Consider the following 61,432-nt stretch of genomic DNA (forward strand, 5'->3'; position numbering starts at 1 on the left):
AATCAGAGGAACCCAGCCTGACAGGTTATGAACAAGGGTAACTGTTTTTTTTAAAAAGATTTATTTATTTATGACAGACATAGAGAGAGAAAAAGAGAGGCAGAGGATGGAGAAGAAGGCTCCATGCTGGGAGCCTGACGTGAGACTCAATCCCGGGACTCCAGAATCACGCCCTGGGCCAAAGGCAGGCACTAAACCGCTGAGCCACCCAGGGATTCCCCAGGGTAGCTGTTTTAATCTGCCCCTAGACTTCTTAGTTTTCTGGTTTCTGCATATATTCCAATTCTCCCTTACTCTAATGGGAGGTAAGGGAGCAACCCATTCCACTCCTCACAGGTTCCCCCAATTTAGAATAGGTAAAATCAGAAAATTACCTAATGACGTATAGTATAACAGAAAGATCAAAACATTGAGAATCAGAAGACCTATGTCTGAACCCCTCTGTGCCATCTTCTAGCTTTAATTTTGGTTAATTTATCTAGCCTATCTGAGTGTCCGTTTCCTTATCTGTAAAATAATAAACTCTAGTCATTGTGATCATTCGGTAAGACAATGCACTAAAGTACATTGTGTCGTGTCTGACATATAGCAAGTATATGCTCATTAAATGTATTCTTTTCCTTGTTTTGGCTCCACCGCCCATTGCATGTGACCTTGGACAAGTCACATAACTTATCTGTCTCCTCATCCACATCTATCAAATGAAGTCATGGGACAAATGACCCCTAAGAATCCTCTCATTCTGCCTACAGTTCTCCTCAGCTTGGCATCCAGGCTGTCTCCCCGCCGCTCCCCCCACGCCCTCTACACGCTTCGCCCCAGGGATCTGGCTGGTCTTCCAGTGCTCCCCACTCGACTCCCAAAGAAGCGCCCAAGCTCAGCGGCTCGGCTATAAAGGATGCCGCTTCTTCTCTTTGCAATTGGCTGCCCAGAACTCCGCCCCCCTCAGTAGCTCGCCTATGGCGGAGCTGGAGCGCGGCAGCTCCCGCCCACTCCGGTGATTGGCACAGGACCTGGCTCGTCCCCGCCCCCGCTTGACTGACGGCTGGGCTGCGGCGCCGCCTCAGTCCTCGGGCGCTCGCCGGCGGGGTTGGCTGGGACCGTTAGCTCGCCAGGCTGGCAGGCTCCGGGCCGCTGCTCCGCGGGCGGCCGGGATGGAGACGATGCGAGCGCAGCGGCTGCAGCCCGGAGTGGGCGCCGGCGGCAGGGGCACGCTGCGAGCGCTTCGGCCCGGGGTAACTGGGGCCGCGGCGGCCGCCGCCACACCCCCCGCAGGCCCCCCGCCCGCCCCGCCGCCCCCCGCCCCGCCCCCGCCGCCCCTGCTCCTGTCGGGGGCCCCCGGGCTGCCGCTGCCCCCCGGCGCCGCCGGCAGCCCAGCCGTGCTGCGGGAGGCCGTGGAGGCGGTGGTCAGGAGCTTCGCCAAGCACACGCAGGGCTATGGCCGAGGTGAGTCTGCGGGTCTGGCCTCCTACGGGACACCCTCTGGGAAGGAGCCTTGCTCCCATAGTCCTCCGGATCGCTTTTCCTGGCGCAGAGCCCGCACATGCATTTCCTTTTGGGGAGTTTCCTTCTGAGCGACGCACACACACATACAGAGGCACAGCTCATACACACCTCTCACCTCCTCCCCTTTATTGAGTTACTACTATATTCTCCAAGGACTCCTTTTTACAAACACAGCCATCTTTTCTTCCCAGCCTCTTCTCCTTCAGAAATGCAATTCTTCCTGTAGCTTAATACCTTCACATCCCTTTGCCTTTGAGGACCAGTCCCCATTGTGTAGGGTCCTATCCTTTATCTCATACCCAAGATATTTCTCATCCAGACCCTTTCCTCTGATCTCCACAACTCCTGGGCTCCTCCATTAATTTACTCCACCTCCTTAACCTTTTTTTTTTTTTAAGATTTTTAATTTTTTTTTTTAAGTGATCTCTACACCCAGCGTGGGGCTCGAATTTATAACCCTGGAATCAAGAGTCGCATGCTCCACCAACTGAGCCAGTCAGGTGCCCCTCCATCTCCTTAATCTTGACCTTTGAATTCTTTTCTTACTTATTCTCACTCTGAAATTTCCAATGCAACATCAGACTTGCTGGGGTATTAGGTGGTGCCTTCACAAGTCACTTATAATTGTGCTTTTAAAGGTGGAACTATACTATTGAGCCCAAACCAGCTTCCTGTGACTTAGTACCTCACTTTGGTGTCTCTTAGTATGGAGCCTCACAACTCTGGTCTCTCTGTCTGGCTCTGTTTTCCTGGCCCTTGCCCAGGAACTGAGGATAAATCCGAGGCCTTGGCTCACTCAATGTTAAATTCTGTGGAAATGAGCCAGACAGAAACCTATTTCCATTAAAAATCTTCTTCTTACACATGCCTAATTTCTGGGGTTTCTGAGAAGGGGAATGTGAGGATTTTCTTTGTTGTTTTTGTTTAATCAGTGTAGAATTTCCTGAGTTTGAGCTCCAGATTTATAGTGTAACAAGACACAATAATAGTCAGGGGTGTGGGATATAGAATTTAGGTCTGGAATTCCTGAGACATCACTTCTTTCTGTTTGGTTAAATCTTGCCTGACCTGGAAGTGACTACATCTCTAACCTTCTAGTTGGACAATAATACAGAGAAAGGTTGTAGGGCTTTCTCTATGGACAGTAGTGACTTTTTTTTTTCTTCCTGTGAAAGTGTAATGAAAAGAGCATATGCGGGTTTTGGAGTCAGACAAGCATGGATTGAATCCCAAATTAAATCTCTGTCACTTGCCTGCTGTGTTTTTGGGGAAGTGACTTAACTTCACCACGCTTCAGTTTCCCCAAGGGTTTTGAGGGGGATTAAATGAGATATTGCACCTAGCACGTAATAGGTACCTTAAAAAATGATGAATATTACCTCAAATTTATTGGTTCATATTTCCTTGGAAAGAACATGTCTCATTCTCATTTTCTCTCATTCTTAGACCCAGACAGTGTAAATGCAAAGATTCCAAGGAAAACAGATTTTTAGCTCGATGTGTTATATGTGCCCAACGATACGGTTACCATCAGATTCCTTTTGTTCTTCAACATTTTGAACTCCTGCCATGGGGCTGGCACTCTGCTAAGTGCTGGGAATGTAAACGCACATTCAGAAATGTGTGTTCTGAAATTCATCATGGGGAAATATAATTACTTGTCTCATATAATTCCTAGATTTAACAGGGTTTTGTGATGGAACTGTCGTCAGCTATTGTCCTGCTGCTTCCAGTCTTTTTAAAATTGAGATCAATGGAAGGTCTTTGCCTTTGAGCATAGGAGCAGTTCCTTAAGTCTGAACCCTTCCTCTTGGAAACTTACAGGTGTTTATTAGAATTATATAAGAGTGTACCCTTTTTCTTGTCTGTGTTACCTAGAGAGCCTCTGGTTTGGCATCCAAACTGAGTGTCCTGTAAAAACTTTTTCATTTCCTTAGACAGGATGAAGGAGCAAGGGGATTTTACTGACAAAGAGCAATCACCCTGGCTCCAGACTCTGTGACAATTCCTTCCTCCAACCTCCCTAGCTCCCACCACACTCCTCATTATTCCTGAGTTTCTCATTTCCAGTCTGGATGTCCAGCCAGTACTTTGGGAGAGTTTGGCAGATAGTTCAGCTTCAGGCAAGCAGAATCTCTGCCGATTTGGCTCAGAAGCCCTTCACCACATGGAATCACTTATTCTGCTTCGATTAATAGGCAAAACTGCCATTGGCATGTGCCCACATACCCTTGTGACTGATGGCATGGTATTTGGGGGCTGGCTCTATTCCCTCAGAATATAATTTACTTTGATCTTTGCCTAGACCTTTATCTGATACAGCAATGCTTTACTGTATCATCTTCAATTCACATTCTTTACCTTCTTTCTGACTGCTCTAAATTCACCTTTTCCACCTTTAGGTTTACCTGTACCCATGTAGGACCTCAGCATTTATTTAAAAACACAAAAAGAAAACTCTTCTGCTATTTCACCTGTTTGTCCTATATCTCCCCCCGACACACACACCAAGCTCCACCTAAGATACACACATAACTCAGTATGCTGTAGGATCTTAATCAGCTTGTGGTGCATAGGGTTTGCAATCAGAGAACCTCATCCTGTCAAACAGTGGCTGTGTGATTTTGAATAAACTGCTTAATCTCTCTAGGCCCCACCTACTTCATTCATTCAACAAATATTTATTGATCACCAGATGCCATGGCGAACAAGACACTCAGTCCCCATCTTCATGGAGCTCACAGTCCACTTCACAAGTATGTGTGAGGATTAATGGTGCAATAAGGCAGGATAGGGCAATAGAAAAAGGGTCAGCTTTGAAACAAACATTGGTTCTAAATCCTGGGTCTACCACTGTGGCCTGTGCCTTCACTTGTTTACTTTTTTTTTTTTTTTTTAAGATTTTGTTGCTAAATAATCTTTCCACCCAACATCGGACTCAAACTGACAATCCTGAGATCACGAGTTGCACACCCTGATGGCTGAGTCAGCCAGGTGCCTTAACTTGTTCACTTTTTAAAAAAATGTCTATTAGAAACTTACCTTGATAGTTTTGTGTGGATTAAATGAGAAAACGAGTGTAAGCCTCACAGCACATAGTTAGTACTACTCAGTGAGTAGTTGCTGTTATTATGCATTTGGAAACCCTTGGAGAACTGCAGATGCTAGGTATTCGTCACATTCCCATTTCCTTTGTCCCTTTTTACACATGGCCTGTGGTCCCTTTCTAATATTTGACAGCTGACAATCTCTAACACTGGCATGATTGATCAAGTCACTTTCCTTGGTCTGGAGCTTCTGCCCTGCGCTCCTTAAATGTGTAGTTTTTGAATTACTGCTCTCTCTTTATATCACAGTATGTTGACATGCTTGGAAGTGCTGCCCAGCTACTCCACCAAGTTGAACAAATGAAACTTGTGTGATATTTTCTGTTTAGTTGTTGTTCCTTTTTCCTCGGAATCACAGACAGCTTCTTTGTCTACAAGTGACTGTGGAGTTAAATTGGTAGTCTGAATATTTCCAATTTTTGGAATATTGGATTAGATTCTGTAGTAGTTTCCTGCAGCTGCTCTAACAAATTATTGCAAATTTGGGGGCTAACCACAACAGAAATTGATTCTCTCACAGTTCTGGAGGCCAGAAGTCCACAGTCAGTATCACTGGGCCAAAATCAAGGTGTTAACAGGTCTGTGCCCCCTCCAGAAGCTCTAGGGGAAAATTTGTGTCCTTGCCTCTCCCAGCTTCTGGAGGCTGCCAGCATTCCTTGGCTGGTGACTGTATCACTTTGATCTTTGCCTCCATTTTCACACTGTCCTCTCCTCTTCTGTGCTTTATCAGTTCCCCTTCGTAAGGACCCCTGGGATTGCAGTTAGTCCCTACCCGGATACTCCAGGATAATCACCCCATCTCAGAATCCTTAATCACATCTGCCAAGTTTTTGCCACCTAAGGTAACCTTCACAGGTTTTAAGGATTAGGGCATGGACATCTTAGCAGGGAGCACTTTTCAGCCTCCTATAGTCCTCGCCCAAAGTCACTGTCATTTTGCAATTCCTCCCTTCCAATGAGTCTATGCACTGGGCCATCCTGTTTCCCCAAGTTGAAACAGGAAATGTCAGATGGAATATTGTTTTTTTTTTTAATTTTTTTTAAATTTTATTTATTTATGATAGTCACAGAGAGAGAGGCAGAGACATAGGCAGAGGGAGAAGCAGGCTCCATGCAGGGAGCCCGACGTGGGATTCGATCCCGGGTCTCCAGGATCGCGCCCTGGGCCAAAGGCAGGCGCTAAACCGCTGCGCCACCCAGGGATCCCAGATGGAATATTGTTAACCAGCTTCTCTGTCTTCATAATAATGTGAATTAAGCAGGGCCAGCCTATTCTCGCTATCTTATTTGATCACCGAGAACCTTCCCATTCACCTATCAGTTTGCATTAGCTATTTATCCGTGCTCCCTCACCACAAAATTGTATTTATTTTTATGACAATTTTTTTAAAGATTTAATTTATTCATGAGAGACACAGAGAGTGGCAGAGACACAGGCAGAGGGAGAAGCAGACTCCCAGCAGGAAGCTCGATGCAGGACTTTGTCCCAGGACTCCCAGATCACACCATGAGCCGAAGGTAGACGCTCAACCACTGAGCCACCCAGGCATCCCTATGACATAAAGTTTTTTTTATTGTAATTTCAGGTGTTGGTTTTTTTTTAATGATTTATTTATTTATTAGAGCATGTGCATGGGAAGAGGCAGGGCAGAGGGAGAGAGAATCTCAGGCAGACTCCCTGCTGAGCTCAGCCCTATGTGGGGGACGCAAGGGACTGGATCCTAGGACCTTGAGATCATGACCTGAATTGAAATTGAGAGCCTCCTGCCTAATGGACTGAGCTACCCAGGTGCCCCTAATGTGTTGTTTTAATGATTTCACTGTATGGTAGATAGATTCATCTGTATCTCTCATCGCACTTCGACATTTGTATTTTATCTCCGAAGGACCCAAACCAGAATTATTCTTTTTTGTTATTGTTCAACATCATGGGGCAAGCATTTAAATATTCCTTGGAACCTTGGTCTTGCTTGTCTTTTACCCCAGCATCTTCCAATTACTACTAAAAAGCAATTGTAGCTGTCACATGTGTATGTCTTAATCACTGCCAGCCCCCTCCCACCTCACAGTTCTTCAACCATCCTCATGTAAACCACTAGGTGCATGGTTCCTCCCTGAAAATCTGATAAAACTATGGGCACCCCCCCTATAGTCTACACACATGTACTATTTCACTGTGCATTTTAGGGGACTTGTGATCTCCCATGAAGCTCAGTCATGGACCTGATCTTGGATGCTGGGTTAAGATCCCCAAATTGGAAAGAACATTGGCATCGGGATGTCTACATTCAATCCCTGGCTCTGCCATAGCATGTGACCACAAGCAGGTCATTTCCCCTTTTGTGACCTGTGTTGGACTAGATGATCTCCAAAATACCTGTCACCTCTAAAAATCAATGAGTCTGTGAACAGTTTCAAACGTGGATCACAATTTATTGCTTTTCTCCTGATCATTTTGCACAATTTTCAATTTTGTCCATTTCTAAAACAAGACTCCCTATTTCCTTTGGGTTTGAGTAATCATTAAAAAATAGTCCTGTACTGTGTGCCAAGAGAGATTTAACTGGATGTAGACTGGATACATGCTTTTTAATAGGACCTTCCCAGTTACAATGGTTTCCTCCCCTTTCTCTTTATTTCAATATTCTCCCTTGTTTGCATGTCAGGAAAGCTGTCACCCAGCGCATTGTGCTAAATTGTCTCAGAGAGGGAACTGGGGCTGAAAAGATCTCAATGGAAAGAACAAAGATGGCTAAGCTTTCTGGGCAGCAGTGACCTTTGAAGAGCCCCTGCCAAAACTAAGGGTGGGAAAGACAGAGTTTCCTTTTCATGCTGCCTTTTAATGGAAGAATGAACATTGTAAAAAGTCAGTTAAATATAGGGTTTTAGGAAAGAGCTTGTGTGGCATCCAAGCTCCAGCTGATACATGGAGGGCTTGCTTCAGTTGCAGAGCAGGTGAGATAACAGTTATTGGCCACTAGATTTTGAATGCCTCGCTGGCTGGCAATGTGTATTATTCATCTTTACATCTCTAATGCTTAGAATAGAGCTATGTACATATTATGTGCTCACATTTCTGCTTAATGTGTGTGTAGCAGCCATACAAATGTGCTGTTCAAGTCTCCTGCTGCAGGGGCATAACTGCCTGACAGCCTTAAGCTGCCGTCCCCTCTGTGTCCACCACCACATTGCACTGAAGCCACACATCGTGCAAGCTGCCCCCAGCCAGTGACTGAGCCCAGCATGGGCACTAACTCAGGCACATCCTGATGTGGATTTCCTTTGGCTTGTAGACTTCCTACTGGCCTGGCCAAACCTTTCTTGGAACTGCACTGCTGACGGAGATTCTCACATGCAGATCTCCTTCCTTCCCACACACCCTTTCTACAGTTGTCAGACCTTTAGCATGGTCTGAAGCCTCTCCCTTCTCCTACTTCCTCCCCAATAAATCTGCTTGTGTATCCAATCTTGATATCTTCTCCTTGGCAGACCTAAACTAACACAATATGAAAGAATGAATGAGTCCTCATAACTAAGAGTAGAGAGTGTCATGTTGGAGGATATTGGAGAATGCATGTGATCATTTATTATTGTGAGTCCTTTATTAAAGCCACTTGAAGGATGCCTGAGTGGCTCAGTGGTTGAGCATTTGCATGTGGCTTAGGTCGTGATCCCCAGGGTCCTGGGATCAAGTCCCACATCAGGCTCACTGCAGGGAGCCTGCTTCTCCTTCTGCCTATGTCTCTCTCTCTCTCTCTGTCTGTCTCTCATGAGTAAATAAAATCTTAAAAAAATAAAAATAAAAAGTCACTTGAAATATTGGGAACCCTGCAGACAAAGTGATCCTTTCCAAAAGAAAACTGATTTCATCCTCCTGTCTTAAACCCTTCAATGGCTTCCCACTGCTCTTAAGATAAATCCAGTACTCTGATGTGGCCTGCAAGGTCCACTTGGTCTCATCCCTGCTAACTTTTGCAATCTAATCTTGTTATACTTTCCCTCACTCTCTCTTCTCAAGACACACTGGTCCCTTTTATTTGCCATCTTCTCTGCTGCTACAGAGCCTTTCTATAGGTTGTTCCTTCTGTTCAGATCCCTATTCTCTCACCTTTTTGCCTAGTGAATTTGTGCTCATATCTGTATTTATATATCACTTTGTCGGGATGGCTGTCTTTGACCTTCTTAACGAGGTCAGATGCCCCTATCACATTTCCTATCATTTACCAAACTCCTTTATAGCGCTTTTTCATTTGCTCGAGGTCCTCTGGTTAATCTCTCTCTCTCCCTCTTTAGGCTGTAAACTGCATAAGGAAAAGGAACAGGGTATGATTTTGCTCGCTCTTATGGCCTAGCATCCAACACGTAGTCTAGCACAGAGTAGGTACTCAATACATATTTGTGCAATGATTGAGCCAAGTATTGGGGGACAAGGGGACTATTATGGAATACAGTGTTTTGAGTCTGGGGTTTGATTTTATCCTAATATGTTAGCCGGTTACTGTTTGACAAATGGTGGCAGAAGTCAAGAGACTTCTGGGTCAGAGACAAAGGACTTCTTATTCATAATACAGCAGGTAGCATAAGCATCAGATTTGTTTGCATCAGTTTCTCTTGCCTCCTAAGTCTGATGTGAAGGGCTAAGGTCCATGCTTGCATAGGCCATAGGTTGCATTACAGAAGAGGAATGCTGAGCTTTCTGCCATTTCCCAACAAGCAGAGAGCAGGCTTGTTCTTTGTCCTAGAGAGAGACATTATCTCATCCCTCAGGTTTCTTGCTGCAAACAATCATGATAAATGACCCAAGTAAAGAGCAGCCAAGTCCTTCAAACCCTGGCATACCTAGCAAGATGGAAAAGGATTACAAAAGACCTGTGAAGGAGTGTCTCTCAATATACAGTTCCTCCCAAAATTTCTTTTACCTAGAGAACTCCTCAGAAGACAAATTTATGCACACATACACACACACACACACACAGTCTAGTGTGTACATATACATAATATTCCAGGATGGAAAAGGACTCTGGCTATAGGTTTGCTCACCTGAAGCATAGACTTGACGATGGCTAAAAGGGCCATTGTCACATTTCTGTGAGTGGCAGGATTGCTCAAAGTTTAGGAACATTGACTCTGGAACCAGGATAGCCTAAGTTTGAATTCTTACTCTGCTACTTTCTAGCTGTTACATCCTTGGGCAAGGTGTTTAACTTCCCTATGTCTCATTTTCACTCATCTGTAAAATGGGGATAATGAAAGTACCTGCCTCATAAGGCTTTTGTGATTAAATAGGTGAAGCCCTGATAGCTGTGCATGACACACAGGAAATGTTCAGTAAATGCACTTCTTATTGTGCTGGAAATTATTATTCTAGGCCACCTGACCAATTGTGGAATGATCAACTTGCACTTCATGAAGCAGGGATAATGGTCTGCTAACCTGGAAACTCTGCCTCCAGTATTCAAGTTACTCAGCTTTGGTGTTCAGGACTAATCGAAATGTGAACCAGAGAGGTGGAGAGAGGCCAGGCATACTCTGGTCTTGCTATGCAAACCCCTTAATCACAGTCTAGGTTTATTAATTTAAATGTATTTAAATGGTGTTAGGGAACTAAGGCAGGTTAGATTCTTAATGGAGGTACAGGTTGCAGATACCGTACTGAAGCACAGAACCGCTTTGGATATGTTTTCACTGCTGAATTTAACTGCTTCTCTATTTGTAGTGAATGTGGTGGAGGCACTTCAGGAATTCTGGCAGATGAAGCAGTCCCGTGGGGCAGACTTGAAGAATGGGGCTCTGGTGGTTTATGAGATGGTTCCCTCCAACAGCCCTCCTTATGTCTGTTACGTCACTCTGCCTGGGGGAAGCTGCTTTGGGAGTTTCCAGGTAAGAGTTCCAAGGTGGCAGTAGCAAAGATAAATGCTTAGCTGCTAGTAGTGGTTCTCTCCATCACTTTGGCCATTAAATCTCTGTCTGAAATCACATATTTGAGGGCCTGAACCAATTCTGGGCAGATCATTCTGGTAAGCATCTGAGGTTCATTTAGCCTTTCTTTAGCCTGTAAAAACTCACATCCACTTTGAATTGGAGTGATGATGAATATGCCCTTACTCAGTGTGTCAGACTACCAGCACCTTCCCCATGTTCTAATCTGTCCAACTTCCTGCCATCTCTTTTGAGAACACAAAATAATATTCCCTACCCCCAGGACTTTTTCATAGGCAATTACTAAAGAAAGTAGTGTTTGAGTTCTTTAAGAGGTCAAAGGGGAAGAACTATGTATGGTGAAAATAGTGCTCATCTGAGTTAGAAGATCCAAATTCTCATTCCCCTCACTGCCAGCAGGGCAAGTCAGATAAATTCCCTGGGCCTCAGTTTCCCCATCTATAGCATGAAGGAGATAGGTTAGTTTATTTCTAAAGTCTTTCCAGTGCTAACATTCTACAATTATTTGAAAGAACTGTGATGTATGAAGAGTGGTTGCTATTATAGAGTAATAAGAAATTTGACTAGTGGACTTTGTCAGCTTGGACCGTGGCATACCATGGCCCGGGCCAAAAAGTGCAGAAGGTGTTGTGCAGCCTATCAACCTCATCATTAGATACTTGCACAATAGATCCTGGATTCAGGTGTGGCTTGTGAGCAAGTGAACATAAGATAGAGGGGTGTATCATTGGTTTTGACGAGTACATGAGCCAGCCTCCTATTAGTTGATGCCGAAGAGATTCATTCTATTTTTTTTTAATTTATTCATGAGAGACACAGAGAGAGAGAGAGAGAGGCGGAGACACAGGCAGAGGGAGAAGCAGGCTCCATGCAGGGTGCTTGATGTGGGACTCGATCCTGGGTCTCCAGGATCACGCCCTAGGCTGAAGCCAGCGCTAAACCGCTGAGCCACCCAGGCTGCCCGAAGAGATTCATTCTAAAACAAAGTCAGGAAAACAATGGGGTAGGGTCATACTATAAGGAGATAATATTACCCTGCTCCAAAGTGTCTCCAACTAGAAACAATCAATGAAGTGAAGAATTCTTGAGAAGGCCATGTAGTTTGTTTTTTTAGATGTCCTTTGTTGGGAGTGCAGTTCTAAAATATTTGTTTGCATTGTTTTGATTACCTTTATGTTAGTCCCAGAGGACAGTAAATGCTGTGGGATTGTTTTTATTTAAAAAAATTGACTAGTGTGAATATTGTCATCAAAGATGGACTTTTTACATTCCCCATAGGAAGGTAGCCTGCTGAAATGTCAACTAGAGTCTGAACAGGAATTTAGAGAATAGACATTTTTTCTCTTTTTATGGTTTGAATAACCCTTAGACAAAGTTATAACCCCTGCCATGTGCTTCCATAGCACCTTGAACTTCCCTTATCATATCACTTATTTTTTTAAAGATTTTATTAAAAATAAATAAGATTTATATAGAAGATTTTTTTTTTTAATTTATGATAGTCATACAGAGAGAGAGAGAGAGAGAGGCAGAGATACAGGCAGAGGGAGAAGCAGGCTCCATGCACCGGGAGCCCGACGTGGGACTCGATCCCGGGTCTCCAGGATCGCGCCCTGGGCCAAAGGCAGGCGCCAAACCACTGCACCACCCAGGGATCCCTATTTAGAAGATTTTATTTATTTATTCATGAGAGACACAGAGAGAGAGAGAGGCAGAGACACGGGCAGAGGAAGAAGCAGGCTCCATGCAGGGAGCCTGACATGGAACTCGATCCTGGGTCTCCAGGATCAGGCCCTGGGCTGAAGGCAGTACTAAACCGCTGAGCCACCCGGGCTGCCCCATATCACTTATTACAACATATCATAATTGATTATCTCACCTGATGGATTATGCTCCATGGAGGCAGAGATAGTGTGTGTCTTCTTTCTTGTTCAGTTTTAAATCCTTACTACCAACTCATCACCCAGCAAAGAGAAGGCACTTAATAAATCCGTGGCGTGAATGAGGGCCATTGTAGTTCAGTTCCTGCCTCACACACAGAAAAATCCTAAGGAGATTTCATTTCAAATATGGTAACTAAATTTTTTACCTCAGAACCCCAGCCATTTCAAGAAAATAAATATATGCCCAAGATGACTAATGTTTATACTTTCTCTTGTAGAGAATAAGATCTCTCCTCTCTTCTCTCACCATATCTTACTGTTGAGTAAGGGTTTGATAATTTTATGGTGATGTCCATAATTGGACCATTATAGTAATTTGATTTTTTCCCCCAAAGAATAGAATTATCTATCTTGGCCTCTTTTAGCTTGTACTTTTTTATACCCATTTTGGCAGGTGAAATTTCTCCTGCTGGTTTTCTTCATGGATGACTTTTCAGGAATAGCACCATACTGTAGAATAAGCAGCAGGCTAGTGAGTAGAGACAGACCAGCGAATAGAGAAATTGAAGATGATGACTTAGGGTTAATGCACCAAGCACCATATCCTGAGAGACCTGTTAGCTAAAGGAAATTGGGAGTTATTGATACTAAGGGTAGTTAATTAGCAAACATATCCTGATCTTTTTTTTTTAATATTTTATTTATTTATCCATGACAGAGAGAGAGAGAGAGGCAGAGACATAGGCAGACAGAGGAGAAGCAGACTCCATGCGGGGAGCCCAATGCAGGACTCCAGCCTGGGATTCTGGGATCACACCCTGAGCAGAAGGCAGATGCTCAACCACTGAGCCACCCAGGCATCCCGTGATCTACTTTTAAAAACTGTAACATTCCTTTCTTCCTTTCCTGTAAATCCTAATCATAAATGACAGAGGGCACAGAGGCCTTTGAGGTCGCCAGTGATGATGAATTATGAAGGAATGCTATGGTGTCTGGGGATTTGAGGTTGAAGGATTTAATACTTCTGAAAATCAGACTTGTTCTATGATACCTATGTTGGATTCAATGTAAAAAACATGAGTTAACTTTTAGTTTTACTTGCTTTGTTCAAGCAGCTTTCCTTCCCCTTCCTACCCCTCTCTTCCTTGCTTCTAATGGGGGAAAAAGACTATAAATTCGTTCTTCAGACCTTGGACTTTGTTCAGGGATAGGTCATTGACTCACTGCATTATTGGGGGAACTGCCTGCTCGAAGCTAAAAGTGAAGCCCAACAATCCCAGATGGGTGCTTCTGGTGGAGAGTAGAGGTCTCTTCTGCAGAAGCAACCTAGACACAGATTTGTTCTACTCTTAGGCTATCTAGAGGGATGAAAACAAATCTTGCCTATGCACAAAACAGGAGAACAAGTTGCAGATTTTGAACAGGCTGGTCAGAATCTGGCTTTTGAGTAATTAATTCTGTCTACAGTTTAAACTGTGGTATTTTTTTTTATATCCAGTGATTATAATGCTGACTTCAGCAGCCTTCTTCATTCTGGATTCAATTTGGTATGAGCTATCGCCGTCTCCAGTTCCTTAATGACTTCAGGATGTTGAATGAAAATTATGTTTCCAAATGCTTCAACCATTTTACAATACAAACTTTGGAGGGTGTGCTGAACAAACTGATTTATCCAAACACTGTCCAAGTGTCTTCTAGCCCAGTGTTTCACTCCCAGCATTCCTTCCCCTTTCTCGGACACACAGACATATGTATTTTCTCTCTCTGCCCTGCCTAGTTTTGCCCCACAAAAGCTGAGGCCCGGAGGAGTGCTGCAAAGATTGCACTGATGAACTCTGTGTTTAATGAACATCCTTCCCGAAGAATCACTGATGAGTTCATTGAGAAGAGTGTCTCTGAGGCCCTGGCATCTTTCAATGTAAGTTACTGGGAGTTGAAAGAAAAGAGAATGGGGTTTGGAAGAACTGGCTGGTTGGGAAGTCTTGTAAATCACTGGGAAACAGAGCAGGAGTTCTTGTTTTCTTTCCTGTGTGTACCCCTTTCTGTTTATTCTATGGCGATGTTGTGTTTTACATGCTTCCTATGTCTCAGTCACTGATTCTATGTGTATGTTTATGTTTTTGTTGATATTTTGCCTCCTTCATTGTGTCTCTTTGGGATCTAGAAACCTTTGATTCAAGATTTATGGAATTTTAGAAATAAATCCAAAATAAAAATGGAGCTTAAATTCTGCTTTTCCCAATTTTGGTTTTAAGAACTTACTATCTTCTGGGACACCTGGGTGGCTGCTCAACACCTCAGTAGTTGAGTGTCTGCTTTGGGCTCAGGGTGTGATCCCGGATCCCTGGATCGAATCCCCCATTGGGCTCTCTGTGGGGAGCCTGCTTCTCCCTCTGCCTGTGTCTCTGACTCTCTCTCTGTGGCTCTCATGAGTGAATGAATGAATGAATGAATGAATAAATCTTTTAAAAATAAATAAAATCTTTTAAGAATATAATAAGATGCATTTGCCCAGTTTTCCTTTAGGCTAGTCCAATTCTATATGCTGAACTCATTTTGTTATTTTGGCTAAATCAAGACTCTTTTTTATGTCCAATGTTCCCTCTTTGTAAGATAGGAAAAATTAGATTGACCTCTGTCTCCTGAGTTAATATGTGTGATGACTCTGGAGTCTTCTAGGTCTATGCTGACCAGCAGAATAGCCACCAGCCATATGTAGCTATTAGCACTTCATATGTGGCTAGTATGAATTGAGATGTACTGTAAGCATGAAAGAGACATCAGATTTTGAAACCCTAAGTATAAGAATGTAAAATATTTCATTAAAAACGTTTATGCTAACTATAGTCAAAATAATATTTTGAATATATTAGCTTAAATAAAACATGCTACTAAAATTAGTTTTACCTGTTTAATGTGACAACTAGGAAATGTTATTTTTTAAAGATTTTTTTATCTCAGAGAGAGGGAGCTTGCACTGTGCACAGGGTGGGTGGGCAGGAGAGAGAGAGAAACCCAAGCGCACTCTATGCTGAGTGCAGAGCCCTACACGGCTGGACCCCACAACCCTGAGATCATGACCCAAGCCTAAACCAAAAGTCAGACGCCACCCAGACATCCACGGCATTTTTAATTAGGTTGGGGGTTTGCATTATATTTACTGGATAGTGCTGCTTGAGGTGATAATACCAATTGGAAATCTATTTGTCTTTTCCTTTCCTCTGTTACAGGGCAACAGGGAGGAAGCTGACAACCCAAATACAGGGATTGGTGCCTTCCGATTCATGTTGGAATCCAATAAGGGCAAGTCAATGTTGGAGTTCCAGGTACTATTCCAGTACTTCTCTGGCTCTAATAACATGGATCAACATATGCAAATACATATATATATATATATATATATATATATATATAGTTTCATTTGAAAACATCGCCTACTATAAATATATATATATATATATATATATATATTTATATGTGTCCTATTTTTTTTATGTGTCCTATTTTTTAAAATGTAAGTACCTTCCATTCCCAAAGGGCATATCAGAATTGGTATGAGGTACTCACATAAATACATTTTGTAAAAAATTCCCCATGTAATTCTGATGCAACCTCTCAATATAAAATCACTGTCCTGACACTTCATATTTTCTTACCCCAGGAACTAATGACAGTTTTTCAACTGCTGCACTGGAATGGCAGCCTTAAGGCCATGAGGGAAAGACAGTGCTCTCGTCAGGTAAGAGGTCCTATAGGTGAGAAGAGTCTGGCAGGAGGACTATGTTGAAGTGGCTGTTCTGTTAGAAATAAGCAGGCCGGGATCCCTGGGTGGCGCAGCAGTTTGGCGCCTGCCTTTGGCCCAGGGCGCGATCCGGGAGACCCTGGATCGAATCCCACGTCGGGCTCCCAGTGCATGGAGCCTGCTTCTCCCTCTGCCTGTGTCTCTGCCTCTCCCTCTCTCTGTGTGACTATCATAAATAAATAAAAATTAAAAAAAAAAAGAAACCTGGATGGGTTATCTTTAAAAAAAAAAAAAAAAGAAATAAGCAGGCCTATAGTTACCAGTTTGTGAATACTGAAAGCCTCACTTAAAGTGCCCTCTTCATTCCTATCTTTCTTATTAAGATCTTAGCTGTGATTCTTTTGCCTGCCTTGCTTCACCCACCAGGAAGTTTCCCTTAAGAATCTCCTTAGAGGGCAGTCCCGGTGGCTCAGCAGTTTAGTGCTGCCTTCACCCTGGGGCCTGATCTTGGAGACCAGGGATCAAGTCCCACTGTCAGGCTCCCTGCATGGAGCCTGCTTCTCCCTCTGCCTCTGCCTCTGTCTCTCTCTCTCTCTCTCTGTCTGTCTCTCATGAATAAATAAATAAAATCTCTAAAAAAAAAAAAAAAAGAACCTCCTTAGAGGACGCGGGTGCTAACTTCACTTCACTTAGGGACACCAAGGCTAAGAGTTCCTAGTCCTGTTGGGTCAATGGGGTATGAACCCTGACCTTGTCAGTGATCTTCCTTTTCCTCTCCCCTTCCAGGAAGTGTTGGCTCATTATTCACACCGGGCTCTGGATGATGATATTCGCCACCAAATGGCATTAGACTGGGTGAGCCGGGAGCAAAGTGTGCCAGGGGCACTGTCTAGAGAGCTGGCCTCTACTGAGCGGGAGCTGGATGAAGCCCGGCTGGCAGGCAAGGAGCTGCGTTTCCACAAGGAGAAGAAAGATATTCTCTTGCTGGCTGCTGGGCAGTTGGGCAATATGCATTCTTCCAACTGCTAGGTATCCACTCATATACTCCCCATCCTCTCTAGGCCTTTTTTTATAATGTCTTTTCTAAGACTTAGTTTATTTCTGTACATACTTCCTCAATTTTATACTTTTACATATATATATATTTTATACTTTAAAATATATATATATATATGTATAAATATATATATATATATATATGTATAAATTCTACACTCAGATTCCTATTTGCTGAGAGATCCCTTTTCTTCTAGTTTTTGGATGTAGTTTCATTTGAAACATTGCCACTCCACTTTGTAAGAAGAGCAGGCTGTCTTCAGAGTTTTGTTGGCTCTTAACACTCCTGGTAACTCTGTAGTCATTTCAGTAGCACAAGGTGATTGACAAAGTGTTCTTATCATATAACAGGGAGTTTGAATAAGGACTATGTGCCCCACACTCACCCTCATCCTGTTTTCTCATGGATTCCAAACAGGGTATGAGTATGAAGCTTTTGGCTTTGTTATCTTGATCTAAGCCTACTTGGTACTGAGTTGTTCTTCAGTAACTAGGTATTTCCTGTCCTAGACTCCCCACCACTATCTTACTCCTCCTCTGACTTCAAGTGGTACTTCATTTTGAGGCTTCCTTTATTATTTGGAAGGAAGTGGAAATTTGGTGTCTTATTGTTAAAATCATTCCTGAGGAACTTCCCAGAAAGAGGAGAGGAATTAGAAACACAGTCCATCGGTGTTTATCACCTAAATGCCTCTGGGGCATAGATACCATACCACGCTGGTAAACTAGCTTTCTTGATGTATTCTGTGCTCCAGAAGGGATCAGGGTTGAAGCTGCTTATCTTCCAACATTCCCTTTTCACTCCTCCTCCTGTGCTCACCCAGCTTAGTTGAGTCCAGTATTTAGACCTTCCTGCCTGCAGAGATTGGTAAAAGGGAAAACATATTTCCCTACTCTCTCTCCTCCCATCATTTTGCTCTTTGGAAACAGCTGTCCTGTTTGGTGAAGGCTATGTTCCTCTCTCTCTCCCTCAAAGTTGCTGCTGTTGCCACCTTAGATGTCCATAAATTCAGTTTTTTCTCTTTTCTCCATGTTGATTGCATGTTGAGAACATGAGTCCATCAGGGAAATGAGCCTGGCATTATGGCACTTCCTAATTGGAACCTTGGGAGACTGCAGGAGGGCAAAGAGACTTGATGATCAACTATTTGTGTGTTTTTTTTTTTTGTTTTTTTTTTTTAACTATTTGTGTTTTTAAGACTCCCTCCCCCCACCCCCTCCTGGGTGAAATAGGAGATAAATGATCTTGAGTATAGCTAAAGCATTTCTCTTTGGGAGAAAATTTTCTAGGTCTCTCAAAGATGTATTTTCCCCTTGTTTCTATAATCTCCTTTATATTGTATGATAGTTCAGTGCACTTTCTAAAATGTGTTTGGGGAGTTTCATGTTTCTGCAATTGGACTTTTCATTTAATGATGATACACTTTGTTCTTAGAAATAGATTAGGAAATAGGCCACAATTTACTGTTTTGGACTAGATAGGGACAAGATGAAAGTCTGCTTTTTTGCTTTTGAAATCATCTTGGTGACCAGTACATATGGGATCAGCAGTAAGGAGTCTAGCAACTGTTTTAGTGTTTGAAAGGGACCTCCTTGAATTCTCTAAGCCCCATGTCTGTATACCATGAAGCTCATATAGAGTTGGAGTAGAGGCTCCTACATTAAATAGTAGGTATGTCTATTCAGCTTTTATTGATATTTATAATCCAGAAATCATAAACTCTCATTTCTCCTATGCTCCTTTCTCTGGGAAGTGTGAAGAGGTGTAAGTTATGGGAAGAACTTTTTCTTGCACCTCTTGGATTATTTTTCTCAAATAACAACCAGTAAGATCCCAAAGAACTTGAGAAAAATTGTTCCCTTATCTGTCCACTTTCATTGTTAAAGATTTTACTTACCATTTTAGTACTTCCTATGTATTTTATATGTATAATTTTATACAATTAAAAACAGATTTTTGTCTAGTGAGCCAGATTGATTCTTTCTTGAGACCTATATGTCAGAGGAGCTCTAAAATGACCCTTTCTTTTACAAGTACACTAAAAGAATTTTGATTAGTGTTTTTTCGGGTAGTAGAAATAAGATTGTTCTGTTGGGGGAAGGCGTTCTGCCTCCCCTTCTCCAGATATTTCAGGAGCCTAGATTTTCTCACTGGTCCTTTCTTCTCAAGCTCTATGCATTTCCTTTTTTTTTTTTAATCTTATTTTTATTTTATTTCATTTATTCATGAGATACACAGAGAGAGGCAGAGACACAAGCAGAGGGAGAAGCAAGCTCCCCGTGAGGAGCCTAATGCGGGACTCGATCCCAGGACCCCGGGATCACAACCTGAAGCTCTATGCATTTCCACTGGCAATCTTACCCACCATGGTGACTTCAACTCTATAATACATACCATTCTCAAATCTATTTCTTTCACTGTTTTGAGCTTTTACATCTATATTTCCACATGTTGGACATCACCACCTAAATGTATTAACACAAGCTCTTTGAACTCATATTCAAAATAAAAGCTATTTCATATATGGTCCTCTTTTTTCTCCCCAAATCTATTATTAGGACTTTTTAAAAGAATTTATTTATTTATGAGAGACACAGAGAGAGGCAGAGACATAGGCAGAGGGAGAAGCAGGATCCTCTAGGGGAGCCCCATGTGGGACTCACACCCTTAGCCAAAGGCAGATGCTTACCCACACAGCCATCCAGGTGCCCCTGTTATTCAGATTCTTATCTACCCAACTATCTAAGTTAGAATCTTAGATCCATCCTCAACTTTTCCCTACCATGATCTAATCAGAAGGAAAAAAAAGATTTATTTCTTTGAAAGACAGAGAATCTGAGCAAGGATGGAGCAAGGGGAGAACGAGAGGGAATCCTCAAGCAGACTCTGCTGAGCACAGAGCTGGATCCCAGGACCCTGAGATGGTGACCTGAGCCGGACACTTAACCAAATGAGCCACTTGGGTGCCCCTCCTATATAAACTACTTAATCTGTCCTGTCCATATCTACTGCCTTAGTTCTCAATCATTTATCATCTCTGGACTGGACCACTGTAATAGCGTCCTAACTAGCTCTGTCTTCATTCTTAACATCCTCCACACTATTGTCAGACTTCTTTCTAAAATACTTGGTAGTGTACCACTATCATGCTTAAACCATCACTTAACTATTTTTGTCTTTAGCAGCATTCCCCAAAGTTTTATATGTGAACCCCTGGTATTATCTGAGACATTTTAGGTGGTAGATGGGCAAACATTTTTCATCTTCATTTATATTCTAATCTGAAACTGTAATAGAAAAAAATATAGATTTTACCTTTATGGCAGTGATACTTAAATTCACTATAAGCTTGTTTAATAAGTCAGTCAACTTAAGGAAAAATACTAATCAAGAGACAGCATGGGGGCTATCTGCAATTGTGAAAAATCATGAACACTCAAACACCTGAAATCGAGAAATCATTGCCTACGGGATAAAATTCCAAAATCCTTAGCATGGCATACATTTTGGCAGCAACCTGTACTTCCAGCTTTATTTCCTAGCCATGTAGCATCAGGTAAACAGAATTTCTTGCCATTCTGATATTTGTTCCTTCAGTATGTATCAAATGTCTGTGTGTCTGTGAGCCAGATACTGTTCTAAACTGTAGGGAGGGCAGCCCGCGTGGCTCAGCGGTTTAGCGCTGCCTTCAGCACAGGGCCTGCCTGATCCTGGAGTCCTGGGATTGAGTCCAACGTTGGGCTCCCTGCATGGAGCCTGCTTCTCCCTCTGCCTGTGTCTCTGCCTCTCTCTCTCTCTCTCTGTGTCTCTCATGAATAAATAAATAAAATCTTTAAAAAAAATAAACCGTAGGGATATCTTTGTAAATAAGAGTCTCTGCCACAAGGATTACACTCTAAAGAGAAAGCAGACAATAAACAAGATAGAAAGGAAACAAGGTAAGGAAATAGTGAAGATAGTAGAGAAGAACCCTTCAGGTGAGGTAGTATTTTAGGGAGACCTAAAGAATGAGGTTGAACGAGCCATGTGAAGAGCTGGAGTAAGAGCATAAAAGGCAGAAAGTTGCAAAAGTCCTGAGATGGGAAAGAGACAACATAGTTGAAAAGTGTAGAGAGAACTTAATGGGAGGGAAAATTGGTGATGGAAGTCACTGGGGGACAGGCAGAGCAGGTGGTATTTTTATTCCAAGTGTAATAATAAAGGTTTTGGGCAATGATATCACCAGCTGATTTTTTCCAAAGATCACATTACCTACTGTGGAGAATTAGTGCCTCCTAGTCTCAGTACAACTGCTTTACCTGGAAACTACACAGCCTTAAAGGCCCAGTTCAAATGGAAGCCTTCTTGCTCCCAGTCCTATTATAAACTTCCTAAGCACTTAGTGATAGCAATTGTCACTATCATAATGTAATTATATAAAGTAATTGTTGATAATGTAATTATTTTTCCTCTACTGCCAGCACCTTCTCTAATACTAGGTACACACATTATAACTGTTCGATTAAAAAATAATATGAAGGGGATCCCTGGGTGGCGCAGCGGTTTGGCGCCTGCCTTTGGCCCAGGACGCGATCCTGGAGACCCGGGATCGAGTCCCACGTCCCGGTGCATGGAGCCTGCTTCTCCCTCTGCCTGTGTCTCAGCCTCTCTCTCTCTCTCTCTCTCTCTGTGACTATCATAAATAAATAAAAATTAAAAATAAATAAAAAATTTAAAAAAATAATATGAAAACCTGCAGTCCACTATTGCTGAAGGCCTACATCAGGATTCCGAACTTTGCGGGCAATATGGGTCTTGAAACACGAAATACCTACACCATTCCCAAAGAAGCCGGAGTCCCCATTTTGTTGAAAGTCCCCATTTTGTTGAAAGCCATGAATTTTTTTTTTTCTTTTAAATTCCTGGAGGTGGTGGGAAGAGTTTGAGAGTTTATCTTTAAAAAAAGGGGGGGGGGGTAGGATCCCTGGGTGGCTCAGCGATTTGGCGCCTGCCTTTGGTCCTAGGATCGAGACTCGCGTCGGGCTCCAGGCATGGAGCCTGCTTCTCCCTCCTCCTGTGTCTCTGCCCCTCTCTCTCTCTATGTCTATCATAAAATAAATAAATCTTAAAAAAAAAAAAAAAAGGCAGCCGATAGCCGTCTCAGCAATCCTAATTCACAAGATTAGCTTCCTTAAGAGAAATTCGCCGCTGCAGTACGAGCCAGACTCGGCTTTTTGAGCTAGCATTGCTGAATGAACTATTTTAAAAATGTTTCCATCACAGACCCAGCTAGCTGCTCCTCAAAACAGGTTACGGGTCTAGAAGTTTTGAGAGAGAAAAAAAATTCAACTTCCATTTCCTATGGAGTCCAAGGAGACAGAAAACAATCCTCTAATAGAGAAACTGGGCTGTGCTTCGCTGACTACAGTATTTCTCCTTGGCTGCCCTAATTAATAGGAAGCCGCTGCCTGCACCTACCCACTAGCTTGTCCCTTAGAGCACCACTCCATTCAGCTCGCCACCTGCTCAAGATGGCTACAGGAGCACTTCCGACATCTTCCGGAACTAGGCCCGCCTTCTTTTGCGTATTTTCACCGCGCCGGGGGCGGGACTTAGATTTAGCTTCTGATTGGTCAGCTTGACTAGTGACCTTTCCCCTCCGCGACAGTTTCCCGAGGTGCCTAGTGCCTGAGCGGCACCGACGAGAGTAAGAAGGCAGGCAAGATGGCGGACGTGCTGGACCTTCATGAGGCTGGGGGCGAGGATTTTGCCATGGATGAAGATGGGGACGGTGAGGACAGTGGAGGCAGCTGCGGGAAGCCGGGAAGGTGCGAAAGAAGGGAGTAATAGGAAAATAATTGCCCTTCCCGGCAGGGCGGCTGGGAGTAGAACTGAGTTTCGATTGGATTAGAGACTGCGCCCCCTTCGGGAGGAATGGGGGCGGGACCGGGAGGGAAATGGGACTGGAGGTGGTGGGGCTGCTTTCAGATAATGCCTCCGTAAAGAGACTATTGTTGTAAATACCTGTTATTTTTGTTATTCATTCTTTCACTTCTGGGGATCCAGAGAGCATCCACAAATTGAAAGAAAAGGCAAAGAAACGGAAGGGCCGCGGCTTTGGCTCCGGTGAGTGTTTGTGGGGAAAATGGTGTAGAATGGCGACAGCTACGAGTTTTGGAGTCCCCATTCACACTCATGGGGAACAGTGGTAGAAGAGATTTCTGGTGATCTCTTGTATGTTCCATATAGAAGAAGGGTCTCGAGCGCGGATGCGTGAGGATTATGACAGTGTGGAGCAGGATGGAGATGAACCCGGACCGCAACGCTGTAAGTGAGATGGACACTAGTGTATTATGGACCTATGAAATAAAACCCAGTAGGAGTGGGGTCGGAGATACCTTAATCCACTCTTGTGATCTTGCTTGAAGTTTTTCTTTTGTGCACAAACCTCCTTCCCTTCCCCAACAGCTGTTGAAGGCTGGATTCTCTTTGTCACTGGAGTCCATGAGGAAGCCACCGAAGAAGACATCCATGACAAATTTGCAGAATATGGGGAGATAAAAAATATCCACCTCAACCTGGACAGGCGTACAGGATACTTGAAGGTATCCTACTGTTGTTGCCTCTCTTCCCTCACAACCTTTAGACAGCTTTGGTAGTTCTCCCATGTTTTCTCTGATTGGCCAAAGAGCAAAGTTGAAATAAATGAGATTGAAAATTGGTTTTGTCAGACACAGCAAAGAGATGGAAACATATTTTGAATATATACACAGTAAGGATATATGATTTACATCTGTTGTATAAAGTCTATAGATATTTCTATTTGAGTATGAGTTTAGATCTGAGGAAGAAGATGCTCAGTAGTGTTTGGAATATGAGGGTTTTGATCTCTGTCTTTTCACTTATCCCAGGGATATACTTTAGTTGAGTATGAAACATACAAGGAAGCCCAGGCTGCTATGGAGGGACTCAATGGCCAGGATTTGATGGGACAGCCGATCAGTGTGGACTGGTGTTTTGTTCGGGGTCCGCCAAAGGGCAAGAGGAGGTAAAGTGGAGAGGGCAAACTATCTTGGTGAAGGGAACATGAGCAGAACAGAATAAGGACATTGTATTATGTTCCTGATGGACCCTTCCTTTTCCCTAGAGGTGGCCGAAGACGCAGCAGGAGTCCAGACAGGAGGCGGCGCTGACAGGTCCTCTGTTGTCCAGATGTTCTCTCCAGAGATTCTCTTTGACCATGCAGCCTTGGAGAAATAGGGCTGAGGTGGAACTCACTGTTTATATTTAATCTCTTATCCTACTTAGTGGGTTTTTTTTTTTTGAATTATGAATAAATGTCCCATTTTTTGTTTTGTACATTTAAAATTACTTTCCTTTTCTAACATTGCAAGCTCTGAAGCATTATTTACAGTAAGGTAGTATGGGTCACTATGAGGATACTTCTAAGGACTCAATTCTGTGTGAATTTCTACATTAGATATCTCAAGTCTCAGAGTCAAAGTATTTCTTTTTCTTAGAAGCTAAGAGAGCAGGGGTAGAAGTGAGGTGTTATAAAAGCTTAGTTACTTTGTTCCTGTATACTCTGTCTGAGCAAATGGATGTTATAGGAATGTCTCTTGTTTCTCCTGTCCTTTCTGTTGCCACATTTGTTTGTACTTCCAGCTGTCTAAGGGTTTGCATTTCCTGTCAGGGCATTCTCTCAGAATCTTTTTTCCTTAGAAGAGTCTATACTGAGTTCTTGGTGCCTTCTTTGACAGCCAAGGATAAAGGCCCCATAGAAGAGAGGATACAGAGGAGCATTGAGAAGGCCGAAAAGGAAAAGGATGTGGCTGAGGCTGAGGCTGGGGGGGGACTTCATTTAGCATGGTGGGAGAGAACCAGTACCACAGGCCCAGTAGGTAATAAGGTGTCCGGCAGAAGACGAAGGTCAGCAAGACCAGCAGGGCCAGTCGCAGGGCCTGCAGACGTACACAGGAGCGGTTGTCTAAGGAGCGGCGGAGGGCAAATTCACTGGCAGGGGCTGGGATTTTAGAAAACATACTCAAATTCAGAATCACTCAGTTTCTGAATTGAGTGTAGGGTGAACAGATGAATAGGCAGAGATGATGAGCTGGAGCTCTCCTGATACAGGGAAGAGGATATGACAAATAGGTGGTAATGCTGCAAATCCTCTTCTTCCCCAACTGGGAATATATGCTCTCCCCCCCGCCTCAGGGATTATGACAGACATGCTGGAGAAGAGGTTTTGATTGAGGTGTGGTGTTCTATGAAGCTACTAAGTCTACTTGAAGACTTGATGGTGTCTAAGACTAAAGCAGAATACTAATCACCTTTCTCCTTAATCCTTGCCCAGCTAACTCAGCTTCAGAGGGTGGCTAGAGGCTGGTTAGAATTGAAGGCATTTAGAAAATACTGGCAGCATCAGGTACTGGGGTATGGTTATGATACCATTTTTGGTTTGATAGCTGTCAGGCTAGAAGCAGTAGTTTTTAGGGTATGGATTGGGGCCCAAGGATTGTAGTCTCACCATAGTTCCCCTTCCTTGTCTGGAGACCGGACACACTACTGAGGACATGGGCTATAGCAGATGGTCATGGCTGTCAGTGGCAGCAGAAAGAGGCAGCAGAAGGTGAAGAGGTTATAGGTGATCTCTTGCCATCAAAGCTGCCTTTGGTGACACACTGAGTGAAGGGGACTGGGCCAGCTTGGTGGACAGTGTGGAACAGGAACAGCTAGAGAGGAGTTTGAGGACTATTAGAACTGGTCCCTCTTCACCCTTCCCTCCAGTCACACAATTCTAATTCATCCTTCCTTCTGTGCAGAGCTGTGTAGTGCTGCGTCCATCCATAGTGCCATATTTAAAAGGTTAAAAACTTGAGAATTCCTATCTTCCCCTTAGGCTATGTAGCTAATCATTTAAGTTTGTTAAATCCTGGGACTTAAGGAATCTTGCCTTCTCAAGTACCATTCTAAAGTCCATTGCACTTTGCAAAAGAATATTTCTGCCACCTCACCAACATTTTTAGCTGAAATGATTTTTCTGATGTGTCTAAATCTGTGGAAGAATTTTTGTATAAAATGGGTGCTGCTAAAATTTCAGGCCATTTTGCAGCCACTCTGTGAAGTGACCTTTAGTAAATAGTCTTATGTACAATAACTATAACAGTGAAACAATATTAATAAAATTTAACATTTTCCAAATGCTGTTGGCTGCTCCTCCCCCGTTTTGGTAACTTGTTGAGTTTGGGGTTTGAATCTTAGAATATTTTTCAGTTTAGAGCTTCAGGGTTAGTACCTTGGTTCAGGTAAGGCAGATTGAGTCACTGTTTGATAAAAGGCAAGCCTAGTGGATGTCAGGTTCCTAGAGCTAAGGCATTGGGAAAGTGATTTCAGCAGGCCTGAGGGACTTTTAGGAAAGGTGAATAGTATCAGCCACAGACATACAGGTTTATAAACGCAAGCTTGGAGATATGATCAGCTACTCTTGAGCTAGCTGGGAAGTGGTCTTTCTTGTTCCCCTGTCTTGGTTCCATTTATTTCTGGGGTTTTGTTTGGTGGTTTGGTTGTTTTGCACTGTACCTAGATACAGCTGACAAATTGTGAAAAGCAGTTTAAAATAGGCAAGGCTCCTGGACTTAAGAGCTTGGTCTGTAGCCCTGTTTCTTCTCTTCCTTCCCCCTATTATATGCAATTTTCCACCTACCACAGAAACCTTCCTTTCTACTAGTGATATTTAGAAACTTGAGCCTTCAAAGGTAATTTGTAACCACTCCAGTACTCCTTCACTACACTAACACCACAGTTATAAAAAGGTTGGTTTTTTTTTTTTTAATTGACCTATTAGTCCTTGGAGCAGTATTAACATTTTAAATACAACATATGGGCAATGTAGAATTTATACAAGAGGATGGTAATTTGGAACCAAAAATAGCACCTTTTGCACATGTAATGTCATCAGTTTGCCATTGAAGCAGATGGAGATTGCAGTTGTCAGAATGTAAGAAAGGATAAAACTATACAATATCTTGTGGCTCGTTAGTTTCAAGTGATTTAGCCAAAGTCCTATAGCTAGAGTTAGTAGTAGAGCCTAGACTCAGAAAAAACAGAACAACGAAAGCAGGCTTCTAACCTCCCAGTCCACATCTAAAACTTGCTTCATATAAACTAATACCTTTTGCACTGAGGAAGCAGTGCTGCTTTTTAATGCTTTGGGTAGCAGAGGTCCTGTTTGCAACATTGTTGGAAGCACTATTTTTTGTCTTAGAACTAGAATCAGACTAACTTTGTAGTTACATTTCTAATATTTGAGGATTTAAGGATCAATTTTTAAATCTGATTCTATAATGCATTATCATTCTAGAGCCCCTTCTAGATAATATCCTAATCCTGGTCCCCAAGACGCTGCTCTACTTCCCTTCAGAGGGTGGTGGTGATTTTGATTTTGGTCTTATAGGAATTGCTTCATATTTTGTTTTCTTCCCCTAAATTTCTAGTTCATTGTCAATATTTGAGATTTGATAACTGGTACTCAAGTCCAGATGCTCCGTTTTCTTTCTAGTTTTCATAATAAAGCTAGAGTGAAAAAATACAAATCTTTGTCACTCTCCACCTTCTACCTTGATGACTCTCCACCGCCCTCAGGATAAAGTACAAGCTGAATATCTGTAATCTGGCTCTTCCTTCCCATCCAGGCTCATTACCCATTTGTCTAGCCCTCAACTTTAGCTGCAACCACTTTGATTCCTCTACCTTCCACCCTCCCCAGCATTCCTTCTGCTTTTTTTAAAAATTTTTTTAAAATTTTTATTTATTTATGATAGTCACAGAGAGAGAGAGGCAGAGACATAGGCACAGGGAGAAGCAGGCTCCATGCACCGGGAGCCTGACATGGGATTCGATTCCGGGTCTCTAGGATCGCGCCCTGGGCCAAAGGCAGGTGCTAAACCACTGCGCCACCCAGGGATCCCCATTCCTTCTGCTTTAACTTGTCTGACACCTCTCTCATTTTAACAATCAATTTTAACGTCTTTGAGAAGTTTTCCCTGACCAAGAGTGGGTGAAACATCCTCAGTGTTCTTTAGCCCCTTATGCTTACTTTTAGCATAATGCTTGACTGCATGCTGTACTATAATTGGACACTAACATGTCTTTTGCACTAAGTCTAAGTTTACTGAAGGCAGGTCTTTGCTGCTCAATCCTTGATAGAGCATTTGAATGTACCTGGGGTGATGTACATTATTTATTGAATGGAAGAGTGAATTTCCACAGAGTTTTAACCAAAGCCCCTGATTTCACTGTCTTTATAGGCCTTCATAAATGTTTAATCCCTAGAGTTTTCTGCAATGGTCTCCTGAAGAAGATGGAACTGGGAGGATGCAAAAAGATGGGAGCCAAGCATAGCAAAACAAAGTTAAAGAGGCATAGACTGGCTGCCTGAGTGGCTCAGTCGGTTAAGCGTTTGCATAGCTAGGGGGGCTGTTGTTTTTTTAAGATTTTATTTATGCATGAGAGAGGCAGAGACAGAGGCAGAGGGAGAAGCAGGCTCCTTATAGGGAGCCTGATGCAGAGCTCCATCCCTGGACCCAGGATCACGACCTGAGCCAAAGGCAGATGCTCAACTGCTGAGCTACCCAGGCAGGTGTACCCGTACCCGCACCTGGGGTACTGCTTTTAAGAGGTAGGCTCTTAATAGAGCTACAGATTAACATGCAGTGATCTTAATTTGCAAAACAGAGGCTCTCTGAGGATTAATCAGTGAACACTGGCCAAACACACTCCTTGACTCCAGACACTCCTGTGTACCCAAATTCTTGTCCAGTCTAGGCTTGAGTCCCAAGAAGTCACTCACCTGGGGCAAGGTGAGCAGGAAACTAAGTCCCCAGGCCGTCCCCAGAAGTTTCCTTCCAGCTGAGCGGGGTCCAAGTGGGTGGAGTACAGCCTCCTGGTGGTCGAGTCCAATGACCACTGGCAGAAAAGCTGCAGCATATGTGGCCATTAGTTTCAGAAACCTGAGTGTCCGACAAGCGATGTCCCCAGCCAGCCACTGGACAGTGGTATTCCAAATGGCATCTAGGGCCATAACCACAAAAGTGACTAGTGAGTCTGCAGCTGCAAAGTGGGCAAAGAGTTGTATGTGGGAGGGGCAGAGATGACTGGGTTGTGGCCGGGTCACTGACCACAGGGTGGCCAGGTTCGCTCCAGCTGAAGAAATGAACAGCACAATGGTCACTCCCACTCGGACCTTGGCACAGCTGAGAAGGTGGGCAGCTCTGAGCCCTCCACCTCTACTCCCTATCCTGCCCAGACCTCCTCCCCCGCTGCTAACCCCTGAGGGGTGCCATTGCCTGCACACATGGTGACCTGGAAGGGAAAGGGATGGGAGGATGAGATATAAGTATGAAGAGGTTAGCTTTGTCCACTGATTCTTCGTCCTCCTTATTAGGATCTTTGGTCCACTAAAGCTTCTGTCTCCGGGGACTCCATCTATATCCTGGAGGTCACATGCCCAACTGTCAGGGTCCTGCAGCGAACAGGGATCTGGTACTGGCTTCTACCTCCACAGACTTCTTTGGCCCCTAGAGCCGCAGCGCGTGTGCGTGTGTGTTTGGGGCTGGGGGGGCGTGTCTTGGAAGCTTCCGGGGGTCAATCCCGTTCCAGCCGCGGAGGATAGATGCTGCTGTGCCTTCTTGCCCCGCCCCTACACCTGCAAGCCCCGCCCCCGGTCCAGAATATTTAAAGAATGTACCGCCGGAGGAGGCGTGCTTCGGAAATGGAGGCCATCCAATACGAGTATATTCTGACAGAGACACGCTCCAAAACGCCGGTGGTGGTTGAGAGACCAACGCTTCTCGTTCTGAAATTCCGAGGCCGGCCTCTCTCGCTCTCTTTCCTGGCGATATTCGTCCCTCGCGAGACACCGTTGATCGTCCAGGAAGCGTGACGAGGGGCGGGAAGTGGGGCGGAAGTGAGGCGGGAGCTACGGAGCCGGGGCTGTCGCTGTCATGGACGCCTGGGTTCGCTTCAGTGCTCAGAGCCAGGCTCGGGAGCGGCTGTGTAGGTGCGGCCCGAACACGGGTGGGGGTGGGGACAGAAGAAGATCCTCGTGAGGCGAGGTCCGTTCACACTACGGGGGTCAAAAAGGGTCAGCTCAGGCTACGGGGGCCCGGACGGACCGCCAGGCGCGGATCTGAGCGGGTCGGGAGATGATTCGTTTCTGCTCTGCCGAGAAATGGGGAAACTGAGGCACGAGTGGGCCAGCGGGGAGGCCGCTCAGCGCTGCCATGTCCATATGAGACCAAGACCTTACTCACTGGGCGGTGGTGGCGTGAGGGGCATTCTCCCCGCGATGGGTAGCCAGGCTCTACCCCCAGAGCTGACCGGCTCCAGGTTCCCTGGTCCCCTCATGCTGCTGTCATCCGGGAACTCCTCTGCCTCCGCCCTGTTTTCCGATCTCGATTCTGCCAAAGGGCCTTGAAAGCCCCTGGTTCACCTGTTCTGAAGAGTAATCTGCTCTCCACCTGCCCCCACTCCCTCAGTATCCCGTCCGTGCTCACCCTGCTGTGCCTGTGATGGACCCTCTGCTGCCGTCGCGGTCCCCTTCAGACTTCATCATCGCCAGATCTCTTAGTTTCTCAACTACAAGTAGTGCCCCTCAACCCCTTCTCTAGGCGCCTTTCTATCCTTACGCCTTCCCTTCCCCTGGCCTGAGGGAGAAACAGTAAGAGATGGGCATAATGAGGAGAAAAGGGGATGGCCTCAAACTGGGGAAAAGGGAAGTCAGTTCTTTCCTTTTGGAAGACAATTTTGAGAGGAGGTTAGGGACGTCTCCACCTGACCTTGCTGGCCTCTCCTCCAGGGCCGCCCAGTATGCCTGCTCCCTTCTTGGCCATGCACTGCAGAAACACGGGGCCAGTCCTGAGTTACAGAAACAAATTCGACAATTGGAGGGTCATCTGAGCCTAGGAAGAAAGCGTAAGTAACCGTGCTTTTGCTTTTATTACTGCATCCCCAGCTATTCTTCCTAGTCCTTTCTTCCCATTGTTGACCTTCTCTGTCAGTTCTTCCCCCTCTTTCAGCTCTGCACTTACCCTCTGCATGCCTCTTGATTGAGAGAAGAGAGCAGGGGTAAGAGACTAATGAAGGATTGGAGAGAATGGGGCAAGTTTGAGAAAACCAAACTGGGATATAAATTAACTAAAATTTGAAGAAAAAAATATTTTTGAACTGTTTTTTTCTTTTTTAAAAAAATTGTAATTATTGTTTCTGTCACTTGCTGGACTTTCACCTACTTGTTTCCTCTTTCTCTGCGTCTCACTCTATTTGCCTCTACTTCCAAATCTTTGCTTCTCCTTGGTAATCTCCACAAGTTCTACGCCTGGGTAACTCAGCAGATGCCCTTGAGTCAGCCAAACGAGCTGTGCACTTATCAGATGTTGTCCTGAGATTCTGCATCACTGTTAGTCACCTCAATCGAGCCTTGTACTTCGCCTGTGACAATGTCCTGTGGGCTGGAAAATCTGGACTAGCCCCTCGCGTGGATCAGGAGAAGTGGGCCCAGCGTTCATTCAGGTTTGATATCCTTTTATCCTACAAGACCTTTTGTATTTCTCATACTGTATAGCTTGCCTTTTATGAGAGAAAGATCTTTCAGGGTCTTCCCAGAATATACACATCTTAATCACTTGGCTTCCGGTCTTCATTTAGATTTTAAACTACCAGAGAATAGTGAATGGAGGCAGATGGAAAACAGATGCCCTTCCATGATGAATGACTAAGATTGGGCAAGATAAGACATTATATTGCTTTAAATCTGCTATCTATGCCACAGGTTATGCCTCTCACTGCTTGCTCATTCATTCATTCTAAAAATATTTAGGAGGCGCTTACTATGAGTCAGGGAATAAAGCACAGAGTCAGATATGGTTCCCACTCTCACTAAGCTTCTGGTCTACTGGGGGAGTCATATTAAGACACTCACCAAACCAGGTATTTGTGGAAATGTACAGGGTGTTATAAGATATATAACAAGGAGAGCTGATTTTGATTGAAAGGTCAAAACTTCTGAAAACTCTTTGAGAAGTAATGTATTATTTTATTTTTTAAAAAAGGTTTTATTTATTCATGAGAGACACAGAGAAAGAGGCAGAAACGTTGGCAGAGGGAGAAGCAGACTCCCTGTAGGGAGCCTGATGTGAGACTCGGTCCGGGCACTTCAGGATCACACCATGAACCAAAGGCAGACACTCAACCACTGAACCACCCAGGCATCCCTGAGAAGTAACGTTTTCATTCAGACTTGAAGTCTAAATAGAAGTTAGTCAAAGCAAACAGCAGCAGAGAAGACCTTCTCAAACAGAAGATAGCCCATTCTAAGGCTTTAAACCAAAAAAGATTTTGTGGAATTAGAGAAAGAGAAAGAAAGCCAGCATGTTGGAGAGTATTGAGTGAAGGGCATAAGTTTAAACTGGAGATATGGACGGGACCAGATCGTTCATGCAAGGCCTCTTAGGCAATGTAGGATTTTTGGGTTAGTTTTGTTTAAATTTTATCCTAAGTACAATGGGTTCTGAATAGGGATGTGACATGATTCAGATTGTGTTTAAAGAACATCTCTCTTGCTGCAGTGGAAAATGGATTGCAGTAGGGCAAAAGAGGAGATACCCTAATATGGCAAGAGATGTTGTTGGCTTGGACTAAGGCACCACCGAGACACCCCTAAATTTCATTTTAAATGGGATAGGAAGAAAGCCGTGGAGAGTTTAGAAGGGGAGTAATGGTGTGATTCACTATGTGAAATTAGATTGTTGGGGGATAGGGGACAAGAGTGGCCATGGAGAGACCAATCAAATAACTAAAGCAGTAGTTCGAGTAAGAGGTGCTGGTGGCTGAGACTGTGCTGGTGTGGTATAAGAGAAATGTGATTGGATTCAGGAGGTGTTTTTTGAGGTAGGACAATTATATTGAGTTCAGACCACTATTGTCAGAGTGGACTTAAAAAAACATAGATTGTTGGCATGCCTGGGTAGCTCAGTCAGTTTAGCATCCGACTCTTGGTTTCGGCTCAGGTCTTGATCTCCTGGTTGGTTAATTGGTTGTGGGATCGAGCCCCTTCCTCCTCTACCTCAGACTCCGTACTTAGTGCAAGTCTGCTTCAGATTCTTTCTCTCTCGGGCAGCCTGGATGGCTCAGCGGTTTAGTGCCGCCTTCAGCCCAGGGCATGATCCTGGAGACCCAGGATTGAGTCCCGCGTCGGGATCCCTGCATGGAGCCTGCTTCTCCCTCTGCCTGTGTCTCTGCCTCTCTCTCTCTCTCTTTTTCTCTCTCTCTCTCTGTCTCTCATGAATAAATAAAATCTTTAAAAAAAAAAAAAAAGATTCTTTTTCTCTCTCTTAAATAAATAAAATCTTTAAAACAACAATAGCATAGACTGTTTAATGGTTTGTTTTTTAAGTAGGCTCCATGCCCAGTGTGGGGCCTGAACCCAGGACCCTGAGATCAAGACCTAAACTGAGACCAAGAGTTGCACACTTAACTGACTGAGCCACCCAGGCGCCTTGTTTGCTTGTTTTTTTAAGTAATCTTTACACACAGTTTGGGACTTAAACTCATTACTCAAAGATGAAGAGTTGCTTTACTGACTGAGCCAGCCAGGTGTCCCAAACATAGACTGTTCTTAAGGAATTAATAAGTCTAACACATCTAACAAGTTGCTTAACACTTCTGGGCCTCACTTTTTGTTTATGTTTGTTTTAACAAAAAGATGGGATTTAAAAGATCTACAATGTGTTCCAGTCTCTGAAACCACTGAAGCTTGTTCTCCGAAAACATTTCCATCATTACATTATCGTTCAGGTTGAATGTGTGTGTGCTAATGGGTTGCCAAGCGGACAAGTGAAATTTGAGGTTGTTCTTGGAAGGTTTGATGATGCTCATGATTTTAAGCCAGGACCTTAAGGTACATGTAAATGCAGATTAGTTATAGAAAGCTGGGAAGACATTCCTAATAGTGGGTAATAGCACTTACTGCTGGTGTTTTAATGTATAATTCCTTTGCACCATGGGGGGAAAATGTTTAAGTGTTCTGTTTGATGTGCTAAGTGGCTATATGTGCCTTTACTGATTTTCCTGGCCTGTTTGTCTCAGGTACTATCTGTTTTCCCTCATCATGAATTTGAGCCGTGATGCTTATGAAATTCGCCTACTGATGGAACAAGAGTCTTCAGCTTATGGCCGGCGGCTGAAGGGCTCTGGAGGAGGAGCCATGGGAGGAACTGAAACTGCAGGACCTGGGGGTCCAGGGACTCCAGGAGGAGGTTTGCCTCAACTAGCTCTTAAGCTACAGCTCCGAGTCCTGCTCTTAGCTCGGGTTCTTCGAGGTCATCCCCCACTTCTGCTGGATGTGGTCAGAAATGCCTGTGATCTTTTCATTCCACTGGACAAACTAGGCCTCTGGCGCTGTGGCCCTGGGATTGTGGGGCTTTGTGGCCTCGTGTCCTCCATCCTGTCTATTCTTACCCTAATCTGCCCTTGGCTACGACTCAAGCCCTGATATTCTGGTACAAGATAAGGAGGGGATCTGAATTGGTAAGATGGAATCTTAGATCATCCCAAGTGCACCAGCCTCATTCTAATTGTACTCATTGGTTAAAGTTAAAATCCCAAGATTTAGGGGTAGAGGGAGGAGCTTTGGGGAAGGTGAGGTGAAGAACAGGGACTTGTGAAATCAATGGGATGATTCTAACATTTGGATCTTCTGGAGCTTTTGTTTTTTCCTCCTTCATTGCAATGTCTTTGTCTCCCTTGACCCCTTTTACTTTGTGTCTCTTAAGTCTATTTAAGATTCTGTCTCTGCATTTTTTTTTAATCTTCTCTATTTGCTGTCCTAGGAATTTAATCAGCAGAATTACTTTTTTGATAGGGAAGGTAGAAGGTGTGGTCTGTAAAGTTCTAACTGCTGTTTTCTTTCTCCTCACAAAGGTGACTTGTGGCAGATTTACCCCTTCCGATGCCACCAAATCATAATTTTAGAGACTCTGTGTCCCAGTGGACTCTCTCCTCATGCACCAGAGATGATTTGGTACTTCCTCCTTTATGTCTACCTCACCAGCCTCCCTCCTGACTTGGCCCTTTTCCCTCTACTCACATCTGCAGATTTCTGCTTACACTTTTATTTCAGGGCTTTATTCCCGAGCCTGTTCTCACCCTTTCCTTGCCTATCCAGAAGGATGCTGTGTCTAGCATCTTGCTGTAAATATTGTACAGTGATTCTGTGTAAATAGCTGTGGCCACGCCCACAATGAAGAGCAAGCCTTCCAGGTCAGCACATTAAAGATCAGTTTGCTCATCGATGTTTGGTTTGGTCCTGTGTGTTCTGGTCATTAGAGGTCTCTAATTCCTGTTACAGGGTGTGGGTTCTCCATGGGATTAGCCAGTAGTATCATCACCCACAGGCTTTTATTGAGCACCTACACTATGCAGGGCATAATACTAAGAGGTAGCGATACAATAAGCTAAGAAGCTCCGTGGTCCCAACTTTAGAAGTTATAGTCTAGTTAAGAAGATGGGGTCTAGGGACGCCTAGGCGGCTCAGTGGTTGAGTATCTGCCTTTGGCTCAAGGCATGATCCTGGGATTGAGTCCCATGTTGGGCTCTCTACATGGAGCCTGCTTCTCCCTCTGCCTTTGTCTCTGCCTCTGTCTCTCTGTGTCTCTCATGAATAAATAAATAAATAAATAAATAAATAAATAAATAAATAAATAAATAAATATTTTTTAAAAAGAATAAATAAATAAAATCTTAAAAAAAAAGAAGATGGGGTCTAATAATTCAAGTAATTCTACGGATTCCACAACACACACCCCACACCAGTTCATAGTTTCTAGTCCTTCCAAAAGGTATGATGCTGCAAGGCAGCACAGGCTGAGTCACAGACAGAACTAAGTGAAATGAGACTGGCAAGGTTTGGTTTGTGGGCTGGCTGTGTTCACATGTTGGGACTCCCCTGGGTGGGAGGGGAAATGATATCACTGTCACCAGCTCTTTCATTTTCCATATCCCAGGGTGAGATAAATAAGATTAAGAAGTAAAAAAGTCTGGCAGCCTGGGTGGCTCAGCGGTTTAGCACCGCCTTCAGCCCAGGGCCTGATCCTGGGGTCCCAGAATTGAGTCCCATGTCGGGCTCCCTGCATGGAGCCTGCTTCTCCCTCTGCCAGTGTCTCTGCCTCTTTCTCTCTCTCTCTCATGAATAAATAAATAAAAACTAAAGAAAAAAAAAGATTAAAAAAAAGAAGAAGAAGTAAAAAAGTCTCTGTCTCCCACGCCTAGCATCTATTCCAAAGCTGAGGAAAGCATTACTGCCTGGCAACACCAAAGAATAGGGGAAAAAGGAGAGAGAAACTGCAGAAATCAAGAATTGTGTTCTTTGGATATTGAGATGATGCCTCCAGGGGGCAGTACCGGGGCAGGGAAAGAGGCTAAGATGGCTCAGTTCTCCTTTCCTTGGTCTGGGGCTCCCCGGTGTTCCCACCATTACTCCTCCCATTTTATTTTTAGCTGCCAGTGGGAGGGGGCAGGATGGGAGGGAAAGTAAAGAAAACAGAAAAGGAGAGGGACAGAGGCACAGAGGACTTCTCATAACGGACAGAGAACAACCAGGCATGGAACTCCCCCTCATCCCTCACCTGCTCTTGCCCGTGGTGTTCCTGACAGGTGAGGGAGGTTGACCTCCATTCCTGCTGGGGAGAAAGGTGTATGGGTTGTTTGGCATTGGGACCTTTTAGGATTAAAATCTTTGGGAGTTAGAGTGAAAAGTTAACACTGATTCTGCACGGTGTGTGTCTGTGTGTTGTGCGTATACGTGTGTGTGTTTGTGTGTATGTGTGTGTGTCTTCATTTTTATGCCCACACAGGAGTGCTTGAGTATTGAGATAGGCAGGGCCTTGTGTCAGACTGGTGTCCAGTTATCTAAAATCTTTATCCTAAGCCCCAGAAGAGTGAGTGGACCAAAAAGAAGGATGTGACCTTCCACGTGGCTAGTCTGATTCTTATTATCCTCCATCCAACTTCTGGAGCTCCTCTGGAGCCTGAGGCATAACTAACTCTGTGGTGAGAACAGTTTATCTAACCAATGAGCTACAGTTGCTGGTCATAGAGCCCTGCCAGTTTCCCGGATGCAAAAAGGCTCACACAGAAAACACCTTTCTGAAAAGGAACATGGTTTAAGACAGCTTATAGCTATTGGTGGTGGGATGTGGGGGGAGGGGTGGGTGTGGCCTGAGGGGAGGTTGTTTGAAAGGAGAGAGCCAGACAAGGAAGAACCATGGGAGGGACCAGAGGCCTGGACGATTTCCTCACTAGTGCCCTGTAATCTTTGTTTCCTAAAATACCAGCTCTGATTTCTTTAAATTCTTTAAATTTTGTTTATTTTTAAGTAAATTCTATGCCCAGCATGGGGCTTGAACTCACGACTCTGAGGTCAAGAATAGTGTGGTTACTGGCTGAGTCAGCCAGGCACCCCATACCAGATCTGATTTTAAAGGGATTGGGGTAGGGTGGGGGGTGAGAATCAGCCAGGACAAGAGTAGGGGGTGTCTTTAGAGTGGGCTGAAAGTTATGGAAGAAGTGCAAGTAAGCGGGGAGCAGTTGGGAGAGTGGATGAGTTAGGAAAGGAGCAGGCTGTGGGGAACTTTGGGGTGATGGGACCCTTGGTAAGGATGGTTGCAAACCATGTGTGTGGGCAGGCGAGTGGCCCCACCCAGTTAATTACCACTGAGGTTTTCAGGGCTGGAATCATGCACAGATCTAGACAGTGGAGAAACAGATTGAGAGTGTGACAGTGACTCTGGGAGTCATGAAGAGACAGACGGGAGACCTTGCCATGCAGTCCCCACTAGCCTCCTCTTGTCCTCTCTGGGGTCCTGTGTTTGGGGGAGAATCTGGAAGGAACAATTGTTCTGGGCTGCAGAAAGGCCCCTCTCCCTCTATGACTCTTGCAGCTTCAGAAGGAGGATGTGTAGGAGGAATGATGTGCAAAAGAGGAACCTGACCCTTCCAGACATATCTGTGAATGAGATTTCAGGGGTGGGAATGGAAACACAGCTGTGACCAGCATGGCAGAGGGCCACAGGTTAGATATCTGGACCCAAACACAGGAAGCAGATCATCCTTGCTTGGAGGCTCTGAGTACAAGGTATTGACAGAGGCCAAGACAACTTGTGAGTAAGAAACAGGGAGATAGACTGAGATCAAGACGTTCCCTTCGTGCTTCTCTCTGGTTGTGCCTCTCCAGTCATTCACTAGCCTCTCTGACTGCTGCCTGCTACTCTTCTGATCCTGCCTCCCAGGTCTGTGCTCCCCCTTTAACCTGGATGTGCATCACCCGCGCCTCTTCCCAGGGCCACCTGAGGCAGAATTTGGATATAGTGTCTTACAACATGTCGGGGGTGGCCGTCGATGGTGAGGAAAGACACCAGAGGGCCATGGGGTTGGGACTGTGGTAGAGATCTTAAAGAGGGTGGCGAGACAGATGGGAATCTAAAGAAATCTGGTCTTTTGGAAGTGGCTGGGGTTCGGGACTTGCTATTCCATGCATTTTCCCTCTGTCCTATCTCAAAGGTCATGTTCACACAAAGTTCATACTCATGTTTTCCTCCCAGGATGCTGGTGGGCGCCCCCTGGGATGGGCCTTCAGGAGACAGAAGGGGGGATGTTTATCGCTGCCCTGTCGGGGGCTCCCACAGTGCTCCATGTGCCAAAGGCCATTTGGGTAAGACGGTGCCTCACTCTTCCACTCCTAGCCCCTAACCTGATATGCTAGGACCTTTGACCCCTCACACCTCACCTTCAACCCCATGTCCCACTACTCTGTCTTTGACTTGATCCTGACCTCATCCTCTTTCCAAATCACCCTAAATTCAAGAACTCCACGTGTGACCCCATGATCTCATTCTCTTCCACCCCCTTCCAACCAGGTGACTATCCACTGGGAAATTCATCTCATCCTGCTGTGAATATGCACCTGGGAATGTCTCTGCTAGAGACAGACAACGATGGGGGATTCATGGTGACTAAGGAAAGGGGTCTCTGAAGGATTTTGGCAGAGAAAAGGGCGGTATGGTGAGGGAGATGGGTCTATGTGGAGTGGTCAAGAAGTTTGAAACCCCCCCCCAAAAAAAAAGTTTGAAACCCTAGAGATAAAGGAGGGGAATCTCGGGGAGGGGTTTCTATGCCCCCCTCCCACGCCTGGGGGCAATATTTCCTCTACCTATCCCCAGGCTTGTGCCCCTCTCTGGTCTCGTGCTTGCGGCTCCTCTGTCTTCAGTTCTGGGATATGTGCCCGCGTAGATGCTTCATTCCGGCCCCAGGGCAGCCTGGCACCCACCGCACAACGTGAGCCAGCACCCAGTGCAGGGGGGGAAAAGATGGGGCAATAGGGTAGATGCTGGGCAGGTGGCCCACACAGCTTTCCTCCTTGTTACTTGATGTGCTGCAAAGGTTCCATGTCTCCTAACAGATTTGAATTCAGACTATTTGCCAGGGCATCAAGACTCCATAAAGTGAAGTCACTCTGTCCCTCCACACACTGTACCTTGGCCATAGCAGTTCCCTCCCCATTCTCCTCTTTGTCATCTATTTTTATACCTCTGTGTCCTTTTATTTAAAGTGTTCTCCATGTAAATGCATCTTCTTATAGTCTCCTCTCCTCAAACATCTTCAGGGCTGCCTCCTTCAATTCCCCACCGTCAGGCTGCCCCTCCTGTTCTCCTACAGCGCGGTGCTCTGTTTTACCTAATACTTAAATTCTTCCTCTTTCTCCTCTTCCTCCCTTCTTCTTCTCCTCCTCCTCCTCTTGTAAGTTGTATGCATGCTCAACCCCTCTTTTATTCATTTCTTCATTTACCCAGGGCCTGGCATACTACCTTCCTTGCATGTTCGGAAGTGCCTAAAAAAAAAAAAAAAAAAAAAAAAAAGTGTTTGAATGCCCTCCTGTGACCTTTTCCCTTGCTGTCTTCATGCCCAGTATCCTTCTACACCTCTGTTCCTCATCAGAACACCCCTCCTCCTAGGCTGTCCCACCTACATGGATGTTGTCATCGTCTTGGACGGCTCCAATAGCATCTATCCCTGGTCTGAAGTTCAGACTTTCCTACGAAGACTGGTAGGGAGACTGTTCATTGACCCAGAGCAAGTACAGGTAAGAGATGGCCATTTGGATGGGCTTGGAGAGGGAGACACGGGGAGAGAGGAGGTGAATATAGGTAGTGTCTTCAGTAGTATCCAAGCACCCATCTCCTCACCCTCAGTACACACATGCCAGGTGAGTACACACTTCAATTTCAGGTGGGACTGGTGCAGTATGGGGAAAGCCCTGTGCATGAGTGGTCCCTGGGAGATTTCCGAACCAAGGAAGAAGTGGTGAGGGCAGCAAGGAACCTGAGTCGGCGAGAAGGACGAGAAACAAAGACTGCCCAAGCAATCCTGGTGGCCTGGTGAGGCATTGGGAAGGGGAGCCTGGAAGGCCAGAGCGAGGAGGGCCTAGAAGGCTTAGGGGAGGGTCTGGAGCGCAGGGCGTCCATTCTAAGATGTCTGGCATGCTTTTCTTTGTGCACACTCTGGTGGGTGGGGAAGGCTAAGCCGGCTGTCACTGCATGCCCTTCTCAACACATTCTTCAAACTGTTGATGTCTGTGTCTTTCCATGTTTCTGATTTCGCTATCTCTGTAGACCGAACTCTCTCTCTCTCTCCACTCTCCCTTTGGTCTTGGCCTTCAGGGTCTCCACCACTCACATCCTAGCCCACTTGCCAAAAGTGATTGAAGACTCATCTCTGGGAAGACTCCCTTGTCCTGACCACTCTCCTTGATTTTACATCCTCTGACTGTATGTGTCCTCTCTTCAGTGTGCCGTTTGCTGAATGAATCTGTGAATGAATGGATTTTACACATATTTGCTTTGAGGATATGCTGCTTTATGTGTTCTCTGACATTCAAACATTGCAGCTCTTACCGTGTGCCGGTCCCCATGCCAGACACTGTCAGGGAGATGGTCTGAAAGGCAAGATGCCTGACCTCGGTGAACTGCTGACAGTGGTGTGTGTGTGTGTGTGTGTGTGTGTGTGTGTGTGTCTGCATACATGTGATCACACTTCACTCTTTTTTCTCTCTTCTTAGCACAGAAGGATTCAGTCTGTCCCGTGGTGGCCGACCAGAGGCTGCCAGGCTACTGGTGGTTGTCACGGATGGAGAGTCACACGATGGGGAGGAGCTTCCCGCTGCACTAAAGGCCTGTGAGGCTGGAAGAGTGACCCGCTATGGGATCGCGGTGAGACGCTGCCCTGGATTCAGAAGGATGGAGTGGGGGTGGTGACATTGAGGACAGAGAACTCAAAGAAAATGGACATCAACCACTTCCCAGAGATCAGCTATGCTGCCCCTCCTTCATTTTCATTGGCTGTGTCCTGTGCCAGCCCTAACATCCCACTCCACACAGCTAGCTGACCCCACCTGGCTCTCCTGACCTCAGGTCCTTGGCCACTATCTCCGGAGGCAGCGAGACCCCACTTCCTTCCTGCGGGAAATCCGAATGATTGCCAATGACCCAGATGAGAGATTCTTCTTCAATGTCACAGATGAAGCTGCACTGACTGACATTGTAGACGCCCTGGGAGACCGGATTTTTGGCCTCGAGGGTAACAATGACCCTGGAGAAATGGGGCACAGGGGAAGGGGAGCTGTGGGTGTAGGTGGGGTTCTGTGGGGAGTTCAGTAAGTTGAAGGAAATGTCTTCCCTGATACTGCCTTGATATTTTCTCTTGCTCAAGGGTCCCATGGAGAAAATGAAAGCTCTTTCGGGCTGGAAATGTCTCAGATTGGTTTCTCCACTCATCGGCTGAAGGTTGGACAGACTCTGACCCCACTATGACCTCTCTCAACATTTGACTTCTCCCAACCTGAGACTTGAGACTCGGGCAACTTCAACTCAGGGTTCTTCTAGATTGCTCCTTTAACCGGTGCACATGCTGACCTTCCCATGCCTTTCCAACTGACCCCAGTGTACTCTTAGTGGCCTTCTCACTCCTGGGGTTTTTACTTCTTGTTTCCTGATGTCTTTTCAAGGGACCCCATCTGTTTCTGCCATACAGGATGGGATTCTCTTTGGAATGGTGGGGGCCTACGACTGGGGGGGCTCTGTATTGTGGCTCGAAGAGGGTCACCACCTTTTCCCCCCACGGACAGCCCTGGAAGATGAGTTCCCCCCTGCTTTCCAGAACCATGCAGCCTACTTGGGTGAGTAGCAGAGGGTTGCAGGGGGCTGGGGGACAAGGAGGAAATGTTTCACCCGTGCGGGGGTATGAGCAGTTTCTCACTAATCTGCTGCTCTCCTTGGAACCTCCTCCTGTGCCTTTGGCGAACCCTCCTACTCTGACCCCATCTGCTTTCCCTTTCGCCCTTGATTCCCTGCCCACCTCTAGGTTACTCTGTTTCCTCCATGCTTTTGCGGGGTGGACGCCGCCTCTTTCTCTCAGGGGCTCCTCGGTTTAGACACAGAGGAAAGGTCATCGCCTTCCAGCTTAAGAAAGATGGGGCTGTGAGGGTTGCCCAGAGCCTCCAGGGGGAGCAGGTAGGACATCCAAGGAAGGGTGGGACCCTCGGATCCTGAGGGACCTTCAGGCTGTGGGGAGGAAAGGGAAGGGTCAAGAGAGGAGCCCAAAAAGTCTTTGCTGAACTCTGGTTGGCAGAATCTGCAAAGGGTGTGAGGACCAGACTAGCAGGCTGGTAGATGCTTCTCATTTGTCCATAATCACCTTGTGTCTTTTCTCTGGGGTCACCACTCTCCACCATTCCCCAGATTGGTTCCTACTTTGGCAGTGAGCTCTGCCCATTGGATACAGATGGGGATGGAACAACCAATGTCTTACTTGTGGCTGCTCCCATGTTCCTGGGACCCCAGAATAAGGAGACGGGGCGTGTTTATGTGTATCTGGTGGGGCAGGTGAGACTTGCTGGGATCCCCTTGAACTTGTCTTGGGGGAGTGGAGGAAAGAAGGGAAAGAAGGCGCCTCCATTCACGGGCTCACTGACAGCTTGGGACTATCAAGCCAGCATCTTCTGTCTTCTTCTCCCTCCACCAGCAGTCCTTGCTGACACTCCAGGGCACGCTTCAGCCAGAACCCCCCCAGGATGCTCGGTTTGGCTTTGCCATGGGTGCCATTCCTGATCTGAACCAAGATGGTTTTGCTGATGTGGCTGTGGGGGCGCCCCTGGAGGATGGGCATCACGGAGCCCTGTACCTATATCATGGCACCCAGAGTGGAATCAGGCCCCGTCCTGCCCAGGTCAGGAGTGTCCAGATAAAGCAGTGACATGGGTGGGAGGAAGGGAAGTGGGAGGAGTGGAGGGCATGCTCCTTGCTCCTCCATGTTTCCCTGACCTTGAGACACAAACTGGACAAGTGCTTTTTTATCAGTAGTCAAAAAGCTGAGGTGGTACAGTAGGATACAGGCTGCTGTATTAGAGACTCCTGAACACAAGCTAATTTCTCTTATTCCTTCTTATTCTTATTCTTTATTGTGTGCCTGGTGGGTGGCCTGGGTCACCAGGCATGAGAGTCCCTGCTCAGTCTCCCCTCTCTTCCTCTCAGAGGATTGCTGCCATCTCCATGCCACAGGCCCTCAGCTACTTTGGCCGTAGTGTGGATGGCCGGCTGGATCTGGATGGAGATGACCTGGTAGATGTGGCTGTGGGTGCCCAAGGGGCAGCTGTCCTGCTCAGGTGAGAGGTCCCAGCTCTGGAGACTGAACAGCGTGGCGTGGCCGTTAAAAGCAAGGGCTTGGGAGTCAGACTTGGATTTGTATTTCTTGAACAACTTGTTCTGTTCCTCCATTTCCTAGTTCTTTTTGTTTTGTTTTAAAGATTTTATTTCTTTATTCATGAGAGAGAGAGAGAGAGAGAGAGAGAGGCAGAGGGAGAAGCAGGCTCCATGCAGGGAGCCTGATGTGGGACTTGATCCCAGGACCCCAGGATCACACCCTGAGCCAAAAGCAGCCGACCAATCTCTGAGCCACCCAGCCGTCCCCATTTCCTAGTTTTTAAAGTGGGAATGATCGTAGGGCCTACCTCATAGGCTTGTTGTGAGGATCCAATGCCACATTCGGGTAAAGATCTTGACACAGTGCCTAGCACATGGCAAGTATTTCTTCAATGTCAGCTATTATCTTCCCACTGGAAGGTTCAGGGGAGGGTGACACATATACATCTAGCCCCTTGTTCTTTTCTTTGACCTCTGGGAGGCCAACACTGGGGATTGCCTTTTTCACAGGGCTTTCCTCTTACTGCTAGGATTTCTTTCCCACCCTGCTTCCAGCTCCCGGCCCATTGTGCACCTGGGCCCCTCCCTGGAGGTGACCCCACCAGCCATCAGTGTGGTTCAGAAGAACTGCAGCCGGCGAGGCCAAGAGGCAGCCTGCCTTTCTGCGGCCCTTTGCTTCCAAGTGACCTCTCGCACTCCTGGCCGCTGGAATCGCCGATTCTGTGAGTGGCAGGAGCGTCCTAAGCAACTCTCAGCCCCACCTGCCTTGGTCTCTGCCTGCCCCCCTTCACTGTCGTTCCTGCCTGCCCTGTCCAGATTTGCGGTTTACAGCATCACTAGATGAGTGGACGGCAGGGGCGCGGGCTGTGTTTGATGGCTCTGGCCAGAGGCTGTCCCCTCGGAGGCTCCAGCTCAGCGTAGGGAATGTCACCTGTGAGCAGCTGCGCTTCCATGTGCTGGTGAGGAGGGGCAGTAAGTGCTTCTCATCAGGGCCTGGGAGGAAGGAGAGGACTGATGGGAGGAGGAATTCTGGCTATATTGGCAAGAAAGCCAGGAAGTTCAGCCTCTGGAAGCAGGCTGATCTGGGTTTGAAGCCTAGCTCCACTGGTCTACTTCAAGTCACACAACCTTCAAACTTCAGGTTCCTTGCCTGACAGGAGGAGACACTAATAACACCTATACTGTGGGAGTAGAATTAAATGTAATAGTATTGATAAACCCTTAGGACAGTACCCAGCACAGGCAAGGTGCTGGGTAAATGATCACTATAACAATCACATTCTTCATGGGGCCTGGGCTGTACCCCTAACCCTGGCTCCCCATGATCCTTGACTCTGGTTTTCCTCAGGATACCTCAGATTACCTCCGGCCACTGGCCTTGACTGTGACCTTTGCATTGGACAACACCACGAAGCCAGGGCCTGTGCTGGATGAGGGCTCACCCACCTCCATACAAAAGCTGGTCAGTGGTGCCAAGCCCAGCCCTGTCTCTCAGTCCCGATGCTGCCCTTCTCAGTGACTTCAAGAGGCGTGGAGGGTGGAGACCTGATATTGTGGCAAAATCTGATCTGGGCACCCGCTCTTCTCTTTTCACTTTTCCCCTAATTCCATTTCTTTCTCCTTGCCTTCCTACCAGGCCTTAGCCCCTTCTTTCCCCTCTAGGTCCCCTTCTCAAAGGACTGTGGCCCTGACAATGAATGCATCACAGACCTGGTGCTTCAAGCCAGTGTAGACATCAGAGGCTCTAGGTAGGACAGACATGAACTGGCCAAACTGGGGTGACCTGAAGCAGACTGGAAGGAGCTTGCAGGGAGCTGGAGGGTTGTGTGTTGCCCAGGAAAGCAGAAGTGATGTTTTGGGCAGTTTTTCAACTCGTGGGCTCTCCCCTTATCCACCACTCCTAGGAGGGACCCATTCGTGGTTCGAGGAGGTCGGCAGAAAGTGCTGGTGTCAGCAACTCTGGAGAACAGGAAGGAAAATGCCTACAACACTAGCCTGAGTCTCAGCTTCTCCAGAAACCTCCATCTGGCCAGTTTCACGTCTCAGGTACCTGGATGGAGGGTGGTTTAGGAGGAGTCAGAGCCAAAGGAAGGAGAAGACAGGGGTATGGGCCTGGGCTGTGAAGGCCCAGAGGGAAGCTCAGTGTTCAGAGGCTACAGGTGGGAGAGCACTTGCAGCCTCAGCTTCAACCCCATCCCCCTTCCTCTGCTCTTAGAGGGACAGCCCAGTGAAGGTGGAGTGTGCAGCCCCTTCCCCTCATGTCCGGCTCTGCAGTGTGGCTCACCCTGTCTTTCGGACTGGAGCCAAGGTGAATGGGGGCCCAGAATGAGAAAGAGGCTCTGAGAGAGCAGGTGCTGGAGTCTGTGGGGCCTGGGAGTTTAGGGAAGGAGGTACACAAGGGCTCTTGTTCTTCTACTGGCCTCATGAATAGGAATATACCATGACCCCATATGATCCCAGGTGACCTTCCTGCTGGAGTTTGAGTTTAGCTGCTCCTCCCTCCTGAGCCAGGTCCTTGTGAGGCTGACTGCTTCAAGGTGAGAACAAAGGAAACTTCCTCCCAGGCCTCTCCTGTTGGGTCTTGTGGGGGAAGGGGTGTCTGAGAGGGGACTAGGATGTGAGCCTCTCCCCCTAACCCTACAGCAATAGCCTGGAGAAAAACGGGACCCTTCAAGATAACACAGCCCAGATCTCAGCCTACATTCAATATGAGCCCCACCTCCTATTCTCCAGGTATGGCTCAGCTCCCCACTATGACCCCATTCTGACCCCAGGCTCATAATCTATGTTTCCTCCCTTTCCTTCCATGTGTTTCAGTGTTTCCCCCAAAACTCTTGGGCTGCTCCATCTTTTTACTGTGAGTCCCACTCAAGTTGAAACTTTTAAACATCTTACTTTCCTAGGTATAGGTATACCTATGCATCCTAGGTATAGGGCTTTGCTCAAGGCCCTGGGGAGGGAAGCTGGGGTAGGGAGAATGTATTGTGATCATAAAGTTTGTACCAAGTCTACGTCATGTCCCATTTCGATCTTCTTTATGTACACCCATCTCTTTATCCATGTGCTGGCTCTGCCTTCCCTGAATCCGTGTCTGTGTGCTGATCATGTGCCCCTGTGTCTGTGTCATGGCTGTGACCATGTACCTCCTGACTTGGTGTCCACGCAGTGAGTCCACTCTGCACCGCTATGAGGTTCACCCATATGGGACCCTCCCAGTGGGTCCCGAATTCAAAACCACTCTTAGGGTGAGAAGCTGGAGGGGCTTTGGCATGAGCAGGGGGAGGGGGAGGAGGAGGAGTCCTGAGCAAAGGAGGGGAGTCTCTCTCAGATTTCCAGTGGCATCTAGAGTAAAGGGACAGAAGAGGAAGGATCTTCTATCTCCCACTTCTTCCCATTTCCAATCCTCCTCTCAGGTTCAGAACCTTGGCTGCTATGTGGTCAGTGGCCTCATCATCTCAGCCTTCCTTCCAGCTGTAGCCCATGGGGGCAACTACTTCCTGTCATTGTCTCAAGTCGTCACTAACAATGTGAGTCTGGGCTAAGGGTGGATGGATCCCTGCCATCTCTATCTGGTGAACTTACCTAACCTCCCATCTGCTGGGTCACCGCTCTCAGGGCTTCTTCCTCTGGAAGACCTTTCTTTAACACATGTGGCTTGTTTGAGGAGAAAGAAAGGGATTCCCAGGGAAGAACCACAGAATGTGGGAGTATGTTCCTGCTCAGCCTGGAATGGCTGGCCTCTTGCCATCAAGAGGGTCTCTCACATTGCATCTCCCTCTAGGCAAGCTGCACAGTACAGAACCTGACCGAGCCTCCACAGCCCCCTGTGCACCCAGAGGAGTTTCAGTACATGAACAGACTGGTATGAGTCACAAGAAGGTGAAGAAGATGTCCAGAGTGGGAATGCAGAGGGGAGCAGTAAACTTCAGATCCTTGGGGCAGGGAATAGAACTTGGGGTGGGGAATAGACGATTTTTCCACTCCAAGATCCTGATCTGTCTCTCTCTTCTGGCAGAATGGGAGCAACACTCGGTGTCAGGTCGTGAGGTGCCATCTTGGGCGACTGGCAAAGGGGACCGAGGTCTCTGTTGGACTATTGAGACTGGTTCACAATGAATTTTTCCGGAGGGTAAATCTTTTCTTTTCTTTTTTTTTCTTTTAAAATCTTTTATTCTACTACCATCTTTCCACTCCTACCTGAAACTTCATAGGCTTTGGAATAGACTCATGTTCAAGTTCTAGCTTTGCCTCCTACTATCTGTTGGACCTTGAACAAGTTATTTTATCTCTCTCCGATTCTTTCTCTTCATCTCTAAAATGGGGAATATAATACCTACTTCATGGAGTTGTAAAGAATAAATGAATAAGGAGATGGATTCATTAAAGGTAGTTATTATCCTTGTATTTTCTTCTGTTTATCATCCCTTGGTGCTATGGCAATAACCAACATTTATAGGATATCTAAATCCAACAGTTAATAATCTATCACATGCCTACTATATAAACGGACCTGTATTAGGTAGATACTGAGGAGAATGTCCCCAACACTTAGCACCATGCCTAACTCATTATGGTGACTCAATGCATTTCTCTTAAACAAGTAAATAAATAGTTGATATTATATGCATGATAAGTATTGGAGGGTAATGGGAGGCAAGATTGTAGAGCTAAAGGGATCTAGGTTATGAAAGTTCTCCAAAGCTAGGGAGATGAAATTAAACTTAAATATGATAGGCAGTCAGCAGTCAGTGTGACTTTCTGAGCAGGGAAATGACATCTTAATTATAACAGCTATTTCTCACTAGGGGCTATTTACTTTGAATAGCACAAGATCCCTGGGATGTAGGTATATTTTATGGGAAAGTCTGAGATACCATCCTTCTCTAAGTCTGGTTCTCTCTTTATCTCTCCTCAGTATCCTTTTTCATTCATTTATCTACTTTCTCAATAAAGCTTTCTTGAGGAACTCATGTGTACTTGGTACTGTGCTAGGCACCGGGCACTAGAAACACATACATTTGTAAGACACAGCTCTTGACCTCAAGGACCTTATAGTCCAGTGGTAAAAGAGAAGTAAACAGAATAATAAGACCTAATCCAGGGTGATGAGGGTTAGGAGGAAACATTTCTCTAATTTCCAGAGTGGATGACATCTAAATTTCAACCTAAAGGAAGGGTAGGGGCTAGCCAAAGAAAGGGGAGTTAAATAATACCACGTAGAGCAAACAGCACATATGAAGGGCCAGAGACTTTCCATCTATCACCCTTCCTCTCTTTCTCCATTGGTCTCCAACCTTTTCTTCTGGTCTGGAAGATGTTGTAAATTGTACCTACCAGCCTCATCTTTGCTGTTGGGGTTCTAAGACCATATCACCTGATGATGGCTCACTTTAAATGTCTTCCAATCCACTTGTTCCACAGGCCAAATTCAAGTCTCTGACGGTGGTCAGCACCTTTGAGCTGGGAGCTAAGGAGGGCAGTGTCCTACGGCTGCCTGAAGCCTCTCGTTGGAGTGAGGTGGGATAGGAGCCTGAGTTTGAGAGCAGTGGAAAGAGTGAGGGTGGGATTTGGGCAAGGGCACCTGGAGGCCTTTTCAGAAGCCAGGCCTCCTCATTAGGCAGCAGCTGGGGAGTTGGAAGTGATAAATCAGGATGCTTGGGTCTGACTGCCTTATTCCTGCCTCAGTTTCTTTCTTTTATTCTTCTATGTCACCCCAATAATGGGAAGTGAGGCTAGCTGGGACAAAGGGTACAAGTACCAAACAGCTCTCCTCCCCACACAGAGCCTGCTGGAGGTGATTCAGACCCGCCCTGTCCTCATCTCCCTATGGATCCTTATTGGCAGTGTCCTGGGAGGGCTTCTCCTACTTGCTCTCCTTGTCTTCTGTCTTTGGAAGGTAAGCACTGCTTTGGTGGGAAATATGGGGCATGGTGCCCATGAGTTTAGGGCTCCTTGATTAGACCTGGGGGAACTGGATTTGTGCTGGCCAGCTAAGTAGGCTGTGGGTGTCCTGCCTGGATCTCTTTCACTCTAGTCTACAAATGTTGGTTGGATTAATCTAAGCCAAATAAAATAAACTAGAATCTCATTTTTGGAAGCAGAAGAAAAGTGAAGATTTCAGATATGTCTGAGGGCTGTTGGCAAGGTCCCCAGGCAGGACATTTGGCGATGACTCTTATCTCTTCCTCTACAGCTTGGCTTCTTTACCCGTAAGAAAATCCCTGAGGAAGAAAAAAGAGAAGGGAAATTGGAGCAATGAATGTAGAATAACGCCCTAGAAAGTCCTCCTTGGCAGCTTCTCCAAAAGACTTGCATAAGAGCCAAGGTTTGGGGGCTCAGATGGACAAGAAGAAGCCTTTAGACTGTCTCCCCAGACCTACAGCCTGACTTGACTTTTGAGTCATGAGGATGCTGCTGGAAGAGATGAGGCCTTACCTCAGACGAGAAAGGGTGTCACCAAAACCAGAAACACTTTCACCCTGTACTTCCCGCTTCGTGATCCCAGTTCTACAGCCAACCCTGGGGCCTTGGTTTGGGGCCCCTTTTTCCTTAGCCCCAGGAACCAAGATTTTTTTTTGCCACAGCTCCCTGACTCCTTTTAGAATCCCCCTCCATCCTCCCTCAAGTTTGGAAAGGATGAGGACTATCTTCCTCCATTCCCGGAGTCTCACCTTCCTGCCTGCTCCATACTCCACAGAGGGAGCTGACGTTGGCTTCAGAAAGTAAAGTCAACATCTGCTGCTTTCCTGTGGAGTCTGGTGATTCAGAGAGCCGGATGGGGAGAGTCAACAGGAAAAAAGGAGGGAGGAGGAAAAGCCACAAGAGACATTCTGTACAATTCCAAGGAACAGAGAAGCTTTTAGACGGGCAACCGCCATCCCCCTGAAACCTGAGACTTCATGGTGCACTAGCCCGCCCTCAGGTGCCTGTGAAACTGAGCTGCCCCGGGGCCTGCTGGGCATGGGTTTCCCAACTCTCAGCTATCCCTGGGAGCACAGCCAGGGTTGAGTGCCTGATTCTCCGGAGCCAGGGGCCCCCAGGTGGCTAGAGCTGGAGTAGCAGAGAAAAGTCCCAGGGTTTTGGTCCTGGCCATGGAGAGTTGAATAGCTGTGGGCAGTGTTTTCTCCTCTCTCAGCGGGCCTCACCTACTCATGAGCCCTCTTTGGGGCCACCTTTTAGAAACAAGAGAGAAGGGAGATGACTTCTTCTTGATAGTTGGAAACCCTTTCACCGGCTTTGGGAAGCAGCAGTTCCATGGAATCTAAACTAGTCAGGTCCACATTAATGAAGAAGCCAAAGTAGGTGGAAGGAGGTCTCTGGGGAGTAAGCCCTCACTCACTTAGCATGGGTTGTGTGGCTCTAGGAAAATGTTTCTGGGGCAACAGTAGGCATTCCTTGTAGGGCTTCTCTGGTGGAATGAGTTTGGCAGCCTTGCCTGATATTTACTGGAAATTCCCAATTTCTATCTCTGGGTCACCTCACCACCTCTCCTCCCGTTTTGTGGTCATGGCCAGTAGTAGAGAGAATTAGATTTTCACCAACAACTGGGTAACTTACATTTCTTTGTAATCAAGACTTTGGACACCAAGGTCTATTATTGGTCTCTAAGGCTTGGCTCTGACGGCCATTTGAAGAATCAGTACCAGTTTTGAGCTGAGAAGAGAGGAGGCCTGACTGGGCAATTGACTGGCAGCCACAGAACTTGTTCTCCAGGGCTGCTCTTGAGGCCTGGCCACAATGTTTATCTTGGCATGTCTCTGGCCTTTTGCACAGGACTTTGTCTCTGTTTCCTAGCAGGGTGGACAGGTATATCAGTTGGTCAGAACAAAAAGTTCAGTGTCAAATGATTTCTGATTCTCTTTGAGTTCCCAAGGATATGGATGGCTCAAGGAATGGTGAGAGGGAAATTCTTGGACCACCTGAGACCTTATACAGTTGAGTTTCTGGAAGGCAAAGTCATAAAATAATTGAAATGTTTTCTGTGATTCTCCCACTGGAGATGTATTCTAGCCTGCAATCCTCATCTACCTAAGTGACTACAGAGTTGTAGGCCTAGATTGAAACCCCAGGTCTGCCATTTATTAGCTGTGCGGCCTTGGACAAGTCATAATTACCCTGAGGCTCGGGTTTAAATCTCAGCTATACCACTTAAAACCTGTTTGACCTTGGACAGATTTAACTTCTTTAAGTCTTGGCTTTCTTGACTTTAAACTTCCTAGGGTTGTGAGGGCCAAAGGAGATAAGTAAAGTAAGCATATACTAAGTACTCAATAAAGGATAACTGTTGTTATAAAAATATTTTATTATAAAATAATTTACCTTGCTGTGTATTGTGAGGGTTAAGTCAGAATGTATATCGAAGCACTAAGTGGTGCCCCTAATCTAGTGACCCACTCCTACTTCATACAAGTCCTGAAGATTTGTTTTGCCTATGTGCTATTGTCTCCTGCCACTAAATCTTTTTTTTAAATTTAAGTTCAATTAACGTATAGTGTATTATTAGTTTCAGAAGTAGAGTTCAGTGATTCATCAGTCTTACACAATAGCCAGTGCTCCTTAAGTCATGTCCCGCCATTAAATCTCATCCTACGCCTCATTCCCTTTGAAGCCCTCATGCCCACTAAGGAGATAATTAGAAGTTTCCAATGGTAGAAATCAAATATCTTTGATTTTTTTTAGACATCTAGTATTCTTCTAGTACTTTCAAGGAACATGTGTGCTTAAGACCATTTCTTTCCCTCTTTGTCTAACTCCAAAAATGGTGGCTGGTCTGGCCAATAGGCAGGGACGACATTCTGTGGCACGCTGGTGAGTTTTTTGTAGTAGGGGGAGTCTATAGTGACCCTTAGTGCACTTCATATAGGCTATCGCTTGATCAACCTTTATGGAGCATGTTTTCTGAGGCTGGAACAGAGGCCATGGTTATATGGACAGATCTCCCTCTTTATTCCCAGTCAGCACCAAAAGGGAGATGCATCTCTTTGAGGACTGGTTCATTTAATTCTCTATCCATTTAATTAAAAGAACATTTTAAGTATTTTTCCCCACCTAAAGATCCTGTTCTTCTCTATCCTTCAGCTCCAGAGTGGGACTTTCTCTAACCCAACCTATTCTTAAACAAGCCTCTGAAGCAGAGCCAGTTTGAGAAGCCACTGTAGAAACAGCAGGGTCTCCTCAGACACAGGAGTATGCCTTCCTTTCTTCTCGTTGCTTCTTCATTCCCTCCTTCATCTTTAGTTCATTCACTCACCAGACATTAAGCAGCTAATATGTGCCAGGCAATGAGAACAATATAAAATACAACTCCTACCATCAAAGAGCCTCGTCTAGTAGGAAAAACAAACTTGGAAAAAAATAATGGCAAATACAGAAAGGTGGTTGACATACAACATAGCATAGTATTAGAAGTGTGTCACTCACAAGAGACACACTTTTTTTGGGGGGGTGGCAGAGATGTAAGAGAAATCTTTTTTTTTTAAGATTTTATTTATTTATTCATAAGAGACACACAGAGAGAAACAGAGACATAGACAGAGGGAGAAGCAGGCTCCCCACAGCAAGCCTGATGCAGGACTCATCCTGGGACCCCAGGATCACGACCTGAGCCAAAGCAGACACTCAACCACTGAGCCACCCAGGTGCCCCAGGAAATAGTTACAGGAAAAAAAAATTGGCTTCAGGGGCCAGCAAGCATGAGAGGAGGCATTCCAGAAAGGATTAATCCCTACTCAGAAAGGGAATTGTAGTGGATTGAAACAGCTGGAGCATTGGGCTATTTGTGAATGTGGTGAGAGATGAGACTGGAGAAGGCAAGGTGTAGCTCCTGATGAGCCACACAACCACCTGAGGGATTCAGAGATTTAGAAGGTAGATTTTTGGCTTTTGTCTGCCTTTAAGTGGTGGCTCTGGTTAGAGGGAAGAAAAAATGTTGAGGGATCATTGAGTATGATGGTCAAGAGGGAAATCTTTTTTTTTTTTTTTTTTTTTTTTTAAGTAGGCTCCATGTCCAACATGGGGCTTGAACTCACAGCCCTGAGATCAAGAGTCACATGGCTTACTGAGTCAGCCAGGTGCTCCAAGAAAGAATTCTTGAGAAGTTGTGTGATGCAACTTAGTAAGTTTTGTAGGTAGGACAGGGATACGACCTGTGGACAGAAACAGCTGTGCTTTTGCCAAATGATGCTGGCAGTTATATGCTTAGTGCTCAAGGAGGAGGGGACATGCAGGGAGTATTAGATCATAAGTATAGATATAGTGTAAGATATAGATCTTCTTCACATTTGTACTTGTAAAACTACCTTCACAAGATTTCCTTGGTAATTATCATTCAATTCAATATTAACTATCAGTGAGATTTATAGGCAGTGATGAGACCCTTTAGGAATGTAGCAACCAAAAAAAAAAAAAAAAAGGAATGTAGCAACCAGCATGCATTTGATCCTTACCAAAACTATGCAGGACATATAGGTGAGCCTTCTGGGCTAAAGGTGAACATTTTTCTGCTTCTATCCCTCATCATTTCCCCCTGACCATTCTTGGGTCCTTAAATCTTTAAGGTTGTTGAAAGGCAAAGGGCTCATCTTCTGTAGCTTATTCACAGTGACAAGAATTATAGAGATGTCCCTGCTTGTGGACCGAAATTGATCATAAGCTGTCCCTACAAGGAACTATTACGGAAGGCCATTGCTATAGAGTCTAGAGGGTACATTGGGGTGAATTTGTTTTGAGTATTAAGAATCATCTATTGGCTGGACAAAGGAGTGAGGAACTCTTTACATGTATCTCAACAATAGGAGAGAACAAAGCAAAAGAGACAACATGTTAGGATTCATTTATATATTTATTATAATAAAAATAAGAAGTGTGATAAGATCCTTTAGGATTGACCTAGTCTACCTCTCAACCAGGAATTTAACCAATCATTAAGGTCTTTAAGATAATGTAGAGTCTTTAAGAGCCTGATTTGGTTATTTATATTTTTGTTATAATCTGGAATGTAGACCCAACATTCTACTTAAATAATGGCATCTGTTCCTCCTGGTGCTGCTGTTAAGATATCTAATACCATTCTATTTTGTAGAATTGCTTTACACATTTGAGTTACTTTAGTGTTTAATAATGCAATGCTATTTTGAGAGTCATTTAAGGCCTTAATTGTGTACTTATCAAGGGCTTCCATGTACCATATGAAATTTCTAAAACTTTTGATGGAAGACAAATAGATGTCAGATGGTCATACCAATGGAATGCAGATCGTGTCTATCATTGTTTTAGATATGGAAGATGAACTGGACTTGTGCTAGTTTTAGTGTTACGGCTGTGAATCCAGGCATAACCAAAGTACATCTTCCAATCCAGCCTGGTGGAAGCCATGGCCACAAATTTGGCCCACATAACCATTGTGTTCCATTAGGCGCTAGCCATCTGACATCTGGTTACCTTGTCTAGTCAGTAGCAAACCAATTGGTTGCCTGTAAAATGATGGTAAAATCACTGGCTTCTGAGGGGGGGTGGGGGGAGCCATCCCATTTGGCAAGTACTATTGGACCATGAATCAAGGGTATGGTTTTTCTTCTCCCAGCATAAAAGGGTCTTTTGGCTTAATTGTCCTATTGTGGGAGTAAGCCATATATATCCATCCTATACCTCATATAATCTTTCCTGGGTGCCTTGATAGGAAGAACTACATACTTGGGGAATTTGTTGTCATGAGCCTATCTATTTTGATAGATTGAGGGGTAGCTGGGTGGCTCAGTTAAGCATCTGCCTTCGGCTCAGGTCATGATCTTGGGGTCCTGGAATTGAGCCCTGTATTGGACTCTGCTCACTGGGGAGTCTCCCTCTTGCTCTCACACTCTCAAATAAATAAATAATCTTTAAAAAATTATTTTGAGGGGATCCCTGGGTGGCGCAGCGGTTTGGTGCCTGCCTTTGGCCCAAGGCGCGATCCTGGAGACCCGGGATCGAGTCCCACGTCAGGCTCCCGGTGCATGGAGCCTGCTTCTCCCTCTGCCTGTGTCTCTGCCTCTCTCTCTCTCTCTCTGTCTGTGTGACTATCATAAATAATAAATAAAAACATTTAAAAAAATTATTTTGATAGTTTGAGGATAAGAGAAAATCTTCTTTTTTTTTAAGATTTTATTTATTTATTCATGATAGACATAGAGAGGCAGAAACACAGGCAGAGGGAGAAATAGGCTCCATGCCAGGAGCCCGATGTGGGACTCTATCCCAGGACTCCAGGATTGCACCCTGGGCCAAAGGCAGGCGCTAAACCGCTGAGCCACCCAGGGATCCCTGAGAAAATCTTCTTATGGCCTGGAGAGTCCCATGTAACATCATAGGCAAAGAAACATTCTTTTTATTTTTTATTTTTATTTTATTTTATTTTTTTATTCATGAGAGACACACAGAGAGAAGCAGAGACATAAACAAAGGGAGAAGCAGGCTCCCTTTGGGGAGCCGGATACAGCACTTGATCCCAGGACCCCAGGATCATGACCTGAGCCAAAGGCAGATAGATGCTCAACCACTGAGCCACCCAGGCATCCCAAAACATTCTGTTTAGTAGTAGAAATATCCCCGTATATTCTGGTATTGGAGTGACTTCCTGTTGAGTTTGGTTAAAGGTGACTAATGTATACTTGGCCAATGCTTTTACTTGCATTTTATATCAATAGAGGTGGCTCCCAGGACATATATGGCTAAGGGATAAAACCATTAAGAAGCCTTCTTTGCCTGACATCTACCTTAGCAATATCCTACTTATGAGAAATCACTAGCAAGTGGGAGATAACTTGTCCTGGGAGATAAGAGCATCCCCAAGTGCATTCTTCAATCCAGTTATAGAGAAGGTGGGGCCATTCATTATCTCCACAAGTTCATAGTTAACCCCATGGAGTGGCGTATGCTTTGACTTTAAGGAGTGATTTTGTTTTTTGTTTGTTTGTTTTTAAGATTTTATTTATTTATTTACAAGAGACACAGAGAGAGAGACACAGAGACATAGGCAAAGGGGGGAGAAGCAGGCTCCATGCAGGAAGCCTGATAGGGACTTGATCCCGGGACTCTGTGATCATGCCCTGAGCTGAAGGCAGACACTCAACCACTGACCCACCGAGGCATCCCAGAAATGATTTTGTTATCCCAACCACAAAGAATTGATTAAGGTGACAGCTGAGTTACACAATTGTTGGGGACTCCATCCCATTGTCCAGTTGTTTAAATAATCATATGTCCATGAGGTCCCTTCTATTATCCCCACAGAGTAATAAGCAGAAAGGCTCTCTGTTTATGAGCTATGATCACAATCTCTCTGCAGTTTACCTCAAGTTGTCTAGCTTAGGCAAACAACAGATATTTGAAGACAATTAATCAAAACTAGATTCTAATATTGAAAAAAAGATGTATTACTGAAACAGTTTTTCTCTCTAAATTCACCCTTATTTCCAGAGATAGTCAAATCAAGACTAATTTTTAAAGATTTTATTTATTTATAAATGAGATTTTATTTTATTTATTTATTTACACAGATAGGCAGAGACATAGGCAGAGGGAGAAGCAGACCCCCTGAGGGGAACCCAACACAGAACTTGATCCCAGCACCCTGAGATCGGGACCTGAGCCAAAGGCAGATGTTCAACCACTGAGCCACCCAGGTGTCCCCTAATTCGGATTTATTTATTTATTTATTTATTTATTTATTTATTTTTAATTCGGCTTTAAAATCAGTCCAGCTTTAACAAACTTGGCCTCAATATTTACAAAAGCTCAGCAAGAATAGTGATTGATCTTGTAAGGGTTTTGTTTTGTTTTTTTATTTGCTTTGCTGGAACTTTTTATAAGGAATCTCTAACTTGAACTTTTAGTGGCCTCTGGAGGCCAGAGCCAATCCAAATAAATGTCATCAGACTTGCCTGTAATACCTGTAGATTTGGGTATGTTCCTCTTCTCGAGGTCCCCAAAATATCCTGAGGTTCCTGCACTTGCCAGGAAGTGACATTCTTTACTCACATGATAAGACTGTTGGGAACTCTGTGAGCAAGATATCAGGCCACCATTTCCAAGAGGCTCTATTGGCTCCATAAAGTCAACCTTAGTTCCTTAAAGCTGTCTATGCATGTCTCTCTCAAATATGACATTTCAGCTAAAGCCTTGGTAATACTACCAACGTTTCCAATGGTGTCCTGTTATAAGGAGAACAGATTCTTATGAACTAATGCAAATAACTGTAATTGCCATGGAAGAAAAAATACTTATTACGAGTTTCTGATTTTTGGAAGGTTTAGGTAGGGAGAAAAATTGCTTCAATTTGTTCATAAAAAAAATAAATAAATAAAAAATTTAAAAAATTTGTTCATAAAAAAGTATTTTATCATATTCCTATAAGTTATGGATATTTTAATAGAAAACTCATTCATCTGGAGGAGCAAACATTAGAAAACCAGCAATGTTTCAAATAAGAGTTGTAAGAAACTGTATTTGGGGCACCTGGGTGACTCAGTCTGATAAGCATCTGTCTCTTCCGCTCAGGTCATGATCTGAGATCCCAGGGGTTCCTGGGATCCCTGCTCAGTTCGAAGTCTGCTTCTCCTCCCTCTGCCCCTCTCTTCCCCACCTTGCTCTCTCACGCAGGCTCTATCTCGAAATCTTAAAAACAAAAACTTTAAGGAATTTGTATAATTTTTAGAACAATTCTAGCATTTACCAGAACAATGCTAGCTAATGCTTATCATTATTACTTTAACAGTGCTTCCAGTGTCACTTAACACACCAAATAAAAAAGTCTAACAACTAGTCAAAAACTTCATTTATCATTTAAATCTCAGGAAGTGTGTTAAAAATCTTAGAAAGTTTTAAGGCACATATCTAAAAAGGATTACAGACTGTTATAAATTTAATACTAACATTTAACCAAGGGGGCAATAAAGGATTCTACAGGAAGCTCTATAGTTGTTAGTAAGCTCCTTTAACACTGAGATCTTTTAATTTCTTAGGTAATCAAAGAGAAAACATAGAAGCTTTGGTTTTTCTGGGCTGATAGAAAAAGAAAAGAGAAAAAAAACTCTGTTTACATTTTCTTATCAAGAGGAAGCCAACAAGCCAAGAAAACTTGCTCTTTTTAACAAAGAGAAAAGCAGATTCTTTTTTTAAAGTTTATTTATTTATTTATTTATTTATTTATTTATTTATTTGAGAGAGAGTGAGCAATAGAGAGAGAGTACAAGTGGGGTAGGGGGTAGGGGCAGGGAACCTGCTGCCAGTGGGACTCCATCCCAGGATGCTGAGGTCATGCATGACCTGAACCAAAGCGGATGCTTAACCAGCTGAGTCACCACCCATGCCCCTGAAAAGCAAAATTTCAATCTTATACCAGTGTACTTTTAAAATCCACTCATTTCAAGCTTAGTCCTGACCACAAGTAAAATTGTCTCCCAAGAGAGAAAAGGTTATATAAAAGAATTTTTGGTTGACTGATGATTATAAACTTTTTGAGAGCAGGAACCACATGCTATTCATCTTTGCCATGATAGAAGTCACCTGTCAGGTGCAGATGGGACATAAAAGGAGTCTGATCAACAGTATGGCAGGAGCCTGTCAGGAATAACCTCATAGAAGAGGCTCCATACCTCCATGCCATCTATCAACCCAACACCCAACAAGTGGGCTGGGAAAGGAGTAGTGTCTACGTTGTGTAAGTGAAGAAACTGAGGCCCAGGCTAAGCAAAGTACCTGATGCTGTACAACTACATGTAGTGGTGAATGTGCGATTAACACTTAGATTTGTCTGGCTCCGGAATCTCTATACCTTCCACGACAATAAAACTCATAAGTGAGAGACAAAGGAGGACCTTCGCAGAACTGTAAAAATTGATCTAGTCACCAGATTATGAGATTATTCAGAGGCCAATATGGAACCTTGAGATTTTCTTTCTCATCTCACTCTTACAGGTGCCTGCACTGATCTTTTCTGATAAACATAAGGCTTCCTTTTTTTTTCCTTTTTTAAAAGATTTTATTTATTTATTCACGAGAGACACAGAGAGAGAGGCAGAGACATAGGCAGAGGGAGAAGCAGGCTCCATGCAGGGAGCCCAACGTGGGACTCAATCCCAGGTCTTCAGGATCACGCCCTGGGCTGAAGGCGGCGCTAAACCGCTGAGCCACCTGGGCTGCCCTAAGGCTTCCTTTTTATTCTAGAAAACACTAATTTTCATTGACAAATGGTGCATACCTAAGCAAATTAAGGAATATATAGTAATCACTAAATGCTCAACTGGAAAGATTGTTGTATTGCAGCTAGTTCTTTCTGTAAAGACAGTAGGATTATAAAATCAAAAAGTGGGGGCACCTGCTGGCTCAGTTGGTTGAGTGTCTGCTTTTGGCTTGAGTCACAATCCCGAAGTCCCAGGATTGGGCCCCACATTGGAGTCCCTGCTTAGTAGGGAGTCTGCTTCTCTCACTCCCTCTGCCTCTGTTCATGTGCTCTTTCCGTCTCTCACTCACTCTGTCTCTCAAATAAATAAAATATTTTAAAAAATAATAAAATAAAATAAAAAAGTGGCTCAGCGGTTGAAAGCCTGCCTTTAGCTCAAGGCGTGGTGCCAGCGTCCTGGGATCGAGTTCCACATCAGGCTCCTTGCAGGGAGCCTGCTGCTCCCTCTGCCTATGTCTCTGCCTCTCTCTGTGTTCCTCATAAATAAGTAAAATCTTTAAAAATAAAATCAAAAGACAAGGTGGACTATTTCTGCTCAACCAAGCATATCAAAACACATTAGAAGTTTGAAGCAATATATACATATATATATATATATTTTTTTTTTTTTTTTAAGATTTTATTTACTTATTCATGAGAGAGGCAGAGCCACAGGCAGAGGGAGAAGCAGGCTCCACACAGGGAGACTGATGCGGGACTCGATCCTGAGTCTCCAGGATCACGCCCTGAGCTGAAGGCAGATGCTCAACCGCTGAGCCACCCAGGCGTCCCTGAAGCAATATTTTGTGTTATTTTAAGAAATGCTGTGCGGAATTATTACCTGGTTGCAAGAAAACAGCATGTTAAATGATAATATTAGAAAAAAATCAGAGAGGGAGACAGAACATGAGAGACTCTTAACTCTAAGAAACGAACAAGGGGTAGTAGAAGGGGAGGTGGGCAGGGGTACGGGGTGACGGGTGACGGGCACTGAGGGGGGCATTTGACGGGATGAGCACTGGGTGTTATGCTATATGTTGGCAAATTGAACTCCAATAAAAAATATACAAAAAAAATAGAAATAAAAAGAAGAGCATGGATGAAAGTTAAAAAAAAAAAAAACTAAAAAAAAAATTCTTTCCCTGAAAATCTCCTTTTAGAAACCTTGTACAACTTTATACTTCATTCAGATTTTGTCCTAAGCCATTTCTCTCTA

General features: G+C 45.0%; 4 protein-coding genes and 1 long non-coding RNA gene across 15 annotated transcripts; 4 read left to right on the top strand and 1 right to left on the bottom strand.

Annotated features, from left to right (window-relative positions):
* Window positions 1–1,068: 1,068 nt before the first annotated feature.
* On the top strand, window positions 1,069–23,340 carry LIX1L (limb and CNS expressed 1 like). Of its 4 annotated transcripts, XR_012004070.1 has the most exons (8): window positions 1,069–1,446; window positions 10,330–10,493; window positions 14,214–14,354; window positions 15,667–15,762; window positions 16,098–16,175; window positions 16,965–17,207; window positions 22,883–23,005; window positions 23,281–23,340. XR_012004070.1 is itself a non-coding variant. In XM_072769412.1 (7 exons), the coding sequence occupies exons 1-6, from the start codon at window positions 1,155–1,157 to the stop codon at window positions 17,205–17,207; spliced, it is 1,014 nt and encodes a 337-aa protein (XP_072625513.1). In that variant the 5' UTR covers window positions 1,069–1,154; the 3' UTR covers window positions 19,459–19,759. The 4 variants fall into 4 exon arrangements, 3 of the variants coding, with proteins under 3 accessions (XP_072625513.1, XP_072625512.1, XP_072625514.1); XM_072769412.1 differs by lacking the exons at window positions 22,883–23,005; window positions 23,281–23,340 and adding an exon at window positions 19,459–19,759; XM_072769411.1 differs by lacking the exons at window positions 22,883–23,005; window positions 23,281–23,340 and adding an exon at window positions 19,466–19,759 and having other exon boundaries at window positions 1,070–1,446.
* RBM8A (RNA binding motif protein 8A) lies at window positions 22,883–26,418 on the top strand. Of its 2 annotated transcripts, none has more exons than XM_072769417.1 (6): window positions 22,883–23,005; window positions 23,281–23,340; window positions 23,464–23,541; window positions 23,683–23,819; window positions 24,126–24,262; window positions 24,362–26,418. In XM_072769417.1, exons 1-6 carry the CDS (start codon window positions 22,939–22,941, stop codon window positions 24,405–24,407), a joined length of 525 nt encoding a protein of 174 aa, XP_072625518.1. In that variant the 5' UTR covers window positions 22,883–22,938; the 3' UTR covers window positions 24,408–26,418. The 2 variants fall into 2 exon arrangements, with proteins under 2 accessions (XP_072625518.1, XP_072625520.1); XM_072769419.1 differs by having other exon boundaries at window positions 23,467–23,541.
* On the bottom strand, window positions 24,146–30,416 carry LOC140601011 (uncharacterized). The gene is made up of 2 exons (XR_012004071.1): window positions 29,963–30,416; window positions 24,146–29,193 (listed from the first exon to the last, which is right to left on the bottom strand). It is a non-coding gene; the product is annotated as an uncharacterized lncRNA (long non-coding RNA).
* On the top strand, window positions 29,978–35,564 carry PEX11B (peroxisomal biogenesis factor 11 beta). Of its 3 annotated transcripts, XM_072769415.1 has the most exons (5): window positions 29,978–30,274; window positions 31,073–31,188; window positions 31,584–31,785; window positions 34,360–34,800; window positions 35,194–35,564. In XM_072769415.1, exons 1-4 carry the CDS (start codon window positions 30,219–30,221, stop codon window positions 34,763–34,765), a joined length of 780 nt encoding a protein of 259 aa, XP_072625516.1. In that variant the 5' UTR covers window positions 29,978–30,218; the 3' UTR covers window positions 34,766–34,800; window positions 35,194–35,564. The 3 variants fall into 3 exon arrangements, with proteins under 3 accessions (XP_072625516.1, XP_072625515.1, XP_072625517.1); XM_072769414.1 differs by having other exon boundaries at window positions 29,979–30,274; window positions 34,360–35,564; XM_072769416.1 differs by lacking the exon at window positions 29,978–30,274 and adding an exon at window positions 30,336–30,459 and having other exon boundaries at window positions 34,360–35,564.
* An 862-nt stretch (window positions 35,565–36,426) lies between these two features.
* On the top strand, window positions 36,427–53,068 carry ITGA10 (integrin subunit alpha 10). Of its 5 annotated transcripts, none has more exons than XM_072769408.1 (30): window positions 36,429–36,924; window positions 38,559–38,670; window positions 38,871–38,980; window positions 39,186–39,277; window positions 39,489–39,603; window positions 40,281–40,408; window positions 40,555–40,703; window positions 41,384–41,534; window positions 41,736–41,901; window positions 42,034–42,107; window positions 42,355–42,499; window positions 42,685–42,833; window positions 43,062–43,205; window positions 43,348–43,548; window positions 43,854–43,984; window positions 44,577–44,743; window positions 44,838–44,980; window positions 45,370–45,483; window positions 45,684–45,769; window positions 45,926–46,067; window positions 46,237–46,329; window positions 46,482–46,558; window positions 46,665–46,754; window positions 47,188–47,266; window positions 47,435–47,548; window positions 47,803–47,883; window positions 48,037–48,150; window positions 49,443–49,538; window positions 49,804–49,917; window positions 50,215–53,068. In XM_072769408.1, exons 1-30 carry the CDS (start codon window positions 36,873–36,875, stop codon window positions 50,278–50,280), a joined length of 3,495 nt encoding a protein of 1,164 aa, XP_072625509.1. In that variant the 5' UTR covers window positions 36,429–36,872; the 3' UTR covers window positions 50,281–53,068. The 5 variants fall into 5 exon arrangements, 3 of the variants coding, with proteins under 3 accessions (XP_072625509.1, XP_072625510.1, XP_072625508.1); XM_072769407.1 differs by having other exon boundaries at window positions 36,431–36,924; window positions 43,345–43,548; XR_012004068.1 differs by lacking the exon at window positions 47,188–47,266 and having other exon boundaries at window positions 36,427–36,924; window positions 43,345–43,548.
* Window positions 53,069–61,432: the final 8,364 nt, after the last annotated feature.

This window comes from Canis lupus, chromosome 12 (genome assembly GCF_048164855.1).
Source record: "Canis lupus baileyi chromosome 12, mCanLup2.hap1, whole genome shotgun sequence".
Taxonomy (NCBI): Eukaryota; Metazoa; Chordata; class Mammalia; order Carnivora; family Canidae; genus Canis; species Canis lupus.

Bases quoted from the DNA above. Each gene is read 5' to 3' on its own strand.
- ITGA10 (XM_072769407.1), top strand. From the start codon at position 36,873: ATGGAACTCCCCCTCATCCCTCACCTGCTCTTGCCCGTGGTGTTCCTG. The intron at 42,500-42,684 runs GTGAGTAGCAGA...GCCCACCTCTAG, and splicing joins GAACCATGCAGCCTACTTGG to GTTACTCTGTTTCCTCCATG. The intron at 43,206-43,344 runs GTGAGACTTGCT...TCCCTCCACCAG, and splicing joins ATGTGTATCTGGTGGGGCAG to CAGTCCTTGCTGACACTCCA.
- PEX11B (XM_072769415.1), top strand. From the start codon at position 30,219: ATGGACGCCTGGGTTCGCTTCAGTGCTCAGAGCCAGGCTCGGGAGCGG. The intron at 31,189-31,583 runs GTAAGTAACCGT...AATCTCCACAAG, and splicing joins TCTGAGCCTAGGAAGAAAGC to TTCTACGCCTGGGTAACTCA. The intron at 31,786-34,359 runs GTTTGATATCCT...TGTTTGTCTCAG, and splicing joins TGGGCCCAGCGTTCATTCAG to GTACTATCTGTTTTCCCTCA.
- RBM8A (XM_072769417.1), top strand. From the start codon at position 22,939: ATGGCGGACGTGCTGGACCTTCATGAGGCTGGGGGCGAGGATTTTGCC. The intron at 23,542-23,682 runs GTAAGTGAGATG...CTTCCCCAACAG, and splicing joins TGAACCCGGACCGCAACGCT to CTGTTGAAGGCTGGATTCTC. The intron at 24,263-24,361 runs GTAAAGTGGAGA...CCTTTTCCCTAG, and splicing joins CCGCCAAAGGGCAAGAGGAG to AGGTGGCCGAAGACGCAGCA.
- LIX1L (XM_072769412.1), top strand. From the start codon at position 1,155: ATGGAGACGATGCGAGCGCAGCGGCTGCAGCCCGGAGTGGGCGCCGGC. The intron at 10,494-14,213 runs GTAAGAGTTCCA...TGCCCTGCCTAG, and splicing joins GCTGCTTTGGGAGTTTCCAG to TTTTGCCCCACAAAAGCTGA. The intron at 16,176-16,964 runs GTAAGAGGTCCT...CTCCCCTTCCAG, and splicing joins AAAGACAGTGCTCTCGTCAG to GAAGTGTTGGCTCATTATTC.